Source organism: Salmo trutta, chromosome 10 (genome assembly GCF_901001165.1).
Source record: "Salmo trutta chromosome 10, fSalTru1.1, whole genome shotgun sequence".
Taxonomy (NCBI): Eukaryota; Metazoa; Chordata; class Actinopteri; order Salmoniformes; family Salmonidae; genus Salmo; species Salmo trutta.
The window spans coordinates 33834463-33898551 of record NC_042966.1 but is presented as its reverse complement, the minus strand read 5'-3'; the positions used below and the strand labels follow the sequence as shown (position 1 = coordinate 33898551).

At 41.4% G+C, this 64089-nt stretch overlaps 1 protein-coding gene across 4 annotated transcripts; it reads right to left on the bottom strand.

The window, feature by feature from the left end:
- Positions 1–8799: 8799 nt before the first annotated feature.
- On the bottom strand, positions 8800–61435 carry col21a1 (collagen, type XXI, alpha 1). 4 transcript variants are annotated; one of them, XM_029765357.1, is made up of 30 exons: positions 61259–61434; positions 57373–57503; positions 56595–57155; positions 55232–55397; positions 49394–49622; positions 46999–47172; positions 46086–46163; positions 45153–45161; positions 43335–43424; positions 42071–42133; positions 29987–30040; positions 29839–29892; positions 29594–29647; positions 28926–28979; positions 28460–28513; positions 28314–28367; positions 27358–27411; positions 23784–23828; positions 21358–21411; positions 21096–21149; positions 18425–18478; positions 18053–18124; positions 17143–17178; positions 14881–14925; positions 14326–14358; positions 14070–14216; positions 13840–13894; positions 13561–13755; positions 11786–11863; positions 8800–10951 (listed from the first exon to the last, which is right to left on the bottom strand). In XM_029765357.1, exons 2-30 carry the CDS (start codon positions 57470–57472, stop codon positions 10761–10763), a joined length of 2907 nt encoding a protein of 968 aa, XP_029621217.1. In that variant the 5' UTR covers positions 57473–57503; positions 61259–61434; the 3' UTR covers positions 8800–10760. The 4 variants fall into 4 exon arrangements, with proteins under 4 accessions (XP_029621217.1, XP_029621218.1, XP_029621220.1 ...); XM_029765358.1 differs by lacking the exon at positions 61259–61434 and adding an exon at positions 61135–61215; XM_029765360.1 differs by lacking the exon at positions 45153–45161.
- Positions 61436–64089: the final 2654 nt, after the last annotated feature.

Sequence of the window (64089 nt, the reverse complement as noted above, 5' to 3'; positions counted from 1 at the left end):
CTTAATGAGAAGACTGTAGGCTGGTGAGGTGTGACATGTGTGCGAGTTATCCTCATCAACACATGGGGCTGTATGGTCATCATCATTGGACATGGTTAAATAATGGGGTTCAAAGGGGATTTTCGAATTTTATCAAGAGAAACTTATAGTTAGTGCATACATTTTCATACGTACTGGTGCCCCGTGGGAATCAAACATACAACCCTGGCATTGCAACAGCTACGCTCTGTCAACTAAACCACACAAGCCCCAGGCATGTGTAAGCCTATGTATACAGGAACGTATGTGCTATTGATATGGCTGCTAAGCTCTTTTGCCAGGTTTTGCAATAGTATATTGATTGGGTATATCATGATATAAATATCCTATCATTCATTTACTTCAAAGGCAACACAATTACTTTTACAATTATGTTCAGACCTATGTATACACTACTAAAATGTTACGTTTTGAAGGGATTGATAGCAATAGTTACATGTAAGTGTAACAGGGTTGGTTATGTTTCCACTTGCCTCTAAAGAAATGCGTATTTAATGTTCAAGCATTCTTATTGGTTGGTTCAACTCTGATGACAATAAGGTGTGTTGTGATTGGCTCCGCTTGCAGATAGGTGGAGATCGCGAACGTCAGGTCTGCCCAGTATGAAAATGTAATGTAAGTGTCCACGTTCTGGATACTGTTTTAGATTTTACAATGTGTACAAATGTGCTGTACGTTACAGATTTATACATGTGTGGGTATATGGTACCTGTTAGGGATTGAGGGGCTTTCTGGGATGTGCTTTGGCATGTGATTGCTGTAAATAAGTGTGTTAGCTAGCATACACCGATGTAATGGTCACATAAGCCCACTGCTAACACAGTTGTCTTCATGCTACAGATTTTGCCATCGACAGCCATCAGTATCATTAAGCCCTGCACAACTAACGTGCTGTTTCTCATTTAACAACAGGTATTTACACATGTTATATTTTGTATTGTATTTTTGTATTTTGTTCGCCCAGTATGAAAATGTGATGCAAGGGATTTTGCCATCGACAGCCATCAATATCGTTAAGCCCTGTACAACTAACGTGCTGTTTCCCATTTAACAACAGAAATAAATGATGCTCAACTGGGACCTCTGGCTGATGTGATTTATTGTAGAAAACACAACGCAAGGAGAGTACGATATACATATGTTACACTGGTGCCGTGACTCTTCGAGACCCGGCTTCAAGAAGTACTGCGGTTGCTGATGCACGCCAGAGGCCTAGGTTTCGCATTCTGCACAAGTGGAATTCTCAGGGAGCTCCTGGTAGCATGAGTGAGTGGGGGAAATATAATATACTGTTTATTACTTGTATGTGGTGATGGTATGATTATTTAGTGATGTAAAATTGCTGCCATTTTCTACCACACGGTGGCGACAACTATTTATGATGGCGTTTCTTGTTACTTTTCTGTGTTGATTCTTGGTCTTGTTAGACAACTACTTCTGAACTTTTATTTTGAGTGCATTATGTTCAAGCTGGTTTTATAGAAGTGTTCATATTGATTGTGATATTTGTTTTTACTGAATATTTACATAAAAAAAAAATGTTATTTTAAAAATGGAAGGTTTTGGGAGAGGTAGGGGAGTTTTCATGTTTAACCCTTCACCGCCAGTGGGTAGGGGAGCAGCTATTTCTCCAGTTACTTCCACACCTCTGGCCAGGTCAACTGCACAGGCAAGTGTGCGCTTTCCACATGATTTAGAGCTACCTCAACTCAGTGCATTCAAACCAGTTTCACCTAGTCATAGGAAGGAGGATGTGTCTATGGATTTCCTGGCAGGCATTGTTAAGCAGATAGGTTACTCCATAGGTGAAAATATTGCCTCTTGTTTGGAAGATGGGAGATGGGGTGGGACAGAAAGTTGATTATGTTGGTGGTACCAAGGCTGGGGCCAGCTCTAGTCTAAAGGTAGTGGTGAAAAATGATGTCAGGGAACCAGTGTATTTCAGGGGGGATGGTTCAGAGGAATGCATGAGTGGGAGGAGACCATGTTGGCGTACATGCAGAAGAAGGGCTATGGTGGGCAGGAGAGGTCAGATGAAGTTTTGGGTAAGCTGTCAGGGTGGGCACATGACGTGGTAAGAGTAAGCCTACGCAGTAACCCAGTTGACTTAAGCCAGGGCCCTAGACCGGTTTTTGACATTCTGAAGCATCACTTTAGTGACACAATCAACTCTGACATGCCCCTAGCTGATGTTTATTCTACGTTGCCAATGGAAGGGGAGACTCCATTTGATTACTGGATCAGACTGAACAGGGCTATAGAGGTGGCAGAGGACTGTTTGAAGAGGCAGAACAAGGAGCTAGACAATCCATCACGTGTTCTGACTGTCATGTTCATCAAGCACTGTCCAAACCCAGAGCTGTCATTGATATTCATGTGCAAACCATTGCATGAGTGGACGGCGGCGGAGGTTCATGGCAGGCTGGAGGAGTACCAGAGGAAGTGCAAGGCTCCACGTCCCTTGCGGCTGGCCCCACTGGTCACCACACTGACGCAGGAAGTAAGTAGGCCAGTGTTGGCTGTTGCAAACTGCCCGGACCCCTTGCAGCAGCCCACAGATGGCTCATCCGAGGCATTGGATCGTGTGATGGGCATGCTTGAACGGGTCTTGGAGCAGAGGCCACAGCAACCTGTAGGCGGCTATGATAACCGTTTCCAAAGAAGGGCCCGGAGAAGGGAGAACCCGTCTTTGCAATGCAAAGTGTGTGGGGATGCAAATCACAGCACAATGGATCATTGTTATTCTAACCACCTATGCTTCCTCTGTTATGCAGCTGGGCACACACGTCTAGAATGTCCTCGCACTTCATTGGTAACTCCCGTCGCTCCATCAAACAGCAACACAACACAGCAGCAGGAAAACTAGCTGGCCCGCATGGGGTGGGGGGAAGTGCTGGGCCTTGTGAGGTGCCCCAATCAGATAGTGGTGTAGATTTAAACTCAATATATTCAAGTGTTTGTGATGAAGTCAAGTCGAACGAAAAACTCATTATGCAAAATACACAGAGAGTGCTCCACAACGATGAACTCTTCTATACTAGTGTGTTACTGGGGGATGTTATAGACGTGAGTGCTATGATTGACAGCGGTTCTATGGCATGCACGTTGAGCTCAACAGTGGTGCCACGCCTTGAGAAAGCAGGTGTGCTCAAGAGTGGCTCCCTCAGTCCGACTGAAGTGGTGTTGGTTGGCTGCGGGAGGTTGAAGACCAAGCCTGTAGGTGTGTGTGAATTGAATCTGTCTGTGTATGGCAGCAGCCTCTGTCCCTGTTCTAGTAGTGGATGGCCAACATGATGAGCTTATCCTAGGCAGCAACGTGATTAAACACCTCATCAGGGAGCTGAAGACGACTGGTGACTTCTGGGAGGAGATGTTATCATCTGAACACAATGGAGATGACAAACTGTTCCGTCTGCTGGCTAATGTAGAGAGATGCAAATGGGCCGAAGTGCCAGAAAGAGTGGGCACAGTAAGGCTGAAACGGGCAGTCACATTGGAGCCTATGCAGGAACATTTAGTCTGGGGCAGGCTGTGAACGCCTCAAAATGTATCCGCGGGCAGTGCTGACGTTATTGAGCCTACGAGGGCACGCTCAAGACCAAAAAACATTCTAGTGGGGAGAACAGAAGCAACATTGTGGAGCGATGGCTGGGTCCCTGTCAAAGTTAGCAATCCCTCACCAAAGCCAGTAACAGTGAGATGCAATGCCAAGATAGCGGACGTTTTTCCTTGCATGGCATTAGAGGACTTTGACACTGACTATATAGATGGGCCCACTGTTGAACTGGTCCCCCTGGTGCAGCAGGTACACAACATGGATGACAATCCAGACTTTGACAATGGTTGTGGAGATAGCATGACCGTTGACAGTGCCGTCAAACCGCACAGAGTGACACGTGAGGTGTTGCATGAGTTAGGGATAGGTGACGTTGACATTGAGTCCACTCAGTTGTCGCAACAGTGTAAGGCCAGGCTAGTTCAGCGTATAGCCCGCTACGAGTCTATCTTCACCCGGCACAAACTAGATTGCGGGAAGGCTACTGGATATGTCCATCGCATCAGACTCAGTGACACTAAGCCTTTTAGGCTACCTTACCGTAGGCTCTCCCCTAACCATTATGACAAGCTCAGGCAGGCCTTGGATGAGATGGAAGAGCGAGAGATAATCAGGAAATCCAACAGTGAGTATGCCTCCCCGCTCGTGCTGGTCTGGAAGAAGTCTGGTGATCTGAGACTGTGTACAGACTTCCGATGGCTCAATGCTCGCACCGTAAAGGATGCTCACCCCCTACCTCACCAAGCTGATGCTCTGGCGGCCCTGGGTGGCAATGCCTTCTTCTCTACAATGGATTTGACCTCAGGCTACTACAATGTGGAGGTGCATGAAGACGACAAGAAGTTTACAGCCTTCACTTCTCCTTTTGGGTTATATGAATATAACCGTCTTCCACAAGGACTATGCAACATCCCAGCTACATTCATGAGGATGATGTTGAGCATTTTTGGGGATCAACATTTTTCTAGCCTTCTATGCTACCTGGACGATGTGCTGGTTTTTGCCCCGACTGAAGAACTTGGATTGCAACGCTTGGAGTCAGTTTTTGAGTGTCTCAAAGCCCATAATCTGAAATTGTCTCCAAAGAAATGTAATTTCATGAAGAGGTCAGTGCGGTTCTTAGGGCATGTCATCAGTGAAGGTGTGGCCACAGACCCAGAAAAAGTGAAGGCTATTGGAGGGATGACAGAGATGGATCTCATGGAGGATAACACGGATGTGCCCTCCCAGGTGAAGATTCGGTCCTTTCTCGGAATGATAGTTTATTACCAGCAGTTCATTGAGGGGTGCACCACCATCGCTAAGCCGCTGCATGGGCTGACAACTGGGACGAAGGCACCACGTCATGGGAAAGGCAAGAGGAAAAGAGGAATACATAGGAAACTTGCAGCAGACTGGACTGGTGAGTGCAAACAGGCCTTTAGTCAGTTGAAACAAGCTCTCCTCGATCAGGTCATGCTAGCCACCCTGATTTTAGTAGACCTTTCTTGCTGTCTGTTGACGCATCTAGTAATGGATTAGGTGCTGTCCTCTCCCAGGTGCCAGAGGATGGGTCTGCAGCCAGACCCGTAGCATTCGCTAGCAAATCACTTACTTATGCACAGTCAAAGTATCCTGCCCATAGGTTAGAGTTTTTTGCTTTACGCTGGGCCGTCTGTGAGAAGTTTAGTCATTGGCTAAGGGGCTTTACTGTATGGACAGACAACAATCCATTAACGTACATCCTGTCCAAGCCCAAATTGGACGCCTGTGAACAGAGATGGGTTGCTAAACTCGCTCCATTTAAGTTTGACATCAAGTACATCCCCGGTCCCAAAAATGTCATTGCTGATGCACTCAGTAGACAGCCATTTGTGCAGCCGAGCTCTTTCCACCGCATCACAAGGGTTCCATACAAGGGCTTGCTGGAAGAAGCTGCGGGAGTACGTGCTGAGAAAGTGCAAATGTGTTCCGCTGGTCGAACCACCCATTCGACCTCGAAAGCTGCTCACCGTCAATTGAGGCAGATGCCTGTGAAATTGTCATGGACTGCCAAACTACCTCCTATCCTTCTCCTGGTTCTCTGTCAAAGAAAGCGGTGTCAGCAGTCCTGAGGTCGCAAGGGGAGGCTGGTTTACAGAACTGTGCGCTGCTACTGCCTCAGCTCACTCAGTCACTGGTGCCAGCTGAGATGTCAGATGTGAGAGTGCTATCCCGTGACGACCTGATATCAAAGCAGCGCCAGGATGACACACTCGCTAGAGTTGTCTTCTATGTGGACAGGGGCCGTAGACCTTCTAGGAGGGAACGTGGCCAGGAACCACTCGAGGCTCTGCGGATTCTGAAGACCTGGTAGAAGCTCACTCTGAAAATGGGTGTACTATATCGTGTTACCAAAAGTTTGCTGTCAAAGAAGAAGACGTACCAGTATGTAGTACCCACCTCAATGAGGGCGACAGTTTTGAAGGGTGTCCACGATGAAGCCGGTCATCAGGGGCAACAGAGGACGTTGTTCTTGACGAAACAGAGGTTCTTCTGGCATGGTCTGGAGTCGGATGTGAGAGAGTATGTCAAGACCTGCAAGAGGTGTGTGTTCAGTAAGGCCCCCGAGCCAGAGGCCAGAGCTCCACTGGAGAACATCATCACGACTGAGCCACTCGAGTTGGTGTGTGTGGACCTCTGGTCTGCTGAAGACTCCAACAACAAGTCCTTGGATGTTCTGGTCGTCACTGATCATTTTACTAAGATGGCGTCACTGATCACTTTACTAAGAGAACAACCTCTATATTGTTATGGAGAAGAATAGTGACATCCACATCTTCAAGATGCAGAACATGTCGACTGGCCAGGAGAAAACGGTCCACTGTAATCAGATAATGCCTATAAACTTCTTGCCTCTCCCTGACACTGCCTTGGAGACACCTAATACGGGAGACCGTGAGGATCCAAGTGAGGAGATGGAGGACTCATCCATGAACGATATACCAGAAATGGACATTACTGAGAGGACTAGTGTGTGGGTATCAGAACAGACCTCGGGGGGAAGCACAGCCGGAGCACTCTGAAAAAGAAACCCCAGATGTGCTGGAAGATGGACCACTGGCGAGGGACCCTCAGAACTCACCACATTCTGAGGGTGCCACTGGTGGCACAAGCGTGTCAGAGCTAACCTTTGGAGAAGAAATGTCCGAACCCTCTGAAGAAGAAAGGCATTCTGAAGATGCCGCTGGTAGCACAAGCTCCAGCAACAGTCACAGAAACCTTGACCTTGACTATCCACCGACTGTGGACAGTGACCCACCAGTGGTGGTTGTAGGTGAACAGGTTAAACGTTATAACTCTGTTAGGCCTGTCAGGTCAGGGGCTGGTCGGGTTAGGAAACGCCCAGTGAGACTCACAGAGACTATGCAGACACAGAGGGTTTTCATACAGAATTCATTAGAATACCTGTGTGGGTGTAGGATTAGAATCCAAGTCTGTAGCCCTTTTTTTTACGTTCAAGAGACCCCATGGAGGTCAGAGGTCAAGTAGGCCAAGGTTTTTCTGTGAGGTTCTCATTGTCACTGAGTGTACTGGACATGTAACAGGCATGTTTTCCTACGGGGTCTTTGAATTCCCCTAATTTCTCTTTAGAGAATAGTCTTTGCACTGAAATATTTCGTGACATATGTATTGCAAGGTATTGCATACCTCATTTTGTTTCTTTATAGTGTGCAAGTGTAATTCAGCAGGGGAGAATGTAACAGGGTTGGTTATGTTTCCACTTGCCTCTAAAGAAATGTGTATTTAATGTTCAAGAATTCTTATTGGTGTGTTGTGATTGGCTCCGCTTGCAGATAGGGGGAGATCGCGAACGTCAGGTCTTCCCAGTATGAAAATGTGATGTAAGGGGTAGGTCACGTTCTGAATACTTTTTTATATTTTACAATGTGTACAAGTTTGCTGTACGTTACAGATTTATACATGTGTGGGTATATGGTACCTGTTAGGGATTGAGGGTCTTTCTGGGATGTGCTTTGGCATGTGATTGCTGTAAATAAGTGTGTTAGCTAGCATACACCGATGTAATGGTCACATAAGCCCACTGCTAACACAGTTGTCTTCATGCTACAGATTTTGCCATCGACAGCCATCAATATCGTTAAGCCCTGCGCAACTAACGTGCTGTTTCCCATTTAACAACATAAATAAATGATGCTCAACTGGGACCACTGGCTGATGTGATTTATTAGGAGAAAACACAACGCAAGGAGAGTACGATATACATCTGTTACATAAGAACAACCTGTAACCATGCAGTAGGCCTACCTCAGCTTTAATATTACTGATGTACTATCATAGTGTTCAAGCTATCAGCCATTGGTTGGCTCAGGTGCAGGTTAGCAGTGCTGTTAATATTATCCCCAAGACATACACAGTAGCAGCATAAACTGTCCTTCTCCACATCTCCATCAAAGACTTGGCCTCTATTGGTTGACTTCGCAGTAGGCTACTCATGGTGATGTATTGGTTGACCTAGCTAACTATAGCTAGGCTACTCATTAAGATTATTGGTTGTTTATTCTTTGCCTTTGAAGCTGAGTTTCTTATGGAAAGAGCTAGAAATTGTAAATTATTATTATTATTAGCAATCTATAAAGTATTTATTCATTCAATTGACTCAGCATCCCCATTCATTAAGTTATTTCACAGTTTAGTTGCCGAGTTGTAATCCCATTGCGCCATCTAGTGTAGGATGTGCGCGCACACACACACACACATTCAGGCTGAGTCATCCGGCAACTGTGATGTGACAGTTGATCAAGATCGTACAAAGATGAAAGAGTGTGAGAGTGTAAGGACCATCATTTATCATCCCCAATTACCCCCAGTGAGAATTCTGTACTTAAAAGGAAATTCCACCACTTTTTTACCTGATATTATCTCCAGAACCATACAAGTGTATACATACAGTATATGAAAATGGCACATTTCTACATTCTGTATGTAAAAAGATAAGAAGAAAAGCTCCCAATATGATTTCATCAAAAGTATTTTTTTTTTTAACTGTGATTTTGAAACAGGGAAATTAATAATATGGGGTAAAAAGTGGTGGAATTTCCTTTTTAATTTGCATGACACACACACACACACACACACACACACACACACACACACACACACACACACACACACACACACACACACACACACACACACACACACACACACAAATACAAAAAAACTTCACGTCATAAAAAACGTTTTAATTAATGATACCAAAAGTCAATACAAAAGTCACCATTACACATACAAAATTAGACACAGCAAAAAAACGACCAAGCTCTCACAGGTAAAGCCCATCAATACACAGTAAATTAGTTCAGTTTTATAAATAACCAAAAATACTTAAACTTGATAGGCTAAGGTAAGACAAGGTACGGTAAGGTAAGGTACTCAGGCACATACATGTCATATATGCGCGAACAGTAAATCATTTGCAACAGAGCAAACTTCAGATTAAGTCAAGATGTCAACATGTTTCATTTAGCCCTCACTCTTTTGACAGAAAGTAGCTAGGATTTCCCAGGTTTACATTTGTTATAGTAGGTAGGCCTATCCTCTACTCAAGTTAAAAAAAAAAAAAAAGATGTATTTTTCATACAATACATAAACTAGTTATTGTAAAAAAAAAATTAAAAAGGAATATAAACTGAAATAGCATCGCTGTAATGCACACAGGTTTTAGATTATGGCTTTTATATGTTTATTCATCAAAATGTTTCATGAACATAGCAGCCTCCATTATAGAGATAGCAAGCTCACAGATTTGCCATGAAACTTTGTAATTCTTTAGACGTTGTTTATTTGTGAAATTACAAATTATAATACATTACAGGGTCTTTAAACATTTCACAAAAAAATGCAAACAAATTTGCTAAACAAATTGAGGGGTGACCATGAAAAAGAAATGGTGCAAAAACTACATTTTGGGGTGACCAATCAGAACGTATGGTGCAAAAAACAAAAACATTTTGGGGTGACCAATCAGAACGTATGGTGCAAAAAACAAAAACATTTTGGGGTGACCAATATGAAAGTCTGGTGCAAAAACAATCAACACCAGGGGGCAGTATATGGCAAGAAAATGTACCATCAGCATTGTCCAAGTGGAGTACCAACCCTTTATTCCTGTATACTTCTGTGAGCAATGCAGAATTCTTTACATTGGATTCTTTGTATTGCTATTTGGCTCAGAATCCAACCAATGCCAACCAAAGCCATCCAAATGTAGGAGCAATTACTATCATTCTTTAAAGGGATAGTGAAACATTTTTTCATGCTAGCTGTTCCTCTAGCTGTTCCTGTAGACTTCCAGTCATTGTGCTAATGCTAGTTAGCAATGGCTCCAGAAACTACCTTCAAACTGCCTGCAGAGACATACAAATGGTATCCATGAGTTCATCTGACTCTGGGTAAGTACAAAAAGGCCAAAATGTTGTACTATCCCTTTAAAGGAAAATGGAGCCTGTGACATAACAAGCAGAATGTGAAAAGAACAGAATGAATATGTTTTTTCCCCTCTAAAGCCGGTTTATACCTGCTGCTAATATGGGTCCTGTGTCCTGATCTTGTCCACATTCTGATTGTTCCCAAATTTTCAGAAATGTAATCTCTTATCCATCCACTGCATGCATTGTGACCAGATTTCCTGGCCCCTCCCTGTTGGCAAATTATTTCACAGCTATTCTTTCAAAATAATATTTATTTATTTATTTTAAGACACACATTGATGACATAAGTCAATGGTGCCATCTGTCCAGATTTGTCTACACAGATATTTCCAAACCCAACGTGTGCCTGACTACCTAAGAAGCTGGTCAGGAAGATTCGATCACAATCAGATCACAATGTATCTTATAATTGTCTACACCTGTCTGAAAACGTGGGCGCAGTCAAAATGTGGACAAGATCAGGACAAAGGACCAGGTTAGAACCAGGTATAAACTGTGGTTGATAAAGGTCATGAAAGGATGCACATGAGTATCTTTGCTATATACATGTTAAGAGGTACTTCCTGTTTCTGTGACTAATGGGAAACACTGTAAAATGTGATCTTCCTGAGATTGGAAAGATTTGCTGTTTTTCTTTGAGATGTATGCATCAACTCCAGACTGTTTGATTGCCTGCCTGCTGCCATGTTGGGTCAATAGTTTGGTCCTTTACTGAAAGGATCCCTGCTCCTCATCATGACACCGTAACACATGGATAGATGACACACCCCCGGCTGGCCCGGGACCCCAGGGTTACCTCTCTTCCCCTCCTCCCCGTTTAAGCCAGGGGGTCCTGGCTTCCCTGGATGACCTGGTTTACTGTACCCCTGGGGACCCATTTGACCTGGGAAAGTAGACAATTACAAATGAGATGTTTCTCTTGTGGTTCCAAAACATGACCTACTGGTTTTCCAACAATTCCTAATCCTGTTATTTGATCACTTTTGATTGAAAAAGAGGTAGCTAAGGTCCCAGAAGGCTTACAATGTGTTTATCTGCAGAAGAGGGAAAAAGGGTCGCAATAGATCTGAAATGAACTGAGGACATGATTGGACACTATGCAGTGACTCAGACGCATCAATCTTAAGAATATTCTCCTGATTCCATTTCTATCTTAACTAAATAACTGAATAGACATAACTACACTGAGTGTACAAAACATACAGAACACCTTCCTAATATTGAGTTGCACCCTTCCTTTTGCCCTCAGAACAGCCTTTTTGACACACACCGGTGCACCTGGCACCTACTACCATACCCCGTTCAAAGGCACTTCCATCTTTTGTCTTGCCCATTCACCATGCGAATGACACACATACACAATCCATTTCTCAATTTTCTCAAGGCTTAAAAATACTTCTTTAACCTGTCTCCTTCCCTTCATCTACACTGATTGAAGTGGATTTAACAGGTGACATCAATATGGGATCATAGTCTATGTCATGGAAAGAGTTGGTGTTCATAATGTTTTGTATACTCAATGTATGTTGCATATATCCGATTGGTTGTACAGTAGCGTACCATTATTATTCTTTTTTAAAAATTTATTTTACCTTTATTTAACTAGGCAAGTCAGTTAAGAACAAATTCTTATTTTCAATGATGGCCTAGGAACAGTGGGTTAACAGCCTATTATTACCTGGAGTGGGTTAACAGTGGGTTAACTGCCTATTATTACCTGGAGGCCCTGGTGTTCCTGGATCTCCAATCTCTGTTCTTCCTTGACTGCCCTTCTCACCCTTTAATCCAGGATCTCCTGGAAACACAAATAGAATGCAATGTTCCAGACAGTACAAATAGAATGCAATGTGTTCCAGCCAATACAAATATAATGCAATGTGTTCCAGCCAATACAAATAGAATGCAATGTGTTCCAGCCAATACAAATATAATGCAATGTGTTCCAGCCAATACAAATAGAATGCAATGTGTTCCAGCCAATACAAATAGAATGCAATGTGTTCCAGCCAATACAAATAGAATGCAATGTGTTCCAGACAGTATAAATAGAATTCAATGTGTTCCAGCCAATACAAATAGAATGCAATGTGTTCCAGCCAGTACAAATAGAATGCAATGTGTTCCAGCCAATACAAATATAATGCAATGTGTTCCAGCCAATACAAATAGAATGCAATGTGTTCCAGCCAATACAAATAGAATGCAATGTGTTCCAGACAGTATAAATAGAATGCAATGCGTTCCAGACAGTACAAATAGAATGCAATGTGTTCCAGCCAATACAAATATAATGCAATGTGTTCCAGCCAATACAAATATAATGCAATGTGTTCCAGACAGTACAAATAGAATGCAATGTGTTCCAGCCAGTACAAATAGAATGCAATGTGTTCCAGCCAATACAAATAGAATGCAATGTGTTCCAGCCAGTACAAATAGAATGCAATGTGTTCCAGCCAATACAAATAGAATGCAATGTGTTCCAGCCAATACAAATAGAGTGCAATGTGTCCCAGACAGTACAAATAGAATGCAATGTGTTCCAGACAGTACAAATATAATGTAATGTGTTCCAGACAGTACAAATAGAATGTAATGTGTTCCAGACAATACAAATAGAATGCAATGTGTTCCAGACAGAACAAATAGAATGCAATGTGTTCCAGACAGTACATGCAATGTGTTCCAGACAGTACAAATATAATGTAATGTGTTCCAGACAATACAAATAGAATGCAATGTGTTCCAGACAGTACAAATATAATGTAATGTGTTCCAGACAATACAAATATAATGTAATGTGTTCCAGACAATACAAATAGAATGCAATGTGTTCCAGACAGTACAAATAGAATGCAATGTGTTCCAGACAGTACAAATAGAATGCAATGTGTTCCAGCCAATACAAATAGAATGCAATGTGTTCCAGACAGTACATGCAATGTGTTCCTGACAGTACAAATAGAATGCAATGTGTTCCAGCCAATACAAATAGAATGCAATGTGTTCCAGACAGTACAAATAGAATGCAATGTGTTCCAGACAGTACATGCAATGTGTTCCTGACAGTACAAATATAATGTAATGTGTTCCAGACAATACAAATAGAATGCAATGTGTTCCAGACAGTACAAATTGAATGCAATGCGTTCCAGCCAATACAAATAGAATGCAATGTGTTCCAGACAGTACAAATAGAATGCAATGTGTTCCAGACAGTACAAATAGAATGCAATGTGTTCCAGACAGTACAAATAGAATGCAATGTGTTCCAGACAGTACAAATAGAATGAAATGTGTTCCAGACAGTACAAATAGAATGCAATATGTTCCAAATAGAACAAATAAAATGTAATGTGTTCCAGACAGTACAAACACATGTTTAAATCTTATTTGACTAAAGGAAAAAGCTAGGCCTATGTTTATATTCTACTCTACTGTTTACATGTACATACTGCACAGATTAATTGAGTCCTAAAGCCTATTTATTACCTTTCAAGCCAAGCATCCCAGGATGCCCAGGTCGACCTGGATGGCCTGGCTGTCCACTGGAACCAGGGTTCCCAGGAAAGCCTGTAGATCCTTGGGGCCCAACCGGGCCTGGTGCCCCTGGAGTCCCATCCCTGGTCTGACAGTGGTCACAGTTACTCAGCTGCTGGTTACTGAGGAGTAGTGAAGGCATCTCCACTGGGATGAAAACACAATGGAGAGGGCTCAGATATAGGTGTACTATACAGAGTACATCAATGATCAAACATAATCAATACTCACATCTAAGTACCTCTCTGCATATTTCCTGAATTATTTGCTTGGACATCTCCCTTCCCTGTGGAAATGTGACATGATTGATGGCGTCATGCAAAATGTACGAGTCAATTAATACAAATGGCATAGACATTGATGGAACAGTGAACGATTATTGTTGAAAAGTGACATGTTGGGTAGTTGTTGATGACCAAGGATGGTCAGTGTACTGGTGATTGTACTGGTGAGGTACATACAGGTCTCCCCTCTAGTCCAGGTGGCCCAAGAGGGCCAACGTCCCCGCTCTGTCCTCGAGGCCCAGGCGGGCCTGTCTGCCCAGATAGTCCTGGCTGGCCTTGGTGACCTCCCAGTCCCCTCTGACCGGGGTCTCCTGTTGTCCCTTTCTGGCTTCCACAAGAGCATAGTAAAAGTACACACACACTGCTCTACATGGGGATGTATGCTTGGCTATTCAGGGCTGCAGCTACTTACAGTAATCAATGACAAACTTACCTCTCCTTTTTGTCCCGATGAGCCATTGGAGCCCTGTCAATCAAAGTCATAATGGCTGATTATTAGTAATGTTCATTAATTATAATGTAATTGGAATTGAATGAGATGGAAATACAACTAACTTCTTTATCCTCTAGATGTGGATAAAGGAAAAATATGCTGTTTAAATTGATATTGTCAATGGAAAAGTTATCGTCAGAAGTCAATTTGAGAGTTGTTCTGACACTTCCAAATTCACAATCCAATTTCTGTACATGAATGTATTAGATCAGTGCTAGTCTATAATATGAAATAAATACATTGTGACAAGAGGAAAATATTCCCATTTACAAATTATTTAGGCTATTGAAGAACCACTATAATGTGGTGAGAATAGTTCCCCAATAGAAAACGTCTACTGTAGCACTTGCAAGCAGTAAATATTATGTAACTGGGCTTCCGAGGCTACTGGACAATCAACTGTCCAATTGGACAAAATGCTCTTGTATAGCCATTTCAAAATTCATTCATTGATGTAAAAAAAAAATAGATGTATTCATAGGAAGGGGAACTTACATGATTCCCTGGAATTCCCATAGCTCCTTTTTCACCTCTCAATCCCTGTAGAGAAAATTAAACTAGCAATTATGTTTTTTGTTTTTAGTCATTCTGCTTGTGATTAAATGTAAGGTCTTCAGTAATCAAATTGGTGTCCTTCAGAGTAGAGTTAAAATGTACTGAGATTTTACAAGAAGGTTGTTGCTACGTCCATGACGGTCAGTTTAATGATATTTCCATCCAGAGACTCAGTACAAGTGACTTCTTAACTGCAGTCCTGTGGTGACATTGTCATTTGACTCGATACGCTTCCTAGTTTCCCCCCCAAAGATCATAGCTGTCCCTGTTTTCCATGACTTTTGAATTAAGCGGTTGTTCAACATGATTCCACTCTGGCTAAATGAAAGCAACCACATTTGGAAGGAGGTAGTGAGCCAAGCATCCGATTATACTTGAAGTGGTCTTTTGTACATGGAAAATGTAGAAACCTGTATATACAATACCAGTCAAAGGTTTGGACACACCTACTCATTCAAGGGTTTTTCTTTATTTTTACTATTTTCTACATTGTAGAATAATACTGAAGACGTCAAAACTATGAAATAACACATGTGGAATCATGTAGTAACCAAAAAAGTGTTAAACAGATCAAAATATATGTTATATTTGAGATTCTTCAAAGTAGCCACCCTTTGCCTCGATGACAGCTATGCACACTTTTGTCATTCTCTCAACCAGCTTCATGAGATAGTCACCTATAATGCATTTCAATTAACAGGTGTGCCTTGTTAAAAGTTAATTTGTGGAATTTCTTTCCTTCTTAATGCATTTGAGCCAATCAGTTGTGTTGTGACAAGGTAGGGGTGGTATACAGCTCAAATAAGCAAAGAGAAATGACAGTCCATCATTACTTTAAGACATGAAGGTCAGTCAATACAGAACATTTCAGTTACTTTGAAAGTTTCTTCAAGTGCAGTCGCAAAACTATCAAGTGCTATGATGAAACTGTCTCTCATGAGGAACACCACAGGAAAGGAAGACCCAGAGTTACCTCTGCTACAGAGGATAAGTTCATTAGAGTTACCAGCTTCAGAAATGGCAGCCCAAATAAATGCTTCACAGAGTTCAAGTAACAGACACATCTCAACATCAACTGTTCAGAGGAGACTGCGTGAATCAGGCCTTTATGGTCGAATTGCTGCAAAGAAACCACAACTAAGGGACACCAATAAGAAGAAGAGACATGCTTGGGCCAAGGAACATGAGCAATGGATGTTAGACCGGTGGAAATCTGTCCTTTGGTCTGATGAGTCCAAATTTTAGATTTTTGGTTCCAACCGCTGTGTCTTTGTGAGACGGAGAGTAGGTGAACGGATGTGTGATTCTCACCATGAAGCATGGAGGAGGAGGTGTGATGGTGTGGGGGTGCTTTGCTGGTGACACTGTCTGTGATTTATTTAGAATTAATGGCACACTTAACCAGCATGGCTACCACAGCATTCTGCAGCGATACATCATCCCATCTGGTTTGCGCTTAGTGGAACTATCATTTGTTTGTCAACAGGACAATGACCCAACACACCTCCAGGCTGTGTAAATGCTATTTGATCAAGAAGGAGAGTGATGGAGTGCTGCATCAGATGACCTGGCCTCCGCAATCACTCGACTTCAACCCAATTGAGATGATTTGGGATGAGTTGGACCGCAGAGTGAAGGAAAAGCATCCAACAAGTGCTCAGCATATGTGGGAACTCCTTCAAGACTGTTGGAAAAGCATTCCAGGTGAAGCTGGTTGAGAGGCCAAGAGTGTGCAAAGCTGTCATCAAGGCAAAGGGTGACTACTTTGAAGAATCTAAAATCTAAAATATATTTTGATTTGCTTAACACTTTTTTGGTTACTATATGATTTCACATGTGTTATTTCATAGTTTTGATGTCTTCACTATTTTTCTACAATGTAGAAAACAGTAAAAATAAAGAAAAACCCTTGAATGAGTAGGTTTGTCCAAACCTTTGACTGGTACTGTATGTTTCCCAAAGCAACCTCCGGTCCATAAGTCAAATGAAGGTTTCAATATATTCATCAGTTACAGTATATTACATTTCATTTTGTTGCTGTTTACCATTATTTGCTCTCTTGGACTCAACAGCATGGCAAAATATAACTAAACTCTATGCTTTAAATGTCTGGAATTCCATCTGAAATCCTCTGAGGACAGAGCATCAAGGGCAGCTAATGGATTTGAATTGTTATCAGGAGTTATTAAATGTTGCGAATACCTCCCCTCCTCGTTCACCTGGATCTCCCCTTTGTCCCTGGTGGGATAGAAATTACACAACAATCAAGTGTTATGATATTGTTATAATATTGTTACAATAGGAGAATACAGAGTTATAGTTCCAAATGTTTAAACTTCAGCTGCATCAAGTCCATGGAACATGCTATGGATATGCCAGATGACAATATGTTAAACATTCTACAAGCCTCTTGTAGTGTTTCCCTGTTTTTTGAAAATATATTTTGTTGTAAGATTGCAAGTTGTCCTGAAGTGGTAGAAATTAAACGAAAGGCAAACTAAAAAGTACAGTTCATGATACGGTAAGCTAGATATAATTGTCTCTAGGGTGGAACATCAAATAATGTCTGTGAAACAGTTCCTGTAAAAAATACTGTTATTATGTATTTTATTGCATTTGATTAACCCTCACCTGTAAATTGCAGTCCTTGGGGTAATTTATTTATTTCATCCTATTAAAGACTTGCTTGGAAGCTGTAGTATAAATTATTATTCTTTATTGAAGTTAATGGAGGTAAATCTGGAAACACAGCTCACTATAAAGTAGCTTTCTGGCTCCTAATTCTTCATCAAAATGCAACGTCAGTGTTTTTCCTCGCTCATTAAATAAACAAAATGTGATCGGATTGGCAACACTGAAAACATTTGCAGAAAACATTCTTAATGCTTAATCCCAGCTCAATCGTACACTACGCCTCAGAAAAATAAATAATTATACCAATTTCAAAAGAACCTATTTGAGCAGAACATTTAGTGAAAATTAGTACAATTGCTATTTCCAATAATTCCAATAATTGCTAAATAGGTAAATCCCTATTGAACAGTATAGACACAGTAATTTCACAGCAGTTAAGAGTGATTTTGTAGGAGACGGTCCTCTCCCTAATAACTACCTTAGGTCCTGTCAGGCCTGGCATTCCTGGGTGTCCTGGCTGACCTGCTCCACCATGGTCACCTGACTTGCCCTGGAATAACATTAATTCAATCAGCATTTTACTGTACATGTACATTTGAGTCATTTAGCAGACACTCTTATTACAGCGACTTACAGTCTTAAGATAGCTGGGTGAGACAACCACATATCTGTACATAGTAAGAACCCACAGTAAGGACATTTTGTCTCTTAGACGTTCTGTAGCTTACGTTGCACTGTAAGGGTTCATCAATGACTCACACAGCCTTCTTAAAACAGATCTAAATGACGTAATCACCTTTACATTCAGAATAGACATAATATCAACCGATATAAAACTTTAAATGTTGACCTCCTGTCCTGGAACCCCTGGTTGACCTGGAAGTCCACTTTCACCTTTGCTGCCCTTTATTTGAGAAAAAAATATTAGTTGAAGGAGGTACTTCATAAAATACATAGAAGATGCTGATTTGGAAATACAATTCTGCTTTGAAATCATGAAATACTGCTGTGAAAAGAAGGCATTGTTTCCATATTGGCAGAGACCACATTCAAGGTAAATGCTGCATATGTCGGCTCAATCAGAAATTACCTTGAAATGTCAAGCGCACTATTACATTATCTAACGCTGATCGGATTTAAACCCAGCCCTAGTTTGTTTTTTCTTTTTCTAAACAAATATCCTCTCCCTAATAAATGCTGTTTGAAACTAGGACATTAATATGAAAACCCTGCTCATGTCCATAAACTACTATTTCACTCCTGTGCCATTAACCAATACACATTGGCTCTTGTTAAACAGATATCAGCTAATGAAAAGTGATTGGGAGACAGAGAGTCGAGACCAGAGAACCAGAGTACCAGACCGCTTTTGATTTCCATCCCAAACTTCCACTGGCGAAGGCAATAGTAGTCAGCTTGGATCACCATTTCATTTGGCGTCTCTAGTATAACCATGGCACTGCTCTAAACAACATACTTGCTAGAAATTATATCACTGCAGAAAATGCTAACCCAAGCACTATATGCATCTGCAATAATGCAGAGTTTTGTTGCATGTCTCGGTAGGCCTATACAGTGGCACTCTAACACGAATAGAGCAACTATAAACCCTTTTAAGGACAGATGAGGTAATGTAGCCGGCAATATTTTGAATTTCATAACACTGCTCAATGTCATTAAGGGTTTTAAAGTTGCTCTGTGTGGTCATCACTTCCTCTAGTGGTGGTGTTGCAGCACTGCTTTTAGTGGTGGTGTTGCAGCACTGCTTTTAGTGGTGGTGTTGCAGCACTGCCTCTAGTGGTGGTGTTGCAGCACTTCCTCTAGTGGTGGTGTTGCAGCACTGCCTCTAGTGGTGGTGTTGCAGCACTTCCTCTAGTGGTGGTGTTGCAGCACTGCCTCTAGTGGTGGTGTTGCAGCACTGCTTCTAGTGGTGGTGTTGCAGCACTTCCTCTAGTGGTGATGTTGCAGCACTTCCTCTAGTGGTGGTGTTGCAGCACTGCTTTTAGTGGTGGTGTTGCAGCACTGCCTCTAGTGGTGGTGTTGCAGCACTTCCTCTAGTGGTGGTGTTGCAGCACTGCCTCTAGTGGTGGTGTTGCAGCACTTCCTCTAGTGGTGGTGTTGCAGCACTGCCTCTAGTGGTGGTGTTGCAGCACTGCTTCTAGTGGTGGTGTTGCAGCACTTCCTCTAGTGGTGATGTTGCAGCACTTCCTCTAGTGGTGGTGTTGCAGCACTGCCTCTAGTGGTGGTGTTGCAGCACTGCTTTTAGTGGTGGTGTTGCAGCACTTCCTCTAGTGGTGGTGTTGCAGCACTTCCTCTAGTGGTGGTGTTGCAGCACTTCCTCTAGTGGTGGTGTTGCAGCACTTCCTCTAGTGGTGGTGTTGCAGCACTTCCTCTAGTGGTGGTGTTGCAGCACTTCCTCTAGTGGTGGTGTTGCAGCACTGCTTTTAGTGGTGGTGTTGCAGCACTTCCTCTAGTGGTGGTGTTGCAGCACTGCCTCTAGTGGTGGTGTTGCAGCACTTCCTCTAGTGGTGGTGTTGCAGCACTACCTCTAGTGGTGGTGTTGCAGCACTTCCTCTAGTGGTGGTGTTGCAGCACTGCTTTTAGTGGTGGTGTTGCAGCACTTCCTCTAGTGGTGGTGTTGCAGCACTGCCTCTAGTGGTGGTGTTGCAGCACTTCCTCTAGTGGTGGTGTTGCAGCACTGCTTTTAGTGGTGGTGTTGCAGCACTGCTTTTAGTGGTGGTGTTGCAGCACTGCCTCTAGTGGTGGTGTTGCAGCACTTCCTCTAGTGGTGGTGTTGCAGCACTGCCTCTAGTGGTGGTGTTGCAACACTTCCTCTAGTGGTGGTGTTGCAGCACTACCTCTAGTGGTGGTGTTGCAGCACTGCTTTTAGTGGTGGTGTTGCAGCACTGTCTCTAGTGGTGGTGTTGCAGGAGAGAGGAGTAATTGAGATCTTCTCCAGGACACTGTACCAGTACCAGTAAATGGCCAGAACACTCAAATTGGTCCAACACATTACAGATGTAGGATCTTAATTTGTGCCAGTTTGCTACAGCAGGAAAATACTTATTAAACCAATTATAACTAATGGACATTTTTGTATGAGGTGATGGATTTGTTGTTAGATCAAATCTGAAATTTAAAGGTGGAAATGGCAAACTTTAGAAGCCTTTTTAAAACTCAAATACACTAAAAGTTAGCATTTCCTGCTGAGCAGGAACATTCTCAGAAACAAAACAGTGATCAAATTAAGATCCTACATTTGTACCTGTATTGGTTCACATCATTTCAATGCTAATATGGTGTATTAAGGTATGTGTTCGAGCAATCTTTACTATTACTATTGACTATATTTACACAAGTTATTGAGATGTTCTCAGCCCCCCATGAAAAGTGCATTTTACTACTTCTGCAAATAGTACTCTCATGGATATTGGACAAAAGAAAATCGACATAATCCGTGATCGACATAATCCCATTGACAAAATGTTACATTTCTGGAAGAGAATAGAAACCACTGATACCTTAGGTCCAGGTTGTCCTGATGATCCAGGTTCACCAGGCAATCCATTGTCCCCCTAAATAAGAAAAACAAGAAAACAACATCAGTTTCGATGTTCCCGGTATCTCTACACATCTGTATTTATATTTATTATGGATCATTGAGTAAGTGTGAAAATTACTTAGAACTTTTATCCATACATATGTAAAATATACTACTGTAAGTGTGACCCTGAATACATTTGGACAAATTGAAACTGGATCTATTGGTGGCAGCCAACTTACAGATGTTCCAGTCGAACCTTTGGCTCCCTTCGGTCCTGGCAAACCATCTTCACCCTGTAATTATAGAATCATATAATTAATAACATTGGTAGTCACTTTTCTATACTGTAATTTAACGCAGCGGTTGTTCAATTTGGAAATATTTTTTGCTAAGAAATGCAAGTAGTGCAACTTCCCTGATTGATTGCATGTGTGCTCTTTCTCTCTGTCACTTATGACATCTTTATTAAAGATTATTTATGTATTTCAATATCAAAACTTGAACCATAGTTTATTTAAGTCTAATATTATGGGATAGGGTACTGGGTCCTCAGAGGACTTTTGAAAATGTACTTATTTGTGGGCAAGACTAAAGTCTTCAAATTTTAGTAATCCCAAAATCATTTGTGGATTTTCCAAAATCCATCACCCGCACTTATATTTTTGTCATTTAGCAGACGCTCTTATCCAGAGCGACTTACAAGAGCAATTAGGGTTCAGTGCCTTGCTCAAGTGCACATCGGCAAATTTTTCACTTAGTCGACTCGGGGATTCAAACCAGCAATTTTTTGGTTACTGGCCCAACACTTTAACGACTAGGCTTACTTTATTATACAGTGAGGGAAAAAAGTATTTGATCCCCTGCTGATTTTGTATGTTTTCCCACTGACAAAGAAATGATCAGTCTATAACTTTAATGGTAGGTTTATTTGAACAGTGAAAGACAGAATAACAACAAGAAAAATGTCAAAAATGTTATAAAATTATTTGCATTTTAATGAGGGAAATAAGTATTTGACCCCTTTGCAAAACACAACTTAGTACTTGGTGTCAAAACCCTTGTCGGCAATCAGAGGTCAGACGTTTCTTGTAGTTGGCCACCAGGTTTGCACACATCTCAGGAGGGATTTTGTCCCACTCCTCTTTACAGATCTTCTCCAAGTCATTAAGGTTTCGAGGCTGACGTTTGGCAACTCGAACCTTCAGCTCCCTCCACAGATTTTCTATGGGATTAAGGTCTGGAGACTGGCTAGGCCACTCCAGGACCTTAATGTGCTTCTTCTTGAGCCACGCCTTTGTTGCCTTGGCCGTGTGTTTTGGGTCATTGTCATGGTGGAATACCGATCCACGACCCATTTTCAATGCCCTGGCTGAGAGAAGGAGTTTCTCACCCAACATTTGACGGTACATGGCCCCGTCCATCGTCCCTTTGATGCGGTGAAGTTGTCCTATCCCCTTAGCAGAAAAACACCCCCAAAGCATAATGTTTCCACCTCCATGTTTGACGGTGGGGATGTGTTCTTGGGGTCATAGGCAGCATTCCTCCTCCAAACACGGCAAGTTGAGTTGATGCCAATGACCTCCATTTTGGTCTCATCTGACCACAACACTTTCACCCAGTTGTCCTCTGAATCATTCAGATGTTCATTGGCAAACTTCAGACGGGCATGTATATGTGCTTTCTTGACCAGGGGGACCTTGCGGGCGCTACAGGAATTCAGTCCTTCACGGCGTAGTGTGTTACCAATTGTTTTCTTGGTGACTGTGGTCCCAGCTGCCTTGAGATCATTGACAAGATCCTCCCGTGTAGTTCTGGGCTGATTCCTCACCGTTCTCATGATCATTGCAACTCCACGAGGTGAGAACTTGCATGGAGCCCCAGGCCGAGAGAGATTGACAGTTCTTTTGTGTTTCTTCCATTTGCGAATAATCGCACCAACTGTTGTCACCTTCTCACCAAGCTGCTTGGCGATGGTCTTGTAGCCCATTCCAGACTTGTGTAGGTCTACAATCTTGTCCCTGACATCCTTGGAGAGCTCTTTGGAATCTGATTGATTGATTGCTTCTGTGGACAGGTGTCTTTTATACAGGTAACAAACTGAGATTAGGAGCACTCCCTTTAAGAGTGTGCTCCTAATCTCAGCTCGTTACCTGTATAAAAGACACCTGGGAGCCAGAAATCTTTCTGATTGAGAGGGGGTCAAATACTTATTTCCCTCATTAAAATGCAAATCAATTTCTAACATTTTTGACATGCGTTTTTCTGGATTTTTTTGTTGTTTTTCTGTCTTTCACTGTTCAAATAAACCTACCATTAAAGTTATAGACTGATCATTTCTTTGTCAGTGGGCAAACGTACAAAATCAGCAGGGGATCAAATACTTTTTTCCCCTCACTGTATTCCTATTTATTTTAGTCTATACTTTATAACAGTGCATGTAAACCATAGTTGAAAACAGTATAGTGTTCATAAATAGTTTTAGACATAAAATAAGGGAATGCCAAATAAAGTACAATAACATTATAGCCTTTCTTGCCAGCACAAAAGTTTGCTATAAAAAACTTGGAGATTGTGACTTTGAATCAATATTTAATGAAAATGTAATAGACAGTATGGGTATGTCCTAATATAAGGGCAGACCTTTATGAGAATAACAGGAGCTCACCTTAGTTCCACTCTGGCCCTCGTTTCCAGGCACGCCAGGCATACCCTGGAAACAAAGACAGAGTATGTAGCTTACTCTATATGACAGAACACGATCACAATGCCCCGTGTGTTATGCATTACAATTGCATTCAATATATTGATGAAAGACAGACAGGTCAGTGACCTTCCCATCTAACGCAGCTAACATACTGTATATGGTTCACGGATGGTTTTGTTTTCTTTCTTCTGCGAGTCTGGATTATTCACATATCAAATGTCTTTCCTCTGAGCTTCGCTGGCTCTATCAGACAGTGAGTTTAATAGCTTTCACAGGATGTTGTAAAAACAAACACAAATACCGCCCTAATGAAGAGAACAGTGGTACTAGATAGCATTGGGTATCACAATGAATGGACAGGCCGAATGCGGCTTGAAACCTCATTGCATTTATAATTCATCAGAGAGATTGTTGTACCAATCTATATAACATACAATATGTGTGTGTTAACCCTTGGCAATCTCTTCATAACATGTTGATTGATTTTATATGAATAACTGGTTGACCCCTAACAAGGATAGACCTAATAGTAGAAATAGGTTTGTTGTCCAAAAAATATACTTCCTAAAGTTTGTATAAAAGAATATACACAACTTTATGTGGACCTATATGTGTTCTCTGCACACAATAGTTTTCCCACTAATCAGTCATTTCAACATGGAAAATGTATCTGGGACACCTCCAGAGTCTCATTCCGACAAAGCCTCAGACCTCAAAGCTCTTAAAGCCACAGTGTATCCTTTGGTTTAAACTAATAGCAACACAGTCCCAAAAATAGTACTCATTGAAAACAGCAATAGGTGTTTCCAATGCTTGAGGATATGTTCCATGAAGTGGAACGGATGCATTCCATTTCCATGAAAGCTTGCCCATTTTGTCTGACCACTCAGTGTCAGAAATCAGGAGTTTAAAAGAAGAAGCATGTATGTAGTGAACAAATATGCCATGTTTATGGAAGTACTAAATAAGGACTACTGCAGTTAGTGATACCAAATATCTCTGATAATTCACTGTGGTGTAACCCTGTGAACGATGAGACCAAAAGGAGACTATTGCGTACAGGCCAAAGGTCAGTTGATACATCATATTTAAGTAGTCCTAGAGATGACTGTATATCCTTTTTCAAGTATGATCTACATTCATGGCTGTACGCATATTATCTATTGAAAACATTTCCTCCTCTTCAAAGACTTTCGACAGACACATCTCTGTCACACTTCAAACAAAGAATGACGTTGAAGGTTAAGGATATGGATATGGGTGACATAGCAGGTCCTTAAGTAGCGGTTGGCGGCAAACATAGAATAACCAACAATGTCAAATCCCAAGCAGGGATTGTCACATCCTAAGACAAATTCTGCATATTCCAATACACCTCACAGCATAATCTGATCTATGTTTGGTAGTTGAGAGACAATATTTGTTGTTAATGGACAAATGTGAAAAGTGCCTGGCGTTTAAAACCCTCCCGGGGACATAAATGGTCGTAAATAGTAAATCTGTTAGTTTGTGAATGTTTAGTTGAGTAAATAAACAGTTTATAATTGTTGAGCATATCCAACAAAACTACCTTGAAATGCCTCTTTAGTCAGTTTTTCATGATAAACGGGTACAGATGTTTGGAAAGCAGGCAGAGACTTTATCTTGAGGGGATTGTAAAGGAACATGGAAACATGGAAAATAACTCATCAAAAATCCTCCTATGCTGCAAATATATTAAAAGCTGTTCCCCAGACGAGGCTATTGACAATTAGCCACTTCAGTTAAGACACCATGAAAATCTATTTCCGTATCATATAAGACAGGGAATCAGATAAGCCAAAGCTTATTTATGTGTTAAACAGCAAAGATGTTCTTGGAATAGGCAGAGTAGTACATCATGGTCAACTGTAGTATGTTACATGTATTCTTGGATCATTGATGGGAGTATGGGGGAGATGAATGGAGTTAATCTATGAACAAGTTGTGACTGTGAGGCTTATTATGGCTCATTGGAGGCACAAATGATTTCATATCATTTTCTTCCAATGGAATTCATAAACAATGTTGCACATCAAAGAGTTGCCTAGCTATGGAAGTTTCCTTCTCTTTACATTGTGTTATACTCATTAAAAATGTGACGGCAAAGAACACCCTTTCAATTCCAAACACTAAATACCTAAATAAGGACCTCTAACCGATTTTTGTAATCTTCAAACCGTTATGTGCAATGCTTAAATCCTGCTAAATGCTAACATGCAGGTTTTGCAATACTGTATCCATCTGCTGCAGAGGAGGCTGGTGGAAGGAGTTATAGGAGGGCAGGTTCATTGTAATGGCTGGAATGGAATTAATGGAACAGTATCAAACACATGGAAACCACATGTTTTACTCATTTTTTACATTTTTGTCATTTAGCAGACGCTCTTATCCAGAGCGACTTATAGTAGTGAAGGCATACATTTCATTTCATTTCATGCATTTTTTATTTTTTTTGTACTGGCCCCCCGTGGGAATCGAACCCACAACCCTGGCATTGCACACACCATGCTGGCGTTGCAAACACCATGCTCTACCAACTGAGCCACAGGGAAAACCAACTCCATTCCATATATGTCATTCCAACCATGACAATAAGCCTGTCTTCCTGTAGCTCCTCCAAACAGCCTTCTCTAATCTGTTGGCATCTATCTGTTGGCTTTGGATAGGGCCTGAAAGTGGTTTTGGAGGGCCAATAGGGTGTGCTCATCCATCTAATCTAAAAACACAAATTACTCAAGGTGATGTCTTTCGGATACAACACTCTTGACTCTCATTGGTTATTTAAAATCCCATGACACTTGTCTCAAGAGTAAGGCTGATAACCCAATCCTTTTCCCCATGCCATTATCAACACATCAGGTAAAATAAGAATTAAATAAGTACCTAAATAGAAAAAATATAGAAAAAAGTCTCAAAATACAATCCTTTTTAGACACTAGCTTTGAGGGGGTTACAGGCAGATACAACTATTGTGTTATTTAGTCCATAAAGACATTGGATCATTGGATGTTCTGGCAAACCAAATGGCTTACAGCCCTGTGGAGCGACTGACTCATCTAGAACATTGTAGTTCCACCACTCGGCTCGTGTGGCCAAATCTGCAGAACTCCCAAGACTAATGGGGATGCACTTGTGTAAAACTCTTTTTCAGATGTATTATTCTGTCCCCAAATGACTACAAAATGACTACATGAAGTCACCAAAGTATTGCCATAATAGGGTTTATATCCTGGGATGAACTAGAGGGAAACCACTCCAAATTTACTAGCTGTCAGAAATACTGTCGTGATCCATGATGTCGGCTGTGATTCAAGTAGCTCCAGATGACCGAGTCTGTTTTGGATATCCCCTGCTAAAGTCAAGGAACTCATTTTATTTGAGGGGGCGGAGGGCATTCTGGCATTGTTCATATTTCATAGAAACCCAAGCATACAAGAAAGTAGACCGTCTAGAGTGCATAGAATGTAGATTATAATCCATGGTTACAGAAAGAATAGAAATGTCCATGACTTACAGGATGGCCCTCTCTTCCGTCTAGACCAGGGATGCCGGCTGCTCCAACCTCTCCCTATTGATGAAAAGAATGCATCAGAATATCATAAACACAAACATCCTGCTTGATGATTCAGTGTACCGGCTACAGGTACAGTTCAAAAGAGATAGCAGCACCCCACCATGAATTTGCTCATTGGATACTGTTGAATCTATCTTTGTTACATAAAGTTAACAGCAGAGGTTGCAGGTAGCCCAGCGGTTAACAGTGTTGGGCCAGTAACCGAAAGGTCGCCGGTTTGGATCCCCAAGCCAACTGGGTGAAAAATCTGCCGATGTGCCCTTGAGCAAGGCACTTAGCTGTAAGTCACTCTGGATAAGAGTGTCTGTAAAATGAGGTGTTAAATAAGGTGTCTGTACAGTGTCAGCTCTACATGTAACCCAGCTTGTCAAGCCATGATGAGGTGTTAAGGTGTCTGTACAGTATCAGCTCTACATGTACAGTAACCCAGCTTGTCAAGCCATTATTTGTAACCAACTGGCAATCTAAAAACATCCAATGAGACACTACTTCTTCTATTTTCCACAGTGTAGAAGGGAAGAAACCAACTGTGAACATTTTGGAAGGTTCTACATGTGGAAGAAAAAATCATATAAATCCAGAAGTTATAACGCAGACACAACCACCTAGATGGTGATGAACTGCCGTTAAGATAATGAAAACCATGTGTCAGAAAAGCCTGAGCTGAGTAAGAACACAAGGAAACAATGGTGCTAACCCCCTTATAGATCACAATGTGTGCTAACAGCAATAATATATTTCCACTGTTGGGGAACTGCCAGACAATAGCAGCGTAACCCTTTGGTGGTTCAGTTCAGACCGACTACGACAAGTCAACCTTATGGTCAATTTTGTCAAACATCAATCCCATCCATCAGTGAGTTAACTCACTTTGTTTAGTCACATTGAAAACCAACCTTTTGACCGATTTGTCCTGGGACTCCGTTCTTTCCATCCCTTCCAGGTAAACCCTGAGTTGAAGAATGGGAGAAAGAGAGATTTTTTCAAACTTAAAGCCATGTCAGTTCCTGGTTTGAGACCAGAGTATCTATATTGTACATACTGGTACTCCTGGATGTCCTGCTGGCCCAGAGAATCCCCTGGCTCCTTTTTCTCCCTGAAATCGTCAAATCATCAAGATTACCAAGATTGATATTTAGTATTTAGTCTTTTATTAGGATCCCCTTTAGCTGCTACTCTTCCTAGGGTCCATACCGGAACCAAACAACACATCACAACAAAACAGTCTACATCATCAATAAAACAATACATCACACAATACCTTGGGTACTATACAAATTCACCCGTATCCATCATTACAAATGTACAATATAAAATGTACAATATTACAACAATATAATACTACAGTATATTGGCCAGAGGTCAATATACTGTATACATTTGTCAATATGTTTGTCAACTTGAAAGCATAAGCAAGTGGCCAGTTAACTACTACCTAACCTATGCTGTTTACTTGGCAACTAATGTACATAACTGTGTGGTTAATAACATAATTGGGATATTCTTACCACTTGGCCATCTTTGCCGGCAAGTCCTGATCCCCCTGAAAGACCCATAGAGCCCTGGGAAAGATATTAAAGATACTAGAAGTTTAATAATATTACCATGCAACGCCCCTTGCCTACCTTTCTCTGAAAACATTTGATTAAGATGAACAGTGAAATGCTTACTTACGGGCCCTTCCCAACAATGCAGAGAAATAGAGAAATAATTAAAAAAGTAATAACACATAATAATAACAGTAACAATAAATAAAGTACAGAGTCAATGTCTATGTTCCTTATAATCTACAAATGTTTCATGTTCTTTTTAATTTCCTTTGACGTGCTCTCATAGAATACAAGGTGTATTGTTTTATTAGATGTGGGATTCATGACATTCAGTTCACTAGCTGTTTATTTCCATTTAAGACTGTTCTATTAGGATAGTTCCGAGAGTGTATTTATCACTATGGATTACAAATAGCTTTCTTTTCTGTTGATAATTTGACCAAAATAATTAATCAATACAACATATGTCATCTGCCCAGGATGTAAGACATTTAGGGAGATGGATTACTGATTATATACAAATTAATTGAAAAACCTGGCTGACAATGTGCATGCAAAGAGTTGATATTATATAGAGATGTATACATTTGATAACCTCATTCAGTGAAACCAGTGTTATGGCGTACCTTTTCACCTGCTTGACCCAATGGCCCAGGTAATCCCGGAACCCCTCTTTCACCCTGAAAAGATACCAGATTTATACATAAAATGTGTGTCTGATAAAAGTGATTGTAGATTATTAGAAGTAGCTTTGATCAGTTGGTTGGAATACAAGCATTGGTTATAATGCTTCAAACGGGTCTTCTACAGTGTCATAAATAATGCTGAATAGATAAAAAGTCATACTAATGCCCTTTTTTGACCTTCCTACCGAATCACCAGGCCGTCCTTGTTCTCCCTTGTTGCCATCAACCCCGCGTCGCCCCTGAAAGAGAGAATAGAAAGAGCAGCTCCATTGATTTAACATCAAAAACACTACTCTGATCAAAACATAATTAGTTTTAAAATTCAGCTGATACCTCTGTCCCAGTTGGACCCTGTGGTCCAGGAATCCCTCGGTTACCAGGAACACCCTTCAATTTAAAAAGAGGAGAGATGAGAATTCATGAGATATTTACCCTTTTTATTAATGTTGCTCATAGATAAAACACATTAATCAGCTGTGTTTTCAATTAAATTAGTCTCACTTAAAGCGGCAATCAGCAGTTAAACATTAACAAAGCGTGCTCCCAGCCTGTGTTTCGCGACAAAGTTGAGGGATGGGGCTGGAGAAACGTAACCACGCTCAAATTCGTAGACAGCTATGGATGCAAGGACTGACCATCCATTCTATCAAAATTAAGGGTAACAATTTACTATGACTACACAGCCATAAAGCATTCTTTATACATCTATAAGCATTTCATGAATGTGTTATAACACGTCCCAAATCTGTGTGAACGCGCCTTAGGCATGCTGCAAGGAGGCATGAGGACTGCAGATGTGGCCAGTGCAATAAATTGCAAGGTCAGTACTGTGAGACACCTAAGACAGTGCTACAGGGAGACAGGACGGAGAGCTGATTGTCCTTGCAGTGGCAGACCACATGTAACAACACCTGCACAGGATCGGTAAATCCGAATATCACACCTGCGGGACAGGTACAGGATGGAAATAACAACTGCCCGAGTTACACCAGGAACGCACAATCCCTCCATCAGTGCTCAGACTGTCCGCAATAGGCTGAGAGAGGCTGGACTGAGGACTTGTAGGCCTGTTGTAAGGCAGGTCCTCACCAGACATCACTGGCAACAACGTCGCCTATGGGCACAAACCCACCGTTGCTGGACCAGACAAGACTGGCAAAAAGTGGTCTTCACTGACGAGTCGCGGTTTTGTCTCACCAGGAGTGATGGTCAGATTCGCGTTTATCGTGAAAGAATGAGCGTTACACCGAGTCCTGTACTCTGGTGTGGGATCAATTTGGAGGTGGAGCGTCCGTCATGGTCTGGGGCGGTGTGTAACGCTCATTCCTTCACGAATGAGTGTTACACACAGCATCATCAGACTGAGCTTGTTGTCATTGCAGGCAATCTCAACGCTGTGCGTTACAGGGAAGACATCCTCCTCCCTCAGGTGGTACCCTTCCTGCAGGCTCATCCTGACATGACCCTCCAGCATGACAATGCCACCAGCCATACTGCACATTCTGTGCGTGATTTCCTGCAAGACAGGAATGTCAGTGATCTGCCATGGCCAGCGAAGAGCCCGGATCTCAATCCCATTGAGCACATCTGGGACCTGTTGGATCGGAGGGTGAGGGCTAGGGCCATTCCCCCCAGAAATGTCTGGGAACTTGCAGGTGGCTTGGTGGAAGAGTGGGGTAACATCTCACAGCAAGAACTGGCAAATCTGGTGCAGTCCATGAGGAGGAGATGAACTGCAGTACTTAATACAGTTTGTGGCCACACCAGATACTGACTGTTACTTTTGGGGACACATTATTCAATTTCTGTTAGTCACATGTCTGTGGAACTTGTTCAGTTTATGTCTCAGTTGTTGAATCTTGTTATGTTCATACAAATATTTACCCGTTAAGTTTGCTGAAAATAAACGCAGTTGACAGTGAGAGGACATTTCTTTTTTTGCTGAGTTTACTTTATTTCCGTACATATTTGCTATGAGACTCGAAATTGCGTTCAGGTGCATCCTGTTTCCATTGATCATCCTTGAGATATTTCTTCAACTTGATTGGAGTCCACCTGTGATAAATTCAATTGATTGGACATGATTTGGAAAGGCACACACCAGTCTATATAAGGTCCCAAAGTTGACAGTGCTTGTCAGACCAAAAACCAAGCCATGAGATTAGAAGGAATTGTCCATAGAGATCCGAGACAGGATTGTGTCTAGGCACAGTTCTGGGAAAGGGTAACAAAAAATGTCTGCTGCATTTAAGGTCCCCAAGAACACAGTTGCCTCCATCATTCTTAAATGGAAGAAGTTTGGAACCATCAAAACTCTTCATGGAGCTGGCTGCCTGGCAAACTGAGCAATCGGGGGGAAAGGGCCTTGCTCAGGGAGGTGACCAAGAACCTGATGGTTACTCTGACAGAGCTCCAGAGTTCCTCTGCGGAGATGGGAGAACCTTCCAGAAAGACAACCATGTCACGTCCTGACCAGCATAGGGAGTAGTTGTTTAGTATTTGGTCAGGACGTGGCAGAAGTTGTGTGTTGTATGTAGTTTCTAGTTGTTCTGTTTCTGTGTTAGTCTGTGTGACTCCCGATCAGGAACAGCTGGATATCGTTGTTCCTGATTGGGAGTCATATATTAGGTGTGTGTTTTTCTCTTGGGGTTGTGGGTTGTTTTATTTTACACTGCTAGATTTATGTATAGCCTGTAAAACTGTCACCGTTTCATTCGTGTTTATTGTTTTGTCCGTGTACATCATAATTTATTAAAAATGATGTTGAGCACGCAATCCACTGCGTATTGGTCTGATAATGATTTCTCCTTGTCTTCAGAAGAGGAAGAATGTGTCAAACCATCTCTGCAGCACTCACCAATCAGGCCTTTATGGTAGAGTGGCCAGACGGAAGCCACTCCTCAGTAAAAGGCACATAACAGCCTTTCTTGGAGTTTGCCAAAAGGCACTCACAGACCATGAAAAACAAGATTCTCTGGTCGGATGAAACCAAGATTGAACCCTTTGGACTGAATGCCAAGCGTCAGATCTGGAGGAAACCAGGCACCGCTCATCACCTGGCCAATACCATCCCAACTGTGAAGCATGGTGGTGGCAGCATCATGCTGTGGGAATGTTTTATGTTTTTCAGCAGCCGGGACTGGGAGTCTAGTCAGGATTGAGGAAAAGGTGAACGAAGCAAAGAGATCCTTGATGAAAACCTGCACCAGAGTGCTCAGGACCTCAGACTGGGGCGAAGGTTCACCTTCCAACAGGAAGCACAATGCAGCCAAGACAACGCAGGAGTGGTTTTGGGACAGTCTCTGAATGTCTTTGAGTGGCCCAACCAGAGCCTGGACTTGAACCTGATCAAACATCTCTGGAGAGACCTGAAAATAGCTGTGCAGCGATTCTCCCCATCCAACCTGACAGAGCTTGAGAGGATTTGCAGAGAAGAGTGGGAGAAATTCCCCAAATACAGGTGTGCCAAGCTTCATACCAAGAAGACTGTTGGTGGTTGAAGATATCCCTCTAGTAGTGTGGGGGCTCATCTTTGGCAAGGTGGGTGGGGATATATCCTGCCATTTTGGCAGGGTCACAGGGTCACAGTGTCTCCTGACCCCTCCTGGCTCAGCCTCCAGTATTTATGCTGCAATAGTTTATGTGTCGGGGGGCTAGGGTCAGTTTGTAATATCTGGAGTATTTCTCCTGTCTTCATGTGTGAATTTAAGTATGCCCCCTCTAATTCTCTCTCTCTCTTTATCTCTCTCTTTCTCTCTCTTTCTCTCGGAGGACCTGAGCCCTAGGACCATGCCTCAGGACTACCTGGCCTGATGACTCCTTGCTGTCCCCAGTCCACCTGATCATGCTGCTGCTCCAGTTTCAACTGTTCTGCCTGTGGCTATGGAACCCTGACCTGTTCACTGGACGTGCTACTTTGTCCCGGACATGCTGTAATGGACTCTCTCTCTACCGCACCTTCTGTCTCTAACTCTGAATGATCGGCTATGAAAAGCCAACTGACATTTACTCTTGAGGTGCTGACCTGTTGCACCCTCTACAACCACTGTGATTACTATTATCTGACCCTGCTGGTCATCTATGAACGTTTCAACATCTTGGCAATGTTCTTTAATAATCTCCACCCGGCACAGCCAGAAGAGGACTGGCCACCCCTCATAGCCTGGTTCCTCTCTAGGTTTCTTCCTAGGTTTCGGCCTTTCTAGGGAGTTTTTCCTAGCCACCGTACTTCTACATCAGCATTGCTTGCTGTTTGGGGTTTTAGGCTGGGTTTCTGTACAGCCCTTTGTGACATCGGCTGATGTAAAAAGGGCTTTATAAGTGCATTTGATTGCTTGTAATCGCTGCGCAAAGTACTGAGTAAAGCGTCTGAATACTTACGTAAATGTGATATTTGAGTGTTCATTTTTTATGCGGAAAAACGGATTCTGCTTTGTCATTATGGGGTATTGTGTGTCGATTGATGAGGGGAAAAAACAATTTAATCCATTTTAGAATAAGGCTGTAACGTAACAAAATGTGTAAAAAGTCAAGGGGTCTGAATACTTTCCAAAGGCACTGTATTTCATTAACCTTTAATGTGGTTGGGACCTGTTATAACATGTTCCTGAAAAGCTTATATATGTGTAAAGAATGCTTTATGGCTATATAGTGTTGGGTTCGGATTTCTTGACTTATGAAATCATGAAATATACTTATTCATGTCACTGAGGGAGAGAGTGGAATGTATAATGTTTACATTCTGTCAGGATGTGTTATTGTTAGCCTTCGGGGATCCTATGGGAGGAGGACAGACACAGTCTGGTACCAGTCACCATGACAGCAGTGATTTTGGTAGGATTGAGCACTTTGGGGCAGAGGTCAGGTCAGATGAAGTGAGGAATAACAGATATCACTAAGGTTCTGTCTAGCAACAGAGATGCATTGGCTGTTCAGATGTGTAGGAGGAGACTCAGCATAGGAGAAAGAGTTAAATATCAGTGCTTGTGTGAATATGTTTTTTGTCTAATGCAGCTGTATTGACCCAATGGGCGAATAAACTTGGTTTAAGCTTTCGAGTTCTTACTCTGATAATTAGAACCTAACAATAGTCAAAGTAAATGTTACCAAATTATAGTTTTAACCAATACAGACTATACAGTGTTTGTTTACAAACATTGGTGTAAAACAAGGTAATATTTTGGGTTCTGATGGGGTACGACAGTTTAACTAAGCTCATGAGGCATTTCTAAGTTATATTCTTCAAGAATCAATGTATACATATCATTCATTTCTATGTCCAAATATGGATGTAGCTACTGCAGATTGCCCCTTCAAAACTTTAAAACAACTTTTAAAACCTTCATACATACACACTTTATAAGCCTTCATTAGCCCTTTATAAGGCCTATATAGATGCTTCAGAAGTCATTCATAATCAAATGCCATATGAAGGGTGCCAAAAGGGTTTTGATAGATTTGACAAAACAGATGTAAGGACCTTTTATATCACTCTTTTTGTAGTATGACTTTGCTTATAAAGGACTCGTAAGACCTCTATGTAGGGATTATTAAAGCTCTAAAAAGCCTTTATAAGTTGAAACATGTTTCTGGTATACTTAAGTCAAGGTAGTTGGTATCCTGTAAAAGTCAAGGTTATAAGGTTATGGGTAAACTATGCCTTTGTCCTCACAGCAGGCCAACCAAAATCTATGTGAGGACATGACCTCCAGCAAGCTTTCAAATGGAATCTGTTGAAAAATGCTAATCAGTTTAATCAAACATCAGACAATTTATTTTCTCCAAATCTTATTCCTACATGGCCATGAAAGAGGGTGAACCCCTTTTTCCATTGCTTTTAGGAGGCGTACTTTTATCCTCGTGAGAGTGGTGAGCACCACCGCCAAGCACTATACACTTCATAATTTTACGTCAAGAGAGCATATGAAACTCATTAATGAATTAGCGCTCATACTGCTGCTTTGCAGCTGTTATGGGAAACTTGAGCCTCTGCCCTAGATATGAAGTACTACATAGGTAGCAATTTACAATTCACACTACCTGTTAGCTACAATATAGTTCCATGCTGCATTTTACTTGATTTTAATATCATAAACTGGCACAGGAAAGGTATGCTGTTTTTTTGTTTTTTGACATCTGCATGTCTATATTCAACATAAGAAAAAATTGTCAGGAGAAAAGTATGCTTTCTGAGTGTAGATAAGTTTCTGCATAGATCATAGATCTTTGTATGATGGTAAACTCGATTAATGTACAGGATATGGTTCCAGTTCTGTAAGTCCTTTCATACTTCCACACCCATACTTGATTACCCTACAAGTGGGCACCATTTGTTTATTCAACTGTAAGTGTGTCGACAAATTCATTGGGGAAAATTTGAGGACTGTGCAATTAAGATAATTATTCAATTCTATTTAATGACTCAAACCACTAGAGGATGTTTACTGGGAACTAAAATATTCTCAGTTGCTACGGATTTGCAATAAAACAGCCCCCATATTTTGGGATAAACCCAAATGTAACATCTGCCCCAACTTCAGTGGGAGGATAAAATGTAGGAGGATGATATGTACGGCTTTCATTGTTATGTAGCGTAGGGTTTGAACTAAACTAATATCTTTCCTCTGGTTACAAAGGAAAGACTTCACAAGATATTTATGAAAGACACTCTCTCATCCCTTTATGGCACTTTGGAGGAAGATTTGCTCCAATAATGCAATGCCAGTATTTAAAGGCCACAACATGTTCACAAAGAATTCATCTTTGTATTGTAAACTGGTCTACACTTCTCGTGACCTCAGTCATCAGTAGAGATTAGTATCGAGTGCAAGTTGAACACCCCACACAGACCAATGTACGGTCCTTCCAACCATACAGCATTTCAAAGCCTCTAATGGAAAAAGCTAGGAAAATATAGGACTTCAAAATGTCATCCGAACAGCGAGTTGATAAAGAGTTCATTGATAGACAACAATGAACAAATTGAGTTCATCAAAATTAGTGAAACAATGGGTATTTTGTCCCTGATATAGTTTAGGCAGAAAATGACACAATAGACTTTGTTACATGACTATTTACAAGAATAATGATGATATTCAAAATTGAATTTATATGTCACTTTGTGCAAACATTACTGAGTCATTACTGGGTGGTTTTCCGGACACAGATTCAGACTATCGGCACCTTCTGGCCTTCCGGCGCCGACAGAGATGGCCACCTCGCTTCGCGTTCCTAGGAAACTATGCAGTATTTTGTTTTTTTATGTGTTATTTCTTACATTGTTACCCCAGATAATCTTAGGTTTTATTACATACAGTCGGGAAGAACTATTGGATATAAGAGCAACGTCAACTCACCAACATTATGACCAGGAATACGACTTTCCCGAAGCGGATCTTCTGTTTGGCCTACCACCCAGGACAATGAATCGGATCCCAGCCGGCGACCCAAAACAACGACGCTGTAGAAGGGGCAGATGGAGCGGCCTTCTGGTCAGGCTCCGTAGACGGGCACATCACGCACCGCTCCCGAGCATACTACTCGCCAATGTCCAGTCTCTTGACAATAAGGTAGATGAAATCCGAGCAAGGGTAGCATTCCAGAGAGACATCCAAGACCATAACGTTCTTTGTTTCACGGAAACATGGCTCACTCGAGACACGCTATCTGAGTCGGTACAGCCACCTGGTTTCTTCACGCATTGCGCTGACAGAAACAAGATTCTCTGGTAAGAAGAAGGGCGGGGGTGTATGCCTTATGATTAACGAGACGTGGTGTGATTATAACAACATACAGGAGCTCAAGTCCTTTTGTTCACCTGACTTAGAATTCCTCACAATCAAATGCAGCCTCAGGATATGCAGCCTCAGCATTATCTACCAAGAGAATTCTCTTCGATCATAATCACAGTCGTGTATATTCCCCCCCAAGCAGACACATCGACGGCCCTGAAAGAACTTCATTGGACTCTATGTAAACTGGAAACCACATATCCTGAGGCTGCATTTATTGTAGCTGGGGATTTTAACAAGGCTAATCTGAAAACAAAGCTCCTCAAATTCTATCAGCATATCGATTGTGCTACCAGGGCTGGCAAAACCCTAGACCACTGTTATTCTAACTTCCGCGACGAATATAAGCCCCTCCCCCGCCCTCCCTTTGGAAAAGCTGACCACGACTCCATTTTGTTGCTCCCAGCTTATAGACAGAAACTAAAACAGGAAGCACCCGCGCTCAGATCTGTTCAACGCTGGTCCGACCAATCGGATTCCACGCTTCAAGATTGCTTCGATCACGTGGACTGGGATATGTTCCGCATTGTGGCAAACAACAACATTGACAAATACGCTGATTCGGTGTGCGAGATTATTAACAAGTGCATCGGTGATGTTGTACCCACAGCGTCTATTAAAACATTCCCCAACCAGAAACCGTGGATTGATGGCAGCATTCACACAAAACTGAACGCATGAACCACTGCTTTTAATCAGGGCAAGGTGACCAGAAACATGACCGAATACAAACAGTGTAGCTTTTCCCTCCGCAAGGCAATCAAACAAGCTAAGCGTCAGTACAGAGACAAAGTGGAGTCGCAATTCAACGGCTCAGACACGAGAGGTATGTGGCAGGGTCTACAGTCAATCACGGACTACAAAAGAAAAACCAGCCCCGTCGCGGATCACAATGCCTTGCTCCCAGACAGACTAAACAACTTTTTTGCTCGCTTTGAGGACAATACAGTGCCACTGACACGACCCGCTACCAAAACCTGCGGGCTCTCCTTCACTGTAGCCAACGTGAGTAAAACATTTAAACGTGTTAACCCTCGCAGGGCTGCAGGCCCAGACGGCATCCCCGGCCGCGTCCTCAGAGCATGCGCAGACCAGCTGGCTGGTGTGTTTACAGACATATTCATTCAATCCTTATCCCAGTCTGCTGTCCCCACATGCTTCAAGAGGGCCACCATTGTTCCTGTTCCCAAGAAAGCTAAGGTAACTGAGCTAAATTACTACCGCCCTGTAGCACTCACTTCCGTCATCATGTGCTTTGAGAGACTAGTCAAGGACCATATCACCTCCACCCTACCTGACACCCTAGACCCACTCCAATTTGCTTACCGCCCCAATAAGTCCACAGACGACGCAATCGCCATCACACTGCACACTGCCCTAACCCATTTGGACAAGAGGAATACCTATGTAAGAATGCTGTTAATCGATTACAGCTCAGCATTTAACACCATAGTACCCTCCAAACTCGTCATTAAGCTCGAGACCCCGCCCTGTGCAACTGGGTCCTGGACTTCCTGACGGGCCGCCCCCAGGTGGTGAGGATAGGTAACAACATCTCCACCCCGCTGATCCTCAACACTGGTCCCCACAAGGGTGCGTTCTCAGCCCTCTCCTGTACTCCCTGTTCACCCACAACTGCGTGGCCATGCACGCCTCCAACTCAATCATCAAGTTTGCAGACAACACTACAGTGGTAGGCTTGATTACCAACAACGATGAGACGGCCTACAGGGAGGAGGTGAGGGCCCTCAGAGTGTGGTGTCAGGAAAATAACCTCACACTCAATGTCAACAAAACAAAGGAGATGATCGTGGACTTCAGGAAACAGCAGAGGGAGCAGCCCCCTATCTACATTGACGGGACAGAAGTGGAGAGGGTGGAGAGTTTTAAGTTCCTCGGCGTACACATCCCGGACAAACTGAAATGGTCCACCCACACAGACAGCGTGGTGAAGAAGGCGCAGCAGCGCCTCTTCAACCTCAGGAGGCTGAAGAAATTCGGCTTGTCACCAAAAACACACAAACTTTTACAGATGCACAATCGAGAGCATCCTGTCGGGCTGTATTACCGCCTGGTACGGCAGCTGCTCCGCCCATAACCGGAAGGCTCTCCAGAGGGTAGTGAGGTCTGCACAACGCATCACCGGGTGCAAACTACCTGCCCTCCAGGACACCTACACCACTCGATGTCACAGGAAGGCCAAAAGGATCATCAAGGACAACAACCACCCGAGCCACTGCCTATTCTCCCCACTTTCATCCAGAAGGCGAGGTCAGTACAGGTGCATCAAAGCGGGGACTGAGAGACTGAAAAACAGCTTCTATCTCAAGGCCATCAGACTGTTAAACAGCCATCACTAACATTGAGTGGCTGCTGCCAACATACTGACTAAACTCCAGCCACTTTAATAATGGAAAAATGTATGTAATCAATTCATCACTATCCACTTTATATAATGTTTACATAGCCTACATTACTCATCTCATATGTATATACTGTGCGCTATACCATCTACTGCATCTTGCCATCTTGATGTAATTAAATGTATCACTAGTCACTTTAAAAGATGCCACTTTATACAATGTTCTCATACCCTACATTACTCATCTCATATGTATATACTGTACGCTATACCATCTACTGCATCTTGCCATCTTGATGTAATGTATCACTAGCCACTTTAAACAATGCCACTTCATATAATGTTTTCATACCCTACATTACTCATCTCATATGTATATACTGTACTCTATACCATCTACTGCATCTTGCCCTCTTGATGTAATGTATCACTAGCCACTTTAAACAATGCTGCTTTATGTTTCATACCCTACATTACTCATCTCATATGTATATACTGTACCCTTACCATCTCGCTACACTTGCATTAACATCTGCTAACCATGTGTATGTGACAAATACATTTGAATTTGATTTGATTTGATTTGACTAGAAATAACTTTTAATGTAGATTCTCCATTGAGCTTGCTTTTTAGTCCAACACTAGGTTTAATCTGTGTCCGGGAAATTGCCCCTACAAGTTCAAAGTGATAGTAGAGCTGGGACAAGCAAACAAGCAATATCAGCAAACATGCCACATGTTTTCAGTTACTGAATTTCAAGGTTCTTATGTAAGCATTCATACAGACATTCTTACCTCCTGCTTAACAGTTTCAGTGAAATCTGACTCATACCACAAAAAAAAACAAATGCCAAACCGCTAATGCACAAACGCCTACTAAAAAATCTACTGCTTCTGTAAGATTTATCCTGTTACAGTGACAGTCCCCTGCGAGGTAACATGTACTGTACTGTTTCATGGAAACAACAACCATGCGTCCTCTTAAAACATTTTTGACACTAGGTTAGAGAGACATTCACCTTTACAAATTACATGACAGATTCTTCTCTTTTCCTTTCTGTTTGATGTTAGAGAGCATCTCGCTCCATGACTATCTTCATGGTCTGTTTCATAATCGTTATGTTCTGACTATAAGCCACTTAACATGTAATCAGGTGAAAATCCAATATGCTTTAGCATCTTCAGTGGCAACCAGATCATTATATCAAAGTCTACACTTAGAAAAAAAGGGTTCCAAAAGGGTTCTTCGGCTGTCCACATAGGATAACCCTTTTTGGTTCCAGGAATAACTTTTAGGGTTTCATGTAGAACCCTCTGGAAAGGGTCCTACATGGAACGCAAAAGGGTTCTACGTAGAACCAAAAAGGGTTATTCAAAGGGTTCTCCTATAGGGACAGCCGAAGAACCCTTTTTGGTTCTAGATAGCACCTTTTTTCTAAGTCTACTCTGCAGATTTATGTATGTTAGAAATTGTGGCAGAAGTGATTACTTACGTTTGAGTACAATCTAGTCTAGAAATAGTAGATCTGGGCCTGTATCCACAAAGTGTCTCAAAGTAGGAGTGCTGATCTAGGATATGTCCATTTCATCTTAATCTTTATGATCAGCACTCCTACTCTGAGACACTTTGTGGATACGGGCCCTGGACTTATTAAGCATATTTACCACAAAGCTTTACTGAAAATAATGAAATATGATCTCCATCTGGCCCGTCTCGTGTGCCCAGTCATCACACTGGCAGGAGTCATAAAGTTTCTCCTGCCACCCAGTAGGGAGAAAAAGCCTTTAGAGTTAAGTACCAGGTACTGTACCTCTTTTCCCTTTCCTTTTAAGCATGTGAAAAATGCCCTGAAATCACTGGAAGGTAAATCCTGTTGGAGAAAGGGTACTATTAGCACCACTATGTATTCTACCCCGGGTGCCTATGACATGGACGTCAATTAAGGCAGCCCCCTGCACCTGATTCAGAGGGGTTGGGTTAAACGTAGAAGACACGTTTTGGTTGGATGCATTCAGTTGTGCAACTGACTAGGTATCCCCTTTCACCCTTTCTTTCCAAGTGTGCTCTTTAACCGTTACAACGTTAAAGGGAATTCTCTTGATATCCAAAACATCCAACTGGCATCCAACTGATTTGAATGGCCATTCAGCAATGTCCCGAATAGCAATTAATCCATTTCGATTCATTTATTTTCTCCAAAAGTGTTGGATTCTGATGGGTGTTGAGTGAGTGGATGTTTGTATATTAAACTATGTAGTACTCACAGGCTTACCATCAGCACCAGCAGGACCAGCTTGACCTGGGTTCCCCATTGTTCCTGCTTCCCCCTGACAGAGAACACAGCATGTTATTGACTGGACCATTTTGATCTTTAAACAATACAATTGCACCACTCATGAAACCGCTGAACTACTCAGAAGCTGTTTGTCTATTGCATGCTGTGAGGAGCATCAAACAGAAATGCTTTTTACCTTTCCTGGAAAAGACCTTTCAAGGCTTTACAGACTTTATCAGTACGAAAGATCATTCTGAGTTCATGTCTCAGCAGGACATTTTGAGCTTTACTTGATTCAAGATGCCCTTTGTTACAATTCCTGGTAATATATCAGCCCCATAGGAGGCTGGTGGGAGGATATATAGGAGGACGGGCTCATTGTAATGGCTGGAAGGGAGTAAATTGAATAGTAAGAAACACATAACAATTATGGAAACAGCATGTTTAACTCCATTCCATTGATTCCATTCCAGCCATTACAATGAGCCCATCCTCCTATAGCTCCTGTAGCTCCTCCCACCAGTTTCCTCTGATTCAGCCCAAAAGATCCATCTGCGAACCAGCCATGCTTGTAGACTTTTGGATGTATTATTAAAACCTTTAAGAGCAATCTTTTCCTGTTGAAAAACTGGATTTGTACCCATGCGTGACTATGGCCTTATAAACACAAACATGCCTGCAACCTTGTGCACTTTTACAGAATAAAAGGACCTGCTGCTGTGGTAATATTGCTTAAAGGTGAAATGATTTAGTTTAAGTTTTAACATCTTATAAATTCTTTGGAATATGCTCTATGAACAATTAAATGTGTCACACAGCACTTTACTTTGTGGCCCATTTAAGGGAACTTTCTTTTGCCTAGGAGCCAGTCTGTTTCTACTTTTAGTCAACTTGTCATTCTCTTGTAACTAGTCCCTTTTTCAATGGTTAGTTATTTCCATCAACAAAGACGTTGGACAGTGGGGAAGGTCTTATTGATAACATCTTCCAACCACAACCCAATCACATGCATTGCTGTCACAGTGACGTACTGTAGGCACAAAGCCACATCCGTTTGAACCACATTTTTCTACGTCTTGGATGAATTGGTCATGCAAGTTGTGGGGAGACAAAACAATTTATGTCAGAAAACTGTTCAAAAGTGAAACGCTTTCAGAAGTGTATTTGATTTGCACAGCACCGTGTCCTGATGGAAGGAGTTGACGCCTGATTTAGAAACTGGCAAGCGCTGTGATGTAACCCTTCTGACTGACCTTCATTCCTTGAAGACCAGGAGGTCCGGGAGGACAGGTACATGGTTCTGGAGTGGGGTCCACGTCTATGTCACCAGGGCCATTGGCGCACTGGAATAAACAAGAAACACGCACACCATTCACTAATGGCACGTAGCCCTTTCCAGCGGCTAAATGACCAAATCGCCCTCTAGTGGCCTCATGGGTGGAAAGTTATTAATATTTTTCATAATTTCATAATTTATCAAGATGATAAAAAAAACTGCCAAAAATCCAGTGTTTCAATGTCAAACTTTTTTTTCTCTTATTTCTTCTGTTACGTATATAAAGTGTAATATTGGAATGCAAACTCAAAATTGAATACATTTCAACTCTATATCTGACATGGTACAGGTGTCTTCTTTTTTTAAGCCCAGAACTATGTGTGTGAGGTGTGTACTTTTCTTTCAAAGTAGATTACCAAGAAACACTCTGCCTGCTGCAGTAAAAGGTTTTAATACTGATCACTAAGCAATAGTCTTGTCATATGGAAGACATACGAGCAATTAATCAATGATATGTCTGATTTCCTGCTAACAGACACTCAGACAACTGAAGCCAAGGGAGTGCATTCAGTTCAGGTCTCTTAGCAGCTGTATCATTTAGCATTTGGCAGCCTAGTAGCATTCACACAGCAGACACTTCCAGCAAAATGACTTTGCAAACATAGTTCTAGAGACAAAGGGCTATATTACATGTTTATAGCAAGAGACAAAAAACCTTGACTGCATATTAGTACAAATATGTTTGCTTGCTTGACGCAAGGGAAAAATATTACTTTGGACTTACCCTGAAATTCATAAAATGTAACTATAGGTATGTTCAACATAACGTCATTACCATGTGATTACTTTTTTATTACCGGTAGCCTAGCGGTTAAGAGTGTTGGGCCAGTAACCGAAAGGTCGCTGGTGCAAATTGTCAAGCCGGCAAGGTGGTAAAAATCTGACGTTTTGCCCTTGAGCAAGGCAGTTAACCCCCAATAACAACTGCTCCCTGGACACCTATGATGTGGAGGTCGATTACAGAAGCCCCCCGCACTTCTCTGATTCAGAGGGGTTTGGTTAAATGCGGAAGACACATTCCATTCGAATGGATTCAGTTGTGCAATTGACTAGGTATCCCCTTTCCCTTCCCTATTACAACGTTGCAACTATAGTTAGTGCTGTGTAGTTACCTGGGTATAAGGGAAACTTAAAAGAAAACTCCACCCAAAAACGATCTTTTACTTTGTTTCATGAGTCCCTTGTTGAGATAGTCCCAAAATCTGTTGCATGTCAGCAACCACATTTTCAAGATACTGTATATAACTTTCAAAATACAGTAATACAGTCAGTATTTTGCATCATATAATTGCTGGCATGCAAAACAAATTGGGATTATATCAACAATGGACTAATAAAACCAATACCAAAAGATAGAATGTTGGGTGGAATTTTCCTTTAAGGTAAAGATTTACCTATACATTGCACAACCCCTAGCAGATTGGTGATGGCAGGTAGCCTAGTGGTTAGAGCGTTGGGCCAGTAACCGAAAGGTTGCTAGATCAAATCCCCGAGCTCACAAGGTAAAAATCTGTTGTTCTGCCCCTGAACATGGCAGTTTACCCACTGTTCCCTGGTTGGCTGTCATCGTAAATAAGAATTTGTTCTTAACTGACTTGCCTAGGTTAAATAATAAATAAATAAAAAAGGGACACTGCAAAAGACCATTAAATAATGTGTAGTCTTACCTCTTGCGATGAAAATTAAAGTGGGGTTTACTTTGTAAGCAAGCAAAGCCATCAGCCAAAATACATACCTTTCCGTCCTGGAAATAAAAGGAGCGAGATTATGTCATGGAAGCGCCTGGAACCTGTAATCTCACACTAATAGACCAATTTGTTAAGACAATAACACCGGTTGAAGCTAAATGAGACACTGCAAGACATGCAGGGAGAGAGAGAGAGAGAGATGCTGGCATGCGTTTTCAGTGCCTCTCTCTCCCTCTCTTTTTGTTTCTCCCAAACTGATATCCAGAAACCACATATGCAAAGCAATGGTCTGGCATCGTGGGTTAGTAGTGAAAGCAATAGCCAAGCCAATGCAGCATTTGGCCACTGCTTCACAAACAGATTTGATGTCAGACGGTAAAATAACAGTGAGAGCAATGTGCATGTGGCAAGCAGAGGTAAAGGCGCTCCACCACAGCACAGTAGAAAGCAGGATGAGGTCAAACAAGTGATATGAGTAATAATATATAAAACACGGGTCATATATATATATATTTTTTTCTTCTTCTACTGCATCATTGATTGTATGTTGTTTTACTCCATGTGTAACTCTGTGTTTTTGTATGTTGTCGAACTGCTTTGCTTTATCTTGGCCAGGTCGCAATTGTAAATGAGAACTTGTTCTCAACTTGCCTACCTGGTTAAATAAAGGTGAAATAAAATTTAAAAAATAAAAAAATATCGTAAATCATATTCCTAGTACCATATGATTCAATGCACAACTGAAAGAGGAGAAAGAAGAAAGAAAAAGTAACGGTTTTTGACAAATTTCAACAGATTTCAAAATGAACATAGTATGGATTTTCCCCGATACTAAGTCATGGTGGTGGTATGGTGGTATACAGTATAGTGGTGCATTGTGATCACAAACAGGAAAATATGTGATCCCTTAAAAAATGATGTTTGGTTTTAATGTGGCACATTTATTACAAGGACAGATCCAAAAAGGTGGTTGTACTCACAACTCCAGGTATTTCACAGGCAGTCTCACGGTTGTTCTGCTCGGGGTCGCAGTAGATCCTGAGTTTCATAATCTCAAACTGTTAAAGATAAAGGAATTATCATGAGGTCGGGGAAAAAGCATTTCAACACTAACAAGTGGCTACTTTATCTTGATAACAGTTTTATAACAATTCATGAAAAGTAATAAGTCCCTCTCATCACCATACCAGGAAGTTATTTCTCTAGACTTAAGTGACACCTTCATTATATTTACGATACCTTGTAAGGATTTACTTGCAGGTCATTTTCAAGTTTTATGGGTTGAAAACAAATCCAGCGACATTCTGGTTGCACGTCTCAAATTAGCTTGGACAAAAGTTGTTAATTTTAACACACATCATTATGATTGATTGCAGGTTGAGGATGTTTGGCACAGCACACCAAGTATCAACATGGCCAAATAAAGCAAAGACTAAATAAGATGTAGAGAGCAGAGAGGTTCTTCGTGGCAAGAATTTCTAATCCACTGAGGTCAGTATGTTTTAGAGGAAAATACAGAATCTTGACTCTTCACATCCTACTTTTAAACAGTTAGACCAATAGCCTCTTAAATGCGATCCAATGTACAGATGTAGGATGTTAATTTGATCACAATGTTGAAGGAGAACTTTGCAAAACTTGTGGTATATTTTAGGTTTTAAAAGGCTTCTAAAATGTGTAATTTCCCTCACAAAAAATTAATCAACCCCTACAAAAATGCCCATTAATTGTAATCCACATAATAATTCACATTTCCTGTTGCAGAAGGATTATTTTATTGTTGTAGCAAACTGGCTCAAATTAACATCCTACGTCTGTAGACGACAGTTGTCTTGCTCAAAGAAGCACAAATGCATGTTATTGGTTCTGAAAATGTTGTCTCCGGATACTTACTGGTACAGTTGTCTCTTTGCTGACATACTTTCCGATCTGGGTCTTCCCATTAATGAAGATACCAACAGGAGGTTCCAATGGCATGGTTTCAATTTCCAGGTCATCAACATACAGGGTAACATCCTGCTCAGTGACCAGTAGGCGAAGCTGGTGCCAGTTCTCATCAAATAGTTTCTATTTGACAAGAAAAGAGGATAAGGAATGATTATATATACAAAGGTCAACAAGGTCTAGGAGAATTTAGCAACTGGCCTACTAGAGAGTGCAATGGCTATTCAATTGTTGGGCAATCACAAAACATTGATAGAAAGAACAATGGAGAAACAAAGAATAAAGACAGCCTCAGCTTTAGAAGATCAGTTTCTTTTCTTTTTTGTTAAAATCACTAATCCATATGGTCAAAACATATGAAATCAAAGGCTGCGTTTAGACAGGCACCTCAATACAGATATTTTTGAACTAATTGGTATTTTGACCAAAAACATCAGATATGTTTACATCAGATATCTTTTAGAGCTGATCTGATTGGTCAAAAGACCAACTAGTGAAAACAATATTAGAATTGGTCTGCCTGTCTAAAGGCAGACCAAGACATTTACCTCAGGCATGTCAAGAAGCCATTGTAAAGTAGGCTTCGACTAGCACATGGCCAGTAGGAAAACGTTGGAGGATTTCAAATAGTCTGATATGGTGACTGATCTCCAAGAAGTTTGATTATCTAACCATATTGAATCATTCTTTCAATTCACTACATTCCATTCTCCTCAAATGTCACAGTCTTCAATCCCCCCACATCCCAGTCCTTAGAAAGCTGGTTATTTTCTGGAAAATGCTTCTTTGGAATATAATGTAGTTTGTTGTAATATCGTTAGTGTGTGCAGTAATAAATCCTATCACTGTTTTATGAGGACTCTGTGTTTCATGGACTGTAGAGACTGTACATCTGCCTCAGAGATTTTCATGATGATTGCCAGTTCTGGTGAGAAATGAATTAATGACTTAGCCAGACTATTTTTGTTTCTCTTTTCCAAATTTGAGGTTTTATAAATGCCACAAACAGGTCATGATTTTACATTTTCATTAAGGCTTGGTACAGATGTATCATCTTAATCACTCTTTTGTTGCTGAGAATTTCACTGTTTCACAGGAAATGCACATGAGCTTCGTGATTTAAAAAAATTAATTGAAAACCTGCACTAACCGATGGTTATAGTAACAGTATTCCACTTTACATGTAGCCTCATTTTGGCCCGCTAATAGCCTAACCACCGATCAAGCAACATTATGGATTAAACGTTCAAATCCTGTTGCTGCAGTATTATTTTGCTGTGACAATACAAGTCAAATCAAATCAAATTGAATGTCAAATGTGCTGAATATAACCGGTGTAGACTTTACAATGAAATGCTTACTTATGAGCCCTTTACCAACAATGCAGAGATAAAGAGTAAGAAAAATAGCTAATAAAAATAGAAAATAGTAACACAACAAATAACAATAACGAGGCTATACACAAGGAGTAACAGTACCGAGTCAATGTGCAGGGGTATGAGGTAGTTGAGGTAATATTCTCATGTACGGTACCACGCAAAAGTTTGGACACACCTACTCATTCAAGGGTTTTTCTTTGTTTTGATGCAAAGCTGTCAACAAATATAAAATATATTTTGATTTGTTTAACACTTTTTCTGGTTACTACCTGATTTCATATGTGTTATTTCATACTTTTGATGTATTCACTATTAGTAGAAAATAGTAAAAATAAAGAAAAACCCTTGAATGTGTTGGTGTATCCAAACGTTTGACTGGTACTGTAGGCAGGAGTAAAAGTGACTAGGCAATCAGGATAGATAATAAAAAGAGTACTAATAAACAGAGGTCAAATGAAGATCCGACATCTGTAAAGTACTATCATGTCATGTGTCTGTTTTGGTGGTTTAGAAGACTCATGGTGTTGAGGTACCTTGGAAGTACTAATAAACAGAGGTCAAATGAAGATCCGACATCTGTAAAGTACTATCATGTCATGTGTCTGTTTTGGTGGTTTAGAAGACTCATGGTGTTGAGGTACCTTGGAAGTACTAATAAACAGAGGTCAAATGAAGATCCGACATCTGTAAAGTACTATCATGTCATGTGTCTGTTTTGGTGGTTTAGAAGACTCATGGTGTTGAGGTACCTTGGAAGTACTAATAAACAGAGGTCAAATGAAGATCCGACATCTGTAAAGTACTATCATGTCATGTGTCTGTTTTGGTGGTTTAGAAGACTCATGGTGTTGAGGTACCTTGGAAGTACTAATAAACAGAGGTCAAATGAAGATCCGACATCTGTAAAGTATTATCATGTCATGTGTCTGTTTTGGTGGTTTAGAAGACTCATGGTGTTGAGGTACCTTGGAAGGTTCTTGTTGGAAGACCACTGTCTGAGTATCACCTGGTGCTACACTGGTTGTAGTGAACTTGACATTGCGTTCAAATCCGTTAAGTGTGACAGCCATTTGTGGTTTCCCGTTATTGGTCTGTACCCTCCATAAGTCCCACTCTTCCCTGAGCAGAGACCCCTTGTACCTCAGTGTGGACACAAAGACATAGGATGGAGGCAGGCCGTCTGGAAACAAGTTCCTGTGGGTCAAAATGAAACAACCAGTCAATCACATCACCATGAAACAACCAGTCAATCACATCACCATGAAACAACCAGTCAATCACATCACCATGAAACAACCAGTCAATCACATCACCATGAAACAACCAGTCAATCACATCACCATGAAACAACCAGTCAATCACATCACCATGAAACAACCAGTCAATCACATCACCATGAAACAACCAGTCAATCACATCACCATGAAACAACCAGTCAATCACATCACCATAAAACAACCAGTCAATCACATCACTATGAAACCAGAGTGATAAAGTAGACATGGCAATAGTGACACTCGTAGGAAAGGTTATCATCCTTAGCTCACAATCTGTAGATACTACACGATTATAAATGTAAAACAATTATGTAAAACATCACAGCACAATTGAAAAATATATGGCACATGGAAACCAAACGAGGGTGGTCTATGGTGATAGGTGTTGTTGTTAAAGTACCATGTATGTAAAATACGCATGTAAAATGTGTATGCAAAATGTATATGAAAATGTATTGAATAAATGTATGTACACTACCATTCAAGTTTGGGGTCACTTAGACATTTCCTTGTTTTTGAAAGAAAAGCAAATTTTTTGTCTATTAAAATAACATCAAATTGATCAGAAATACAGTGTAGACATTGTTAATGTTGAAAATTACTTTTGTAGCTGGAAAAGGCTAATGGAATATCTACATAGGCATACAGAGGCCCATTATCAGCAACCATCACTCCTGTGCTCCAATGGCACGTTGTGTTAGCTAATCCAAGTTTATCATTTTAAAAGGCTAATTTATCATTAGAAAACCCTTTTGCAATTACGTTAGCACAGCTGAAAACTGTTGTACTGATTGAAGAAGCAATAAGTAAGTAAGTAAGATGGCGCCGGAGAGGATGGCAGATGTTTTACGTGCCCCCAGCCGATTGCGTTTTTCTGTTCGTTTCTTTGTGTTATTTTTAAGTTTTTTTAAAACTTTTTTTGTACATAAGTTGCCGCTACCGTCTCTTATGAGCGAAAATAACTTCTAGACATCAGGACTGCGATTACTCACGACGGACTAGCAGAATCCTCTTTTTCCTTTCACGACTATGACGAGCCCGACGCGAAGGATACACTGCTTCCTCGGGAACAGGCCCCGATCCCGTGATCTGCGTGAAGAGGAGGCGGAAAAAGAGGGGGTGAAGGTCAGGCTGCCTTCTGAGAATTCATAGGCGATCGAATATGACTGTGGTGGTATGTAGCTGTTTACATGACACCACAGTCAGAGGCTGGCACTAAGACAGCATTGAATGAGCTGTATTCCACCATAAGCAAACAAGAAAACGTTCACCCAGAGGTGGCGCTCCTAGTTGCCGGGGACTTTAATGCAGGGAACCTTAAATCCGTTTTACCAAATTTCTATCAGCATGTTAAATGTGCAACCAGAGGGGAAAAAAACTCTGGACCACCTATTCTCCACACACAGAGACGCATACAAAGCTCTCCCTCACCCTCCATTTGGCAAATCTGACCATAATTTTATCCTCCTGATTCCTGCTTACAAGCAAAAATTAAAGCAGGAAGGACCAGTGACTAGATCAATAAAAAAGTGGTCAGAGGAAGCAGATGCTAAGCTACAGGATTGTTTTGCTAACACAGACTGGAATATGTACATACCCCAACCAGAAGCCATGGATTAGAGGCAGCATCCACACTGACCTAAAGGCTAGAGCTGCCGCATTCAAGGAGCGGGACTCTAACCCGGAAGCTTATAAGAAATCCCGCTACGCCCTCCGACGAACCATCAAACAGGCAAAGCGTCAATACAGGGCTAAGATCAAATCGTACTACACCAGCTCTGACGCTCGTCGGATGTGGCAGGGCTTACAGACCATTACAGACTACAAAGGGAAGCACAGCCGAGAGCTGCTCAGTGACACAAGCCTACCAGACGAGCTAAACTACTTCTATGCTCGCTTCGAGGCTAATATCATCGAAACATGAGAGCACTAGCTGTTCCAGAAGACTGTGTGATCATGCTCTCTGCAGCCAATGTGAGTAAGACCTTTAAGCAGGTCAACATTCACAAGGCCGCAGGGCCAGACGGATTACCAGGACATGCACTGCGAGCATGCGCTGACCAACTGGCAAGTGTCTTCACTGACATATTCAACCTCTCCCTGTCCGAGTCTGTAATACCAGCATGTTTTAAGCAGACCACCATAGTCCCTGTGCCCAAGAACACAAATGTAACCTGCCTAAACGACTACGACTACATCTGTAGCCATGACGTGCTTTGAAAGGCTGGTTATAGCTCACATCAACACCATCATCCCAGAAACTATGACACAAAAGTGGTAGGCCTGATCACCAACAACTACAAGACAGCCTATAGGGAGGAGGTCAAGGACCTGGTCGTGTGGTGTCAGCGTGATCAAGTCAAAGGAGATGATTGTGGACTACAGGAAAAAGAGGACCGAGCATGCCCCCATTCTCATCGACGACCTGCAGTGGTGCAGGTTGAGAGATTCAAGTTCCTTGGTGTCCACATCACCAATAATCTAACATGTTCCAAACACACCAACACTGTCATGAAGAGGGCACAACAAAACCTATTCCCCCTCAGGAGACTGAAAAGATTTGGCATGGGTCCTCCGATCCTCAAAAGGTTCTACAGCTGCATCATCGAGAGCATTCTGACTGGTTGCATCACTGCCTGGTATGGCAATGTCTCGGCCTCTAACTGCAAGGCACTACAGTGCGAATGGCCCAGTACATCACTGGGGTCAAGCTTTCTGCCATCCAGGACTTCTATACCAGGTGGTGTCAGAGGAAGGCCCTAAAAATTGTCAAAGACTCCAGCCACCCTAGTCACCCTACTCTCTGCTATCACACGGCAAGTGGTACCGGAGTGCCAAGTCCAGGTCCAAGAGGCTTCTAAACAGCTTCTATCCCCAAGCCATAAGACTCCTGAAAATCTAATCAAATGGCTACGCAGACTATTTGCATTGTCGCCCCCACACCCTCTTTACACCTTAATCACCAATACTACTCCCTTCACAGAACAGCGCAAACTGTCTCTTACCAAAATAGAAAAATGAATGGTAGTCCCCAGTGCACAACTGAGCAAGAGGACAAGTGTATTAGAGTGTCTAGTTTGAGAAACAGACAACTCACAAGTCCTCAAATCGCAGCTTCATTAAATAGTACCCACAAAACACCAGTCTCAACGTCAACTGTGAACAGGCAACTCCGGGATGCTGGCCTTCTAGGCAGAGTTGCAAAGAAAAAGCCATATCTCAGACTGGCCAATAAAAATAAAAGATTAAGATGGGCAAAAGAACACAGACACTGAACAGAGGAACTCTGCCTAGAAGGCCAGTCGCCTCTTCACTGTTGACGTTGAGACTGATGCTTTGCAGGTACTATTTAATGAAGCTGCCAGTTGAGGACTTGTGAGGCGTCTGTTTCTCAAACTAGACACTCTAATGTACTTGTCCTCTTGCTCAGTTGTGCACCGGGGCCTCCCACTCTTCTTTCTATTCTGGTTCGAGACAGTTTGCGCTGTTCTGTGAAGGGAGTAGTACTCAGCGTTGTACGGGATCTTCAGTTTCTTGGCAATTTCTCACATGGAATAGCCTTCATTTCTCAGAAAAATAATTGACTGACGAGTTTCAGAAGAAAGTTCTTTGTTTCTGGCCATTTTGAGCCTGTAATCGAAACCAGAAATGCTGATGCTCCAGATACTCAACTAGTCTAAAGAAGGCCAGTTTTATTGCTTCTTTAATCAGTACAACAGTTTTCAGCTGTGCTAAGATAATTGCAAAAGGGCTTTCTAATGATCAATTAGCCTTTTAAAATGATGAACTTGGATTAGCTAACACAACATGCCATTGGAACACAGGAGTGATGGTTGCTGATAATGGGCCTCTGTACGCCTATATAGATATTCCATAAAAAATCAGCCGTTTCCAGCTTCAATAGTCAATTACAACATTAACAATGACAACACTGTATTTCTGATCAATTTTATGTTATTTTACTGGACAAAAAATGTGCTTTTCTTTCAAAAACAAGGACATTTCTAAGTGACCCCAAACTTTTGAATGGTAGTGTATATGTAGCAGAAAGGCTGTAAAAAAAATAAAAAAAATAAAAAATTGATTTGTCCTCCGAAGAGGGATCTTTAATAAAAAATAAAAAAATAAAACAAAATATTGACACGGCCACTGGCGTTGCACATACTGAGGTATGGGGGGGGCACGAGATTTGGGGTCCCCCAACCCCCCCAAAATATCATCATACCATGAGAGAAATGTTCAGAATTACAGGAAATTTACTTTAGAACTACAACATTTTCTCTCAGCAATGTGTAGAATGTCAGGAAATTAGCTCAGAGACTCTTGAAAGTCAGTACAATCGTTGTCCGACAGGAAAACTGTATTTTTATAGTTAAAAAAATATGATTTTGTTGTGTTATTTTTATTTGAGTTTAAAATGTACATTCATGAGAATCTTAGAAGGGACGAGATTTGTTTTAGGAATTCTCTAAAAACTTTCGAAATGCCTTTGTCCGGAGCAAAGGACCGCAATTTCAAACTCTCCAAAAAAGTGTTTAAAATTCTAACAACTGTTAATGATGGTTAATAACTAGAAAATGATCTTATTGAGTTTCATGAAATAGCCATCTCTGACTTTAAAACCCCCTAGATGTGATTGACACACCCATGTGTCACAAGGTCATGCCATTTTGGATATTGAGTAGCTCCCTGTGTGTTTAAGTTAGAGACATACAGTACAATTTATTGTATTGGCTGCAGCTCAATCCCCACTTTCCGGATATATAAAGTTTTCACTTAATCCATACAACGGAGCTTTTGAAGTGGCCTTTTTATACACATGAGAGGATCCAGACAAGACAATCGCCACAAATCTGTCTGTAAAACCCAAACAGTGTGAGTTACAAACTAATAAGCTTCAGGGAAGTCGTATGAAGGTACCAGGCTGCAAAAAATGTAAAATGTGCCAAAAATAACATGACCAAACATGGGTCTAAGTTTTCTCATTCAAAACCTTGTTCCTTATTATTTATTTTTTACTGTCTTTTTTGCAATTTATTAATGTGTAGTTCAATGTGTTTCTATGGGCTGTAGCAATAAAGGCCAAATTCAATATTATATCAAATATGTTTTTTTATATAGGCCTTTAAACACTTGTTAGATAATAATTGTTAAAATAAAATGCATTTTATGGTGTCTGATGGGGTTGGCATGAATCCAGTTTTATGAAAACATAGAAATTGGAGGTTGTTCCTTTACATGCTGTTATACTGTAGCTAATACTTTGGTCTATCAAAATATGTTTCATTTTTTTATTTTTTTATTAAGACAAATATTTGTGAAAAGAAAGTTGAGATTGTCCTGTCTTTCAAGAATCCCTGAGCTATAAAATAGCAACAAAAAAATATATACCTCATAGCCAAAATGTGTAAAATAGCATGGGATTAGCTATAAATCTGCACATTTTTCTCTCAGCCCACATGAAAAACAGGGGGCCCAGTGAAACTGCGCTACACCACTGGACATGGAATGGTGTTTTAAGCTTACGTCGTGCTTTCACTCAGGTCAACGCGAGATGTCACCTGGAAGGCTTTGGAGCCATAGAAAGACCCTTGAGTTTTTTTGACCTTTTTGGCCAAATTAAGATACTGTAGAATATCGAAGCCCTTCACATCACCGTTATCGACTGAGATACTGCTTGGACAAACAGTCTCTGAAATAAAGAGAATGAGAGAATTTAGAACACAGCAGAGTATGTATTTTTGTGTGACTGGTTGAACATCACAAACACACTTTCATAGAAGTACCACCATCCTTTTTTTTCTGGTCAGGCTGCATGTTAATTTAGAGTTAAATCCATTTCATTTGATCTGGAAACTAAAGTGTCAAATAATCTGTTGTAAAAGACATTGAAATGGATCACTGGACATTTTGCAAATATGCAGGCTGTCTAAAGAACATCCCTCCCATTGGGAAAACCAGACAGAATTTGACCTTTACACCCACACCATAATCACGCATCTTAATTATTACAGTAGGCTATTCATTTACATGGGATCAGGCATCCTTATTGTTTTTAAGTGGATACAACCTCTGAAATAGGTCCGATTTTCCTAACTATTGTTTTATGTTTGGTTCTGGGAGTTGTTTTTGCTGTAGTTCTTGATGAAACACTTTTGTTTTAAATAACTTCACTAACCTTTACTTCACTCTGAAGCATGAACCAGTATCTGGGCAAAGGAGATGATGAATATGAGGAGATCGCCTCTCTGCACAAAACGCTACCATTCAAGCTACCATTCACCAGCTCTGCAAGCGTCAAAATGTCCGAATTACTAAATAATTATTGCCGCCAGCAACTATTGTAATTTACTGCCGTTACGCCATGTATGTTCCTTCAAAAAGATCTAAATAAAAATCTACAAGCAGCCCAAAAAAATCATGATGTATTGTTTCTTACCAGAAGGTGCCTCTTCCGGTCAAAAACAATAGATAGATGTTTTGTTGTTGTTGCTTGTTCATTTTTATTTAGGACTTGGGCAGAGAGCAGATCACATCATATCATCACCTCCTTTGCCCAGATATTGGGTCACCTGAAGCACTAACATCACATTGACATTACTCTCTTGGCACAGTTTGGCTAGTCATCCACAGTCATCAGCTTCAGAAAACATTTACATTCCCAATCAATAGATCTTGAGAAAACATTCGATTTCAAGACATTTCTTGGTTTTGAAGAGCTTCAATGTTTGGCAATGTGCAAACATGTTAAATAAACCGAAGAGTCCATAAAGGCCCTCTCCTTCATTTTAACGAAAAACAACAAAAATGGCAGCCCCACTTGGTTTGTTATAAAGCTAAGGAATAGGGCTTATGACGGTCCCCATTTTGTCATCACAAAAATGCCTACCTTCACACAATTTCTGCCTTATGGTCTCACGGATCTTGGAAATAGCTTTATAGTCATCAACGTAAAACACGTAGTTGGAGGAAGGTTTGTTTCCAATAGCATTCAACTCTGCCCCTTCTGTCTCAGATCCCACACCAATGGCAAAGATGATTATCCCTCTTCTCCTGGCTGCATCTGCTGCAGCTTTCACCTCATCTTGTGACTTCCCGTCTGTTAGGACCACAGCGATTCTAGCAACGCCCTTTGGGCCTCGCTCAGACAGGTTAAACAGTTTGTCGCTAGCAAACTGTATGGCCGTCCCAGTCCTTGTGTTTCCTCCCATGTAATCAATGGATTCCATGGCTCTAATGAGATCCTTGATATGAAGGTGCTTCCCTAGTGGAATATTTATGATTGGATCATCACTGTATTGGACCACTCCGATCTGGGTGAACTTCTGTCCGATGTTAAAGCTTGTGGTAATGTTGACTAGCCATCGCTTGACTATTTCAAAGTTCACATCAGCTACACTCCACGAGCCATCTAGGATAAAGACCAGATCGCTTGCAACAGTCTTACAACCTGTAAGAGACATGAGACACATGAGTGGTGTTATACAGCCTTGGAAAAAACATTAATGTAGAGTATTCACTTCTTCTAAAGGAATGGCCTTTACCAATACGGTTCATAGAGAGCTTTCCTGGACATCCATTCTGTTTTTATAGTAAACCTGAGAGATAATGGACACCATGCAATGGAAATGTGTCACACATAACGATGAAGACAGAAGCACTCTTACTGAATCTCATGTCCTCATCTTGTGCTGTACAAGACAAGTGAAGGAGCATGAAGCACACACACCGCAAGACACAATGCATGGATCTTGTTTTGCAACCCATGATGCTGAAGTACCAAACTCCAATTGTGCCCCTATAGGGAAAGGGAAACAACACATGCATTGCTGAGATTGTTGTTACAATTGCTCATATCAGTTAACCAATCAAATAACTGCAGACCGTTTTTCTTACTTGTCACTGCTGTTACTTGAATTGCATGCAATGCATATCTTAATATTGAAAGTAGACATATCTGTGACAAAAGATGGAGGGTCAGTATATTGCATTTGTTGTAAACAAGATAAAGCAAATTAAGTATGTGTTAGTGGCAATGAAACATGGAAGAGCATTCTGAGGTCTCTCTCTCTCTCTCTCTCTCTCTCTCTCACACACACTCGCTCTCTCTCACACACTCGCTCTCTCTCACACACTCGCTCTCTCTCCGTGTGTGTGAGTACTCAGAATTGTTTTGATCATACTTCTTTGTTTCCCTCTAGCTTCTTTAGGAAACTGTATATTTTATTGCAGTTTCCAGCCAGTGAAAGTTAGAAACTGCAGACATTATAAAATGAGGAACAGATATGTTCCATAGAAAGCATTTGTGGAAGGAAGGAAGGACCTTTAGTCAGCTCAGTCAATCCATCCGATCAACCTTAAGCAGTGGGTTTTCCTAAGACAATGACCAGACTTGGATAGATGAATTCTGCAATGACCGAGATCTAATCCTGATCCACCATATGTAACTGTGCAGTCGGTTTGTTGTCACAGCCATAACATGACTGTGTTTTTCCACTCCCTGACCTGGGATTTGCGGCACAGCTCAGTGAGGCTCCAAACTGCCATGTTAGAGCCGGCCATTTTGTTCCGGTCTTTCCCCCCCAATCCGTCCAGAGCACTGGGAGAGGTTGCTGGAGCAGCAGCGTGACATGGGCAATTTGGTATGGTCAGTGCTATCCGGTATCCTTGGGACGTTCCTACCATAAACCTTAACCTTAACCCCTATCCTTACCCTAACCCTAACCCTTACCGTTTTAAATTTCAACTTCAATGAGGTGACGTCAGAGTTGGGACTTCCCAATGATCACAGATAACAACACCCATTCGGTATTACCCCAAACTGGATATTTCTACATTTCTGCTAAAGCCACATGGAATTCATTTATGGCGTCAGACAGTGAAATTCTAGCTCTTGACAGTGACCAAACACATGTAGTCATGACGAATGGATGGCAACCATTGTCCAAGACAAAAAGAGACCTGGTTGTGATTGGACTACACAGTTAAAGCAACACATTCCTGAATGGGCTACATTAAAGCTTGATGGAGTAGGCACCACCTGAGAATGCCACAAAATTCTCTAAAATAACCCATGCACTTGTTTTGCAGGTCAGTGCAGTGCCGTTAACCATATGTTTATTTTTATTTTGTATGACCCAGTCATACATACGCTGACGTTATTGGAGCAGTGCAGACACTTTATAGCTCTCCATCTTGGTCTAGATGACGGGTCGCTGGTATACAGTTTATTATAACCCCCCCCCCGGCTAGAAAAACCCAAAACAATATCCATCATAAAGATCAAAAAAAATTCTGACATATATATTGCCTAAAACCCATAACATGACTTCCAACTTCTATTCCAGACACCTTATTTATTATTATCGAGTCTGAGTTATTCATCTAGTTTGCAGCAATACTTTGTAAAATATTTATGTCATGCCTGCTGGGTTGCATCCAGCTGGACATGGGAGTCAGGAAGCTCATGTTGAACAGCTGATTCCTCCCACTTTTCCAGAAAAGGTGTTACCAACAGAGTTAACCTGTTCGTGGTTCGAGCCAAAAACACAAACTTATATAGATGATCACTTACGGATTTTCTGGTTCCTTCATTTGGTTCTTACCCTAACCTTTTTGGTTGCTATGTTCTTCTGATTCAACGAGTTGTTGTTAGGGATACATTTGAGATGTTGTTTTCACAACTCCAAAGCTACTTGGGGAAGTTAATGTGCACCTACTAGAACAGCTATTTAAACATTAGCACCTGCTGTCTTAAATTACTGTGTTTAATATGTCAGCCATTGCATTTTTGACTGAACTGCTTTAAATAATGCAATTAAAAGTTATTCCATCCCAAAATCAACAACTGCTGTTCAGCATGTACTACAACCAATGATTTATACAGTATGTACACTAGCTGACTGACTAGCTGTTTCGAAGCCACCGCGCCTCAATCGTAGCACTCCGCCACCATTGTAAAAAATATTTTGGAAGCTATATAAATACATTTGTTTTTACACCTTCATTTGTTTTTGCCAGCTTCATTCTATTATAAGCTCCTTATTTCATTACAGACACATACATTTTATTATGTTAGCTAAACAGAAAAAATATATATATTTAGAAATATTCCTTACAATATAGTTTGTTATTTTCCCCACTACAAAATCAAAAATACTGGTTTGAATAATTATTTGAAATTCAGAAAATTATGATAATGCCCTTTTAGTGTAAGAGCTGTTTGAAAATACCACCTGAAATGTCTGCCTGTTTTGATGGGAATTCCAATGCTCTCTGCCAATAACAGATAGTTTTTCAGTTGTCCCTCCCCTCTCAGACCACTCCCAGACAGTCCTAGCAAAATTCTTGCTTGAGAAATTGCTCTTTGCTAAGAAGCGATTTTTTGTTCATGACCATATTAATAGAAAACAATCACAGTAAGTTATTAATATTATTACCCAGAAATTATTTGATATTGAGATACAAATAGCTGCATTGGACCTTTAAATACATGTAATTTTGTCCTTAAAACATTGATTTGAAATACTGTAGAGTTCCATTCATTCCTGTGGAGGACTGCTTCTTCTGGGGAGTGCCAATATGGCAGACTGGTGGTTTCAAAGTCTCTCTTTGGCCAATACATAGCATCAACAATCCAGGGTTTATATACATAATTGACTACAACTTTGCCAAGGTAAGGGGAACGTTAATTACTGCCAAGTTCCTCAGGCACCAAGGGAAAAGCCAAAACATTATATTAGCTCTCCCTTGAAATCAAATCAAATAATCAAAACCATGAACCCATATCATCACAGTAGACTAAAACACTTGGAGCCTGGGAGGGGTATATTATCGTCCAATGTGTTCCTATTTTAGAATGAGCAACAGGCTAGGGGTTTACTTTTGGGATTGCCTAACTTTTGTTTTATATAAATCTGTCACACTCACAGAAACTCATGAAAGCAATTTATGCAAACCCCTGATCTTGGTATTTCTATGGATTTTGTTCCCTCAACTTTTTTTTCTGTTTATGAGAGGAGACTGAGTCGAGCGCCAAGCAGAGTTCAGTTAAATAATTCCATTCATTCTTTGCATATGACAGAGGCACAAACAAGGGACTGATAACTGCTCCTAATGTCTTCAGTATGCTACCTGCTGTCTGCCGCTGCAGCCGCTCAGATCATAGGAATCTAAACACTAGTAGATTATCACATCTATTGAGACATTGATAAAGCACAAAGCTTCAGTGAAAGCTACAACACACTAAAACACACTCAAAAACCAGAATGATCTGAAATTGTACTGAAAGTTCATACTCAGTCTAAATCCCAAAAGGATCCAACAGGTACAACTTGTTTTACAATGTATTAAACAATTGAATAATAAACCCATTTCAAACAAGAAACAATATGTTTTTAAATTTAAACATGAATCATTCTTTAGCATACCGTAGATAAAAGTATTGGCATCAAAGGCCCTTGCAGACCCAAAATCAACAAGTGTACAAAATGTAGTTTTCCAAAAATGTCAAAAGCAACCCCCCCCCCCCCCCCCCCCCCAAAAAAAAGTTACCAGAGGTTAGTGTAGTCCGAGTATCAGTGTCCCCCGTCACCTTCTCATATGTGCCCTGTGGCCATAACCGTGGCAAGGTCTAGGTAGAAGAAGAAGCTGTGTTTGGGGAAGCAGTTTCAGCACTGCACCAAATGTTCCTCCTGTGACTGAAAGCCTGCCCTCTCCATTCACTTTCCAGTTCTCTCTCTCTCTCTCTCTCTCTCTGCCTCTCTCTTCCCCTCTCTCCCCCTGCCTCCCCTTCTCACTTTCTTCCCCTCTCTCTTGCTCTCCCCCTCTTCCCTTTCACTTTCTTCACCTCACTCCCTCCCCCCTTCTCTCTACCCCTCTCTCCTCCTGTTTCTCTCTCTCTGCCTCTCTCTCTTTTCTCTGGGTCTTCTCCGACTTTTACTGACCAACAGCCACTCTTAATTATCCAGGCTAAAAGAGAGAGACAGATAAGAAATACTGAGAGAGACAGCCTCTTTCTGTCAGTGCCAGGAGAAAAATAGTAGTCAAAAGGACAGGATTGTGTGTGGGGGCTGAGGGTATACACATGAAGTCCTGAGGGTTCCAGGAACCAGGGTGGGTCCTAGATAAGGCTACAGGCTTTCACATGCTGGGACCAAACCTCGGGCTTGGTAACTGGCGTTCTGTTCCGTTGTTTTTCATATTCCGTTGTTCTCCATATCTCCATCTGCCCATTGTCATTTTCCTATTGTGTGCTCATGGAAAGGGCTTACCAAGGTGGACAGCAGGAGATCATGTTGTACAAGTGAGCAATGAACAAGGTGCATAAAATGACTGTGATATGGTACCGTTCCTAGTAGCCTAGTCTTACAGCTGAAACTCATCAAAAATGTCCAACCAAATCTGATATCAGTTGAGAATGTTGTTGTAGACTTCAGTTTGTCATATTTGTTTGAGTTTCATAACTCTGCAGCATCCTGCATCAACTAATGACTCCATTTTGGCTTTCTGCACCTCAGTATTGCAATGATTAACGGGGGCAGTTTCAGCATACAGGCTGAAATACTCCCAGGGCAGCCCAGAATACACAATGTTAGGTCTTCACAATGTAAATCTCATGTGAATAAAAACACACATTGTACACATCAAGATCATTTCACAACCTGACCTAAGGGAACCAAAAATTCAGTGTAATAACTAAGATACACATGAAATGCTGTCCAGATGCTGTAGGACAGGGTTTCTCAATAGGCGGCCCACGGGCCGAATTTGGCCCGCTGGTGATTTTATTTGGCCTCCCAAGTTTTGTGAGCAATTTTTTTATGTATTTTTGGATGTAAAATACTGTAAAAACACCAGCAAATCAGCTCCAAGTAATTTTGAATTTGAAAGTCTGTTCCAAAGTATTCCCATGCATAATAGAGAGATAGATGTGGTCGTTTACAAATGTAAGCTGGGTTTGAAGTGATTACGTTTAGTCAAATATTACATTATTTTTGGGCTTCTTACGGTCAATTTGCAGTCTACAAATGATGTGTAATTATGTTCTGGCCCCGTGACCATCCGCTCCAGAAAAACTCTAGTTGACGATCCCTGCTGTAGGAGAATGCATTGAGTCAAGAATGATCGTGATCTCTTCAAGGAAAAAAGGGGATTACGCTACTGACACAAATCAAATCAAATTAAATGGTATTTGTCACATGCGCCAAATTACAGTGAAATGCTTACTTTTAAGCCCTTAACCAACAATGCAGTTTTAAGAAAATTCCCCCCCCCCCCAAAAAAAAAGAAATAAAAGTAACAAATAATTAAAGAGCAACAGTAAAATAACAATAGCAAGGCTATATAGAGGGGGTACCAGTACAGAGTCAATGTGTGGGGGCACCGGTTAGCCAAGGTAATTGAGGTAATATGTACATATAGGTAGAGTTATTAAAGTGACTATGCATAGATAATAACAGAGAGTAGCAGCAGCGTAAAAGAGGGCGTGGGGCAATGCAAATAGTCTGGGTAGCCTTTGATTAGATGTTCAGGAGTCTTATGGCTTGGGGGTAGAAGCTGTTTAGAAGCCTCTTGGACCTAGACTTGGCGCTCCGGTACAGCTTGCCGTGCGGTAGCAGAGAGAACAGTATATGACTAGGGTGGCTGGAGTCTTTAGCAATTTTTAGGGCCTTCCTCTGACACCGTCTGGTATAGAGGTCCTGGATGGCAGGAAGCTTGGCACCTGTGATGTACTGGGGCATTCGCACTATCCTCTGTAGTGCCTTGCGGTCGGATGCCGAGCAGTTACCATACCAGGCAGTGATGCAACCAGTCAGGATGCTCTCGATGGTGCAGCTGTAGAACCTTTTGAGGATCTGAGGACCCATGCAAAATCTTTTCAGTCTCCTGAAGGGGAATAGATTTTGTTGTTCCCTCTTCATGACTGTCTTGGTGTGCTTGGACAATGTTAGTTTGTTGGTGATGTGGACGCCAAGGAACTTGAATCTCTCAACCTGCTTCACTATAGCCCCGTCAATGAGAATGGGGGCGTGCTCGGTCCTCTTTTTTCTATAATCCTCAATCATCTCCCTTGTCTTGAACACATTGAGGGAGAGGTTGTTGTCCTTGCACCACAGGGTCAGGTCTCTGACCTCCACCCTATAGGCTGTCTCGTTGTCGGTGATCAAGCTTACCACTGTTGTGTCATCTGCAAACTTTTGACCTGATGTAATGTAATGAAACACTGTTTACATTTTTGACATGATTGTGCCATGATAGGGGGGCATCTAGAGCCTAATTTATACCTGACGCTTACATGCACCCTTGATTTTGACAGCACATGTCCCGTGTGGCTCAGTTGGTAGAGCATGGTGTTTGCAACGCCAGGGTTGTGGGTTCGATTC

Excerpts from the sequence above, each read along its gene's own strand:
- col21a1 (XM_029765357.1), bottom strand. The coding sequence starts at position 57,472 with ATGGGTTGCAAAACAAGATCCATGCATTGTGTCTTGCGGTGTGTGTGC. Across the intron at positions 27,412-28,313 it reads CAGGACAAATCGGTCAAAAG|GGAGAGGTTGGAGCAGCCGG; the intron begins GTTGGTTTTCAA and ends TTTCATCAATAG. Across the intron at positions 21,150-21,357 it reads AAGGTTCGACTGGAACATCT|GGGGACAATGGATTGCCTGG; the intron begins GTAAGTTGGCTG and ends TTTCTTATTTAG.